The following is a 72,089-nucleotide window of genomic DNA, read 5'->3' on the forward strand; positions in this document are numbered from 1 at the left end:
CTAGGAAAAGTATAAAGGGAAGCTTTTGTGTGTGTGTGTGTGTGTGTGTGTGTGTGTGTGTGTTTGGGGTGTGTGTGTGTGTGTTTGGGGTGTGTGTGTGTGTGTGTTTGGGGTGTGTGTGTGTGTGTGTGTGTTTTGGGGTGTGTGTGTGTGTGTGTGTTTGGGGTGTGTGTGTGTGTGTGTGTGTGTGTGTTTGGGGGGTGTGTGTGTGTTTCACTAGTAGCCCAGGCAGAGAGAGGCTTCTTGATGTTGTTGTTGTTGTTGTTGTTGTCATCTTTCTTTTTCTCTGTTAGCAGATACTTTTTCTCTAATTCTTTTTTTCCAGTGAGAGTGCAGGCTTTAGAAGATGATGTAGTAATGGGGCTGTCTAGAATCCAATTGTTCACCTTGTATGGATCCATGCCTTTGTTTCCTGTACATTAAATGTGCGACTAAAACCCAAGTTGTTAACTATTGCTAAACCAGGCATTTGTTCTACCACACCAGTAACCCAAGTGTGGCATAGATTCACCAACATATTTACCCTCCTTTTCCCTGATATCTGAAGATTTCCCATTCTCTTTTTTCTTGTTTTTTTTTTTTTTTTTTTTTTTTTTCCTTTTCTTTGTGGTTTCTTTTGTGTGTGTGAGTCCAGTTATACATTTAAAAACTTTATTTTATACAGCATTCCTAGTTGTGGCAGAACATTTTCTCCATTAATAAGACTCTCATTTTTTCAGAGCTGAAAGTGTTAAAATTAGTATGTTTAGGGTGATTTTAATGTATAGACATTTTTATATGTGTATATATACAAATCTATATGTCTTTTCCAAAAAGAATCCTTATTTTTTTTCTTTAAAGGTCAATTTTCAACATGAGATGAAATAATCTCCTATAAATTCTACTTGTGTAACTGCACTTTTATAAAATACATTTTAGTCTACCTGTGCTTATATAGTATATTGTCCGAAGTGAAACTCAAAATGTTTTTCAATGTAAGCCAGGTGTCACAGTACCATTTATTACATAACATTTTTTCCTACTCCTTTTAAAAACATTTTCATCAGAAACTAAATGTTTACAATGAAATTTGTATAAGTGATTTTGAAATTATTAGTAGAATTTAATGAATCATTATAAATATGAAATATTAATTACTACTTTATTAGAAAAAAACTCCATTATAATGTTTTTAGGTTAAAATCTTGTCTTCTCTGTCTTATGTTTCAAAGTATTACAAGTGACCTTTAGTAAGTGCTAGACTTTGGTTTGAATATGTTGATGAAATCACTTGGTCTGCAAGATGTTTGATAGAAAAATGAAACCTTAAACTACCGACTATGTTTGAACAGATGATGTTTTTCTGTCTATTGCATCAATATTCATTAAACAGAAGTATGTGCCCAAAGTTCAGGTATGAATAAAAATGAAAAGGATTTTCTGAGTGCGTTCACGTTAATCTCCATTTGGTCATCGTTTCTCAACATCATTATGATTTGTACTTTTTTCTTCAATACAAAAGAAGCAATTAAAATATTGCAAAGCCCCCATGAACTCTAAAGAACTTTTGTTCTCATTACTAGTCATTTTTAAACTAGAAGTTTGTAGTTAGATTTACAAACTTGCGTAATTGACTAATCCTAAGAACTTGTTCTACGCATTCTATTTTCATCCTTCCCATCTCCCTAATTTTTCTCTCCAAATTAAGAATATCAAGTGCAAATAGAGCAGATACTACAAGTAATAATTTAAGAATACAAAAACAAAACCCTTTACAATATTTTCCTTTGTACTATCTCTATTACAATCAACTGAATTTTATATATGGTATATTTTTCTTTTGCGTATGTCACATATGAAACATGAACAATATTTTATCCTGTATATGTGCCATGTGGATGTTCCTACCTCCCATGATACACACATGGGCCTTTTAGATTTATGGTATATGATCAATCTTTCTCTGTCTCTGCACCTTTCCCCCCTGGAGCCCTTCTTCTCTTCCTTATCCTTTTCTTTCCACTCACCCTCTCTAGTCTATTTAATTCTTTGAAAGTATATAGAGTTAAAGTAAGACAAGTGAAGGTACATGTTTATTTCACTGTGTATTAAATAGTCAATACATAGGCTTATTAAGAGGGAATGTATTTTAGAAAACATTGTCGTGTGTTTTTATATTTTGTAAATATTACCAACATTTTAACTATTAATCATTTGTAACTTCTGAATCAGCTTTTCAATTTTTCATTAGAAAAATAATAATTGTATGTATTATAGCATGTAATGTACTTAAAAATAATCTTACTTCATAGGATGAAGTAATTAGAAGATTCTAGTCAGTTCTGATTTTACAGTTCCTTACCTGACTTCATGAAAACTCACTTTTTAATGTTCACTTATCTGTAGTATCTTAATAATATCAATGTCATTGATTTCATTTATTTTATGCATTTAAATATATTGTCCACAAACATTTTCAGGTCAGCTGTTTTACTCAGATTGATTATTTATCATCCTTTAAAATTCAGAATTTAACTAACCTAGTTTTAAAAAATTCTGTCAAAGCACTTTGTTTACATCCTACGTGTTCTCTGAGAACCGTGAGAAGAACAGCTGTAGCTGCAGACACAGTTCCCTTTCTTCAGGGCACAAAGTGGCAATTTTCATCTGCAGAATCAATGTAGTATAAGGCAGGTGTCTCAGTGAGAGAAATTATAATTTCATTTACCCATTATTGAATCCTTCGATTTTTCTTAAATTTCCAGGCTCCTATCAAAAGTAATGTAATCATATTTGTTTTATTCGGAGCTTTATTATCTAGACAGCAATTAGTCATATACACACATATATACACACACATGCATGCACACATATATACACATACATATATTCAGACCTACACATATACATGCATATTTCATTGCTATTTGGGACATAAGGAAATATTCTCATATAAATTGTCTTTAATCTGTTCTCTCCATTTTCTCCAACATCGACAGCATATTTCACTTGTTCCGCATGACACTTCAGAATTAAACTTGAATTTATCACCACATTTAGTTGCACAGTAATTGTTCAGTTCCTGCACTGAAAGAATTCTAGTACTTGATAAAATAGTATGTGGGAATATTATGATTTTCAAATTAAATATAAATCAGAATATTGAATATAAACCAGAATATTGAATATTTCTGTGATAGTAACACTATAAGAAACATTTAGGAATATATTGTTTCAAAACTAATAAAAAGGTAAATGACAAATTTACAAACAATAATCTCTCCAACAATGTTGTGAAAATATAGGACAGAGATAAGCAGATGACTGGGAAAGCACTAAAATTATAACAATGTAAATAACATATGCTAGAATAACAATGTATTTTAAAGTACATTGTACAAATATGTCACAAAGTAGATGTTCAATAAACATTAACTGAATCTGATTTTGAATTCAGAAAGAACTATCTTATTACAAAAGAAACAATTTTCTTTTCACTAAAGAGTACACACTAAAGAGTAGTACATTCTTAATTACTAAATAATTAATCACTAAATAATCAAAAAGAGTACACATTCCTATGCCTATATGCCAGGAACAGCCTTAAGCACTAAGTAATGTCCCCCAGTCACTGGGATTTTTCAATACATTTAGTTATGCTGCCATTTATTTCTCTCACATCCATCAAACCACTCATTTTTTTCCTGCTTGAATCATAAATCAAGTAAGATTCAGCCACATCTACTTTCCTTAGTGATTCAGAATAACTGTGATTTATGAAAGTTTAATTTATTAGATCCCCAGTTTCTCGAAGGAAGGAACAAACATTTATAAAGACTTCATCTGCCCATTACATTTCTGCATATTGGGTAGGGGAAAAGAAGACAGCATATATTATACTTTGAAACATAGTAGTTAAAAAATAAACAAGGATAGGCAGAAATTGTATAAACAATGTATCGTAGCACAGATTGTCTTAAAGTAGAACATGGGATGAATCTGTCTTCTGAAAGCCTTCTAATTCTTCGTTGTGATCTATGGTAAGTTTTGCCTACCTTCACTTTAATGAAATCGTTTTACCAAATTTTGTGGATTACAGAGACATGACTGAGTGTTCCTTAAACAATACTGATAGGCTGAACTTTTTAGTTAACATAGTCCAGGCCCCCGCAAAAACATAACAAAACAAAACAAAACACTGAGAAATCCCAAATAATCAAATAGAACTTTTGATCTCCATCAGAGGAAATGAAACACCTTTCTTCTTCCCGCTTTGCACCCCTGTTTACCTCGTCTCCCTTCTGCAGTCCCTCCGTTAGATTATCTTGTGTCATGAACTAAGCCATAGCCAGATGATTATAATTAAATAATCTTATTGCAGTAACTAAGAACGCATTCTGCTTCTTTCATCTTTAGAGATGCCGAAATGAAAAAAGGTGGCAGACTCACTCAGCACAATGTCATTTAATTTGCAATGTTCTGTATTCATTTCTTGTTACACCATATGATATCCTTGTGTCACCCAGTAAGACTACTAAAGAGCTAATCGTTTTTTTTTTTTTTTTTTATTTACATCGTGGGCATAAGGAATGAAAATCTGACTTCTTATTCAAGTGCATTAGCAAATATATCTCTTGTGAAAGATGTACACACTCTAAAATGTACCTCTATGCATTATCTATTAATGTGGTCTAAGAAAACTCAGAGCAAAGAGATTTTCCAACTAAATTAACTCAGACACAGTGGTATATTGTTTGGACAAGGCTGGATCTATTTAAGTGAGACAAATGATAAATCTGCCCACGAGCTATAATACAACAGGGAGATAGCCCTTATGGGCGAGCATCGTTTCTAAGTCAGTGTCTCACCTTGACATTTATTTGCCATAAGTTACAAATTTACCCTTTAGACAGCATTAAGAGAGCATTCATCTTCAGCAAGGTGGCAAACCGTCGACGTTATCTCTTCCTTGGGCAATAAAGAACCTTGATTTCTGTATATAAAATAATTTAAGCAAGGGAAATCTACATAATGTGTACATTCATTGTTGTTTTCACTATCAATAAAAAGCCCAACATGGCATGCATAACTGATATGTGCCTTAAATAATGTCTGCTTCCTGTGTGACAGAGTCCTTTTTTAAACCATATGGCTGAGTAATCTTTTCCTTAATAAACTACTTTGAGTAAAACTTACCATCTTTTCAAAAGTTATGGGAATTGTGGGAATACAACATTTTATTGCCACTTAAGCTAACTGAATACATTAATTTAGATTCATTTTCACTTTCTTATCCTAATGGAAGCCCCCATCTTAATTCCTTTGTCTTTATATCATGTGTGTGTGTGTGTGTGTGTGTGTGTGTGTATGAATTATCCACAACTTGTAATCAGTTCAAAGTAATTTGAATTGCAAGTTAGTGGAAATAACAATTATTAGCATCAAGTGAACACATTATTGAATGGGGTTAAGTTATTCAGCATTTCCAGTCCATCGCTCTGCAAGGAATAATGCCCATATCATTCGTGTACTATAGCACAATACTAATACGGGATGGTACCAGAAGATCATTACATCATTAAGAATCAGCTTTCTTTCCATGTTTTCTCTCTGAATCTATGTGACAAACAAAAAGTCTGCATATGAAGATACACAGATGAGATACCAAATTAGACTTAGACAAATCTCAATATCAATATAGATTTTCCGTACACAATAGAGGATAGTGTTAGGTAGCTCGCTCAGGCTTTAAGTGGCTTATATTACTACACCGGCTTCACCACTTACTGAATGACCTTTGGTAAGAATTTACCCTGTGTCCAAGTTTCCCAGTCTGTAAACTAGTGCCTATCTCACCAGGTTAATGTGAAAATAAAATGAGATAATACATATAAAGCACATAGACTCACTAACCATAACCAACAGTTAAAAAGCTTTGCAATTAGTAATTGCTAACATTTATTGAAAGTTTATTACATGCCAGACATTGTTGTAAGTGGGTTGAATATTACTATTATCTCCGTGTTACAGATAAAATAACCCAAAAACACTAAAAGGTAAAATTACTTGTCCATCAATATGTAGCTACTAAGATATAAAGCTTGGATTTATAGCCAGACAGTTTAATTACAGAATCTCTCTCCATGTTGAATATATATATACTGCTTCTGAACTCAAAAAAAAGTAGAAAAATTAGAAAACATAAATATGAAAAATAAAAAGAGGAAAAGAGGTTTTAATTTTATATATAACCCAGAGATAATTAGATTTGAATATTATTTTTTTCTGAGGTTATGTATTTTTATTTTTTCTTTTTTTCTTTTTCTTTTTTTTTTTTTTTTGAGACTTTATCAGACTTTATCAGAGACTTTATCAGAGTCTTGCTCTGTCACCAAGGCTGGCGCGACTTTGGCTCACTGCAGCCTCTGCCTCCCGAGTTCAAGCGATTCTCCCTGCCTCAGCCTCCCAAGTAGCTGGGATTACAGGCGCCCACCACCACACCTGGCTAATTTTTGTATTTTTAGTAGAGACGGGGTTTTGCCATGTTGACCAGACTGGTCTGGAACTCGTGACCTCAGGTGATGCGCCCGCCTCAGTCTCCCAAACTGCTGGGATTACAGGTGTGAGCCACTGAGCCCAGCCTTTTTTTTTTTTTTTTTTTTTTTTTTTTTTTTAAATTATACTTTAAGTTCTGGGATACATGTGCAGGATGTGCAGGTTTGTTACATAGATATACACGTGCCATGGTGGTTTGCTGCACCCATCAACCCGTCATCTACTTTAGGTATTTCTCCTAATGCCTTCCTTCCCCTAGCCCCCACCCTCTGACAGACCTCAGTATATGAGGTTTCCCTCCCTGTGTCCACGTGTTCTCATTGTTCACCTCCCACTTATGAGTGAGAGCATGCGGTGTTTGGATTTCTGTTTGTTAGTTTGCTGAGAATGATGGTTTCCGGTTTCATCCGTGTCCCTACAAAGGACATGAACTCATTCATTTTTATGGCTGCATAGTATTCCCTGGTGTATATGTGCCACATGTTCTTCATCCAGTCTATCATTGATGGACATGTGGGTTGGTTCCAAGTCTTTGCTATTGTGAATAGCAATACACGTAATACACGTAAGTGTGCACGTGTCTTTATATTAGAATGACATAGGATTTTTTCTGGGGTTATATATATTTTTCTCAAAATGTGATTTTTTTTTGGAAACTCAGAGTATTTAAAAAAATCAATCCTTTGCTTAATTTAAGAGGAAATCCAGTGAATGAATCAGGCTAAAAACACCTGGTGAAGACTTCTCTTCTGCATATTTTCTTTTATCAACTTAGATTGAAGCAGAATTTTCTTCTTATTTATCTGGTAGTTTTCAAATTGAGCTACAATTTGCGTTATTATGTAAGTGATTATAAAAGAGCTCTAGAAACATACTGAATATGGCAGCTTAAAATGTCAATAGAAAATTTCTTAAGGTGCCAAAATAACAAAACAAAAGTAAAAATAAATAAAAAAGCCTTTGGATAAGGTAGAATTTTAAAGTCTGAAATCATTAAAAATGCATGCAAAAAATGAACTAAATGTTTAGCTCTTACATAAAATACTATGTATACCAAGGTCCAGCATAAATTTAGAAGATGAGACATTAAGAAAATTTTAATCATACAATGATCAAAACAATGAAAATTAAAATTTTTGGTGTATTTGTAAAAGACACAAATGGATAATAAAACTGAATGGCCTTTAAATAAAAGGAAAAATTATAGAATCTGTTAATTAACGAAATGATAAATACAGGTAGCAAATATAAATATGAAAACAGAGCATATTAGCAATTAAAAATTCAGATTAAAATATTATCGTATCAGATTAATAAGGCATATGTATTTACACTTTATTACTAACAATGAGAATGCCAGACAATTGTGAATTTTGCACCACTAATGCTAGTATAAGATGGTATAAGAGCATCAGTCATATTTTAAGGGTGTCTTCCAAGACAATGCTCTATCCCTCCTTGTCTACAAACATCTGAATGTATCCAGGACAATCCTCCCCATTCATAAGTGTGGACCACTGGGAACCACCTTTATACTTCTGGAACTTACCAAAAAGTCATAGCCAATAAGAATATTTCTCTCAGCCCAGCTCAGTGGCTCACATCTGTAATCCCAGTACTTTGGGAGGCCGAGGTGGGTGGATCATTTGAGGTCAGGAGTTCAAGACCAGTCTGGCCAACATGGTGAAACCCCATCTCCACAAAAAATACAAAAATTAGCCAGGTGTGGTGGCAAGCGCCTGTAATCCCAACTACTTGGGAGGCTGAAGAATCTCTTGAACACGGGAGGCAGAGGTTGCGGTGAGCCAAGATCACGCCATGGCACTCCAGCCTGGGTGACAGAGTGAGACTCTCAAAAAAAAAAAAATCTCATAAATGTCGACTGAGAAGCTACAAGAGAGTCTCTTTGTCTCCTTGAAGTTTAAGGCGTGATCTGGAGATTGTTGAGGTGATCGTGGATGGAGAATCAGCATAAGCTATTCCATAGAGAAGGAAAAAAGTGAGAGACAAACAAATAAATAAATAAATAAATAAATAAATAAATAAATAAAAGCAATTAGGAGAGTCAGAGAGGTGTGCCCTCATTTTCTATTCAGTCTCTCTCTGTGGCCTGACTTCCTTCTTTTCTGTGAGTGCCAAGGAACTCCCGAGTCTCCTGATAATAAGCAATTCTTTTTTGCTTGACTTATTCCTGATATTTTACATCAAATTCATAATATAATTAATTATTCGAAAATGCAAGTTAGTAATGTTTTCAAGATGTTAAAAGTTTGTAAGACTTAAGCTTAGTATTTCTACTTTTAAGAATCTATCTTAAAGGGGTACATTCCAGGTAATCCTATGGACATATTATATAGTAGAAGACTGTAATGGAAACATTTATTTCCTGACTTTACCTCATTTTAACAGAACAGGTGTTTAATTTTTAGAAATCATTATGGAAGAAATTCTAAGATTGCAATTTAAAAATTTTTAGATATCATGGTAAATAACTGGGAAATTTTTATATTGTTTGCTAGGCAGATTTTATGCTACTTCATAAAGTATCTTCAGTACACTTCATAAAGTATATTTTTCACAAACATAAACAACATACATAAACAACATATTCCAATGACTCTATATAACAATAGTAAAATTATTAAGGGACATTTTCAAAATCTATTTTCTATAAATATTATTTAATTTTTAACATACATGATACCCAATAAACATATTTTATTTAATTTTCTTAACAGAAACTCCAAATAGAATACTGAGAATCACTTTTTTGTATATGCGAAGTCTGAAAACGATCAGATTTCTGCAAGGGTTCAATAATGCTTTTGATTACTTGAAACTTTCTCTCATTAGAAAAGACTAATAGAGCTTCAAAGATATAGAATTCGGAATGAAAAAAATGTCATTTTTAGAATAAATATTTTCATTCCATATCTAATGATTTGGGCAAGCTTTTATATATTTTCCTTCAAAATACCAGCTACTTTACTGATAAAGTGTTCAATTTTTGAAAATGTCATATCAATATTAATGTTAAATTTGACACAAAGCAACCAATTCCAAATTATCTTAAAATATTCCATAGTACAAAATTAGTGTCTACTCACATCAATAATATCTATTCCTGTTCAATTACTTCTATTTGCTATATTACCTTAACATACAATACATAAATAGTACTTTATTTACTCATTAAATACTCATAATTTGTAAAATTTTGATGCTGATATTTATCTTTGAAATAGTTGGCTGTAGTGTATTTTTTTTTATTCTCATATAAAGTCAATATATTTTGTGTGAGAAGTTTGCATCTAGTTAGCAACTACCATGGTTATCTCAGGCTTTGTGGAGGAACCACCAAGATCTCAGCCTCTGGCAGAGTCTAGCTTAGTGAGAATGGCAAGGTACATAACTCACATAGATGTTGTGAGATTTGCATGACATAACTGTATAAATACCTAGAATACTGTCAGCATCTAGTTACAGCTTACTAAATATTGGGTTCTTGATGAGTAAATTGAAATCGAGGTAAAGATACAATTACCCATATCTTATTTGTATTTAACTTTGGTGTAATAGTGATTGCGGTTCTTGCCATTAATGTAATCACTTTTGCAACAACCTATCATTACTATATTTTATCCAATTTTTTTCCATTTTCCAATTCTAATATAGTAAAACATATATTGGTTGTCATCGTTTTTTGTTTGTTTGTTTGTTTTTATACTTTAAGTTCTAGAGTACATGTGCACAACGTGCAGGTTTGTTACATATGTATACTTGTGTCATGTTGGTGTGCTGCAGCCATCAACTGGTCAGCACCCATCAACTCTTCATTTACATCAGGTATAACTCCCAGTGCAATCCCTCTCCCCTCCCCCTCCCCATAATAGGCCCCGGTGTGTGATGTTCCCCTTCCCGAGTCCAAGTGATCTCATTGTAAAAGCTGTGCATTGTTGAGTATGAATCAGTAATTGACAACATATTTTCTCATATTTAGTCTTATACGCTTCTCTCAATATAATCTTAAATATTCAGTTTCTTAAAGTTATGTATAATAGTGTGCACTTTGTTTCATGTTATATCACAGATTTAATGAGAAGTTGTTTAAAAACATCTCATATTTATACATTCGCAATCGTGTTAGTAGCAAAAAGACACCTACTATTTTTCAGTTTACAGTGGCATTTTTTTTTTGAGGGACATGTTTTCTAAGTTGTTGATTCCTCTCTAAAAGGTCTGAACTACTGAAGTTGTCAAATAGGGTTTCAGATTTCTCCCTTCCCCTCCATTTATACCCCAGAATCAGCTTCCTTTTCTGCCATGGATTATGTTTGGGTAAAAAAGGAAGACGGTTCGGATTGATAAAGCAATACTCCTGGGAAAAGACTATTAACATGTATAAAGGGATTTCCTTGCAATATAAATACTAGCGCGCACCCTCCTGGTGCCTCAGAGCCTTCCTGATGTATATATGCAGGTAGTGAGAATTGAATCGGCCCTTTGAGACAGTAATATAATAAAACTCTGATTTGGGGAGCAGCGGTTCTCCTTATTTTTCTACTCTTTTGTGGGAATGAGTTGCCAAGCTTTTACTTCGGCTGATACCTTTATACCCCTGAATTCTGACGCCTCTGCAACTCTGCCTCTGATAATGCATCACAGTGCTGCCGAGTGTCTACCAGTCTCCAACCATGCCACCAATGTGATGTCTACAGGTACTGAGTCCTATGACAGTTTACAGCTGGCGGGGCCTAAAGATTTCAGAATGAATGCTTTGAATCTTGGTAGTTAAAAATCTTTTTGCTTCTTTCATTTTACCACTCCAATTTAATTTGTCTTAAGTGAAGTAAGTATTAAGCATATCTAAAAAGTCAACATGCCAAAGATTTTTTAAAGAAATATTAGTAAGTATAGTCATTTAAATCGTTCTTGGCTTTGTTATAAGCAGGAAAATCTGTTTTCTACATAAGGAAAGAGTGAACTTGGACATTTTAAATATAAAAGCCATTTAATGGAAATATTTATAGAATAAGGAGCAAATGAGATGAATATTATAAAATAACGTAATGTTTAAAAGGTTCTACTTCTTTATCTTAAAGATTTATTTGGTTGTTAAATTACATTTACTACTATCTAAAAACAGCTATAAACCTTATATTAAACACAACAGAAAAATCCAAATATCAACAACAATGGATTTCATAGAATAAAATAATTGAGTTTTATTTAACATATTTTTAGCATAAGATACAGAAATTATAGCCACAAATAACATGGCATTTAAAGCCCATTAACTAAGGTAAATTTTCTCAAGATTGCATTCTGAAGAGACTTACTTCACTTATAACCATGTTTTAACATTTATCTCATACAACTTTTTAAAACAAAAATTAAACTTAGGAATTCAAAGGCTCAACATAATCAGCCAAATACGTATGTTTTGCCAATGTGTTCATTCTTTATGCAGTAAAAAAGTGTATTAAAGTTGATTTACAAATGGACAAAGACTTGAATTGAGTAAATTTCTTCCATTGAATAGCAATATAATATTTACATTCCATTTGTTTTAAATGCAACCTGCCTCATATTTAGGAATGAAATTATATACATTTAGAAATCAAAATTAGAGTGGATACATTTATATTCTGATTTGAAGGATTTAAGCTCTATCTTTTATTATTATTAAGCACTTTCTAAATATATGTGTAAGTTTGGCACCAATCTTCTGGATTTTAAAGAATCTAGAGGTCAGATATTTAGACTTTGGTAAAATCATTTAATGTAGAGATTTTTCAATATTACCTTTTAAATTAAATTATGGAAATCCACCAAAGATTTCTATAATTTCATATAAAGGGTAATATAGGAAGTATTCTCCAGCATAATTTTTGGAAAAGATAATAAAGAGTTTTTATCAAAAATATATGCTATGAATAAATCTAAGCAATTAACACATAGCTAATCATATATTTTAAACAGTAGGTCATCCTGTAGATTGAGGATAATGAGAATAATACATTATTTCTGTGTTTGAAGATAATTTGGCCAGCATGAAAATAAAATTCAGAATTGAGGTAATAATCTAGTAAAATCTAATTTTATGCTCAAAACGCCATTTATTTACTTAAAAATAAGTAACAATTTATTTAGTAAATTCGCCTATCCTGTAGTTAACTTCCTAAAATCTGAAAGGCAAACATTATTTAAGCCTTAAAATTAAAAAAGAATTATAATTAATAACAGTGACCTACAAATGTTTTAAATAATAGCATTGATTTATAATATTTTAATGAAATTTTAATGAAATTTTAATCATATACATCTAATTATCTAAGGAACTATTATAGAAACACTGACTTAAATGGGAACACTTGAGTATTAAATGTGCTTTATGATAATTTGTTTAATTTTGGAATGCACAGTAAGACTTTTATATGTAATCATTATATTGCAAACTGACTTTAGTTCTTTTGACTTATTAGTTATAAAATAAAAATGCATACAGATTTTTAAAAATTAAACATTTTTCTCTATTTTAAAGTAATATGTTTTACTTTATGAAGTCATGTCTTTAATCACTAGATTGTATGTCGTTATTCTCAAAGGATTCTAACAGTACTTTATAACATCTCATTTATTAAAGAAGATAGTTATGTTTATGAAATCTAACCAATATATTCAGAATATGAAGGAAAAATTGAGAAAATAAAATATATAAGGAAATATTGACCAGTGGTTTTATTGTCAATATTTTGCACTCCCTTTCAACTTGATGATTTGTGTTTAAAACTTATAAGTCTAATAATTCCAATTTACTTTCAAAATACACATTGATTTCCTGAAGCATACAACCATTTATGAATAGTTATGTTTATATATGGCTTTATGGCTTTATGGATGTTAAGTCACCCAATGAATGAACTTATTTTTTGACCAGCTTTATCATTAGAATGGTTGTATCAATTGTGTGTATGCAGACAACTTACAACCTCATAGTTTCAACATCAAAATAAATAGATCATATATTGTTACGGGTTTTTAATAGCACTCTGAATTGGTGAGATTTTTATGATTGTATCTAATAAAAGGCTAGTTGCTCTGCCATTTCCACTTTGATGAAACAAATTCATCAGACAAATAAGCAAAAGTACACTGTTCAAGAGATAGTTTCTGTATTCATTCATACAGACTGCTTTATAATATCATGCAACACAAGAATTTTAAAGGACTATTCTTCTAGTCGGCGAGTTGCAATGTTTGCATTGAAGAGAACCTACAAGAATTCTACAACTCCCAAAAAACCAAGGTCCAAATTGCTCAGTCACCCCTTCATGAGGCACTCGTCACCACAGCACAGAGCACAGGATAATTAATGAAGTTCGTTTTGATGATTTATTATCTCATTACATGAGACAAACTTTGATCCCCCCTAGTTTTAACCTATTCATCAGAGAACTTACCCAAAATGAGAAAAAAATATTGGTATATAACTTTAAGAACCACATAAATGTGTATTTTTGAAATAAAATGAATGTGTCTTGAATCCTTATACATTTTCTTACCAGTCCCATCTATTTTGTCTTTGATCCAAACTCCTAAATGTTTGTGCACACATTTCTTCGTGACAACGTTGGGAAACACAGCAACGGGACTTCATTATTCTGTTCCTTCCTGTCATTATGGAAACCAGCCATCAACCTATGGAGTGATGGCAGGTAAGAAAAGTTGTCTTTTACATGTTATTGTATTTGGGGACAATTAGATGGATTTTCTTGGCCTGAAATAATTGTGATCAGAGTGTGACATGAAATTCGGTTTCTTAACTTTGAAAATTACTGTTAAAAATCACTTCTTGTTTCCTGTGACACCCGCAGAGATCATAGGGGTTATACCTAATTTCCCTACTCACATGTCCCTGAACTGCTGTGCTTCTTGAGTTTGCTTTATATAGTTTTTATTCAAATTCACTATTGTCAAACTGTTAATTGTAACTTGAGGCTATTGGCAGGCTTACCTTCACTAAAAATGTAGTAGCTACTAGCCTCATGTGGCTATTTAAACTTAAATGTAAACTAAGTAAAATAAAATAAGATTTCAAATTCAGTTTCTCAGTTGCACTTGCTATATTTCAAGTGCTCGATAACCACATGTGGCTAGTGACTCCCATATCAGACAGCACAGGTGTACAGAACACCTCCCCTCATCATTATATTCCTTCTGGACATTTGGTCCATAAAGATAAATAAGACATTGATTGAAGCTCAGAGTGATCGGCAGGGCCTTTAGTGATAGCTGTTTCAGGCTTTACAGCCCTTTCTGAATTGCTTCTGAATGAGTCTTAGATTGAAATCATTGAAGTTACATACTTTTCTCCTATAAATAAGTAAAGTATGACTGTATCAAGTATAGCTACCTGTTTATTGATCCTTCTAGAAAGGCATTGAAGCACAGTTTTTGAGGAATAGGCAGATCTGGCTTATGAGATCTATTCATCAAAAATTCTTGCTTAATTTCATGGCATGGCTACATAAGATTTTAATCATTTTTAAAAAGTGCAGTTTTATTATGCACAGGATTTTCATTTGTTGGTTTATTTTTAAAGAAATTCTTTGAAAAGAACTCTTATTGATGACAAACTAAAGCTGTGTGAGAAAATGTGTGTGTGTGTGTGTATGTGTGTGATAATGAGGGAGAAACTTTGGATAAAGGAATCATCTATTAGGGAAATCTTTTCTAACTGACTTGTGTTTTGTTATCATCCAGATAAGCAGTAAAAAAAAAAAAAAAAAAAAAAAAAAAAAAAAACAACAAACAAAAAAAAAAAAACCAAGCAAGCAAATATTGATTTATTCTTATAATTTTTCAAGTAAAATGGAGCAAATAGTTTAATTTTAATTAAATTGTTTAACCTTCGATGTCTCAAAATTTGTCTACTTAAGACTAAATAAAACATTAAAACTTTAAAATAATAATCCAGGAAAATATTAGTTTCTCCTTAATAAACCAGTATCCTAACATTTATGGTTAAATGAAGACCGGGGTTCTTAACGATGACCTGTAAATTCTGATATCTTTTTTTAATAATTAAGAAATAAAGCCATATTTTTTCTTCCTCTCTGGAAATGGATTATTTATGATCAATATGCTTAAATAGTATTCATAGTTAATGAGAATAGCCCTCCTCAATGATGAACTACTTTCATTATAAAATAGTAAAACAAATGTGTTTAGTTACTAGAGGTGCGGGTGGAATGCTTTCTGTGGCCTTTACAACATTTGGATTAGGAGACAGGAAATGACAAACACATGCTGCTATTTCCTGGAGGAAAGACCTCACAGTTCATTTACAGGAACTCCCAGGAACCAAGGTACATTGTCAGTTTCTCTCTTAACCCAGCACAGAGGCAGTCCCCGCCAGTTGATTGAGGTTGGCACCGAGATTAAAACCAGTCACAGACCAGCAGCCAATAATCTCTTGCCCAAATACCATCAGATAGTTTTGCTACCACCTCCCACCCCGCCAAATCAGAGAGGGCCACCACTGGCCTCGGGAGTTTGCAGCTGGCCTCAGAATTCTAACACCCTTCCTGCTCCCAGGACTGGAGCCAATATGCCAATGTTCACATGGAGAGTGTTGGCAGCTCATGTCTTTCTGATACAAGTTTCCTCCAGCAGGAACTCAGCAAACCCTCTTCCATGAACCGCTTCCTCATTACAATTAAAATGAAAAGGCCCCCGGAAGAGCCTTTCAAAATGATTCAAAACCCTGGCTTAGTGACATCAACAGCACGAGACTTACACCGAGGTCTGGAGCTATCACTGTGGTCTAAAATTAAATATATTTTACGAGTGAAAGAAAAACTCACCATCACAAGCAAAAAGATATTTGAATATTTTTGAGAGGGACTGTTAAATCTCTCTCAAAAATTTTGTTAAAATGTGATATGCTTTAAATGTCAGAATGTCTATACTGGGACATAATTCAGTATTAGCATTTGCCTCATGAGAGATTAGATCTAGGAGAATCTGAACTCTCTTGCCTTTATCCACAGTAAACCTGCATAAATTGAGTTACAAAATACAGCAATTCAGAAATAAGAGAAAAAAGGTAAATAAGAGAGAAATATATAAAGTACACAATAGAAACTTGATTATGTCATTTGAATTTTCTGAGAAGTCTTAAGGCATTAATCAAATCAGCCACTTCCACACAATCCACAGAAGTGCCTTAACAACAACAATGACATGGTGTCACATACTCTATATAAAAAAGTGAAACTACAGAAAGAACTATATTTCTAAAAGATATGAAATTATTTTCATATGGTTATGTCATTACCCATACTCTGATGCTTACATTTAGTTTGAGCATTTCATTAAATTAATAACTCACAGGAAAAGAAGAGCTATAACTAATATTTTGTCAGGTTGGTAGGTAGAATTTTAATGATCAGATGAATTCACCGTACCTAATAGTCCAGGTGCAGGAAAAATAAAGAGAATGACTAGTTGAGAGCAATGAGTTATCCATACCATTAACTAATTACTAACATTGTTCAAATGACTTAGCACCTCTGAGTTTCAGTCTCTTCATATCTAAGTTGTGGTGGGTACTACAACTCTATTGAGATTGAGTAGTAGCAAATTTGTGTCAGCTCAAAATGAGTTATCTTTGGACCTTCTCTTCAGATACTCTTGCAGCTACATTCCTTCTGTCCTTTCACTCCTGAGAACTTAGAGAATTCAAATTCAACACCTTACAGTACAAGTAATAAAAAATCGAGAATTACAAATGCTGTTCAAAGTCTCTCCTAGATAAACACAAAACAAGACAAAATATCAGAAAACAGTTCTCAAAACCCTGACTTTTGGGTTTCTGAGAGAGAGTTTCTGTTCTCCAGTATCTGAAGCAGAGTACAATTCAGGAAACAAGCTCGATGAGGGTTCACCCGTTCCGCTGTCCTGTGGAAACAGCAAATCAACCTCACTGTAATGAATGTTAAACCTACCCTCTTTACATGATGTGGTGGTCAAACCAAGAAGTGGTGTGAAAGTCCTTGCTTTAAAAATTAATTTCAAGGGGAAAACAAAACAAAACGAAAACCTCGTTTAAGTCCCAAACTCTTAAACAAGGTTTAAGTCCCAAGAGTTTGGGACTTAAACAAGGTGATGAGCATCCAATTCTTATTGATGAGAAATGGATATTAAAAGAAAAGATTGTTATGGCTGAAAATATTCTCGCTGCATGGGCTAATGCAAAAGAAAATGGAAATCAGCCTGACAAATGACAGGGGGTATAGTCTATTTGGGAACCCATCTTTTCATTTTTTGAAATTTGAATTTTTTTTTCTCTTAATTTACTTCTTTTCCTTAGTTCTTTGCTTTATTTGGCCCTAAATTGTTCTGGTTGCAATAACTCTAAGGAAACAAGTAATTCTGAAGATCTTTTGCTTCCGCATCATGAAAGGTCTTTTGGTAGCAGTGACATGATGTATTTTCACTTCCAGACTAGGGGTTGGCAACCCTTTTCTGTAAAAAACCAGACAGTAAATATCTCAACCTTTCTAGTCTTTGTTGCAACTATTCAACTCTGTCATTGTAGCAGGAAAGCAGTCACAGGCTGTATGTAAAGAAATAGGCGTTTCAAATTAAACCAAACAGCCAATGGGCCCCTGTTGTACATGGATAGAATTTACCAGTGCACACTAGTGAAAAGATCACAGTGGAAGCATATAATTTCCTTTGAATTTTTATGCCTAAGGAACACAGGGGAATATATGCAAATATTCAGATACATGTTTCTGTGCGTGTTACAAGCACAGCAGGGTGGCGTATGTTACTGTGTCCCTCTGCTTCCCCTGTTTGTTTTTTTAAGGCATCAAGCCAGTAACCTGAGATGATGTTGTAAGCTAACCACATGCTGCAAAGATCAATTTGTCCCATGCTATGGTACATTGAGTCAGCACCTAGTAAGACAAGTCCTATCTCTGACCCCCATTGCCTGCTTTAAAAGATTTACCTCTGTTCTTCTCCCTCCTCTGCCACACAGAAATGCATACACGGCAATTTAGAAAGGCTCTGGTGAATTAATCTTCAATGTGAAAATGTATTTGGAACTACAGTGTGCAAACACTTCCAAGCTATGTGTGTGTGTGCTGTCCAGGCCTCAAGATAATTTTTCTTTATCCATGTTTCAGAAAATGTTGATGAGACCTCTGTTGCACATGACTCACCACATCTTTCATCTTATTTCCACCTTTTTCAGTAATCTAGGTTTTAAAAAGATTTGAAACATACTCATCCCAATCACTCTCCACACTCCCCCAAATGCAGGCTCAGATGCTAGAAACAGAAGTTCATTTGGCTGTTCTTTTAAATCGTTATGATGAAATTCTGTGTAAAGTTAGTTCCAGGAAATCTGTGACCTTGCAGATAATTGTAGATATTTTCATATAATGAAAAATAAAAGTGGGCCGGGTGCAGTGGCTCATAACTGTAATCCCAGCACTTTGGGAGGCTGAAGCAAGTGGATCATCTGAGGTTAGGGGTTTGAGACCAGCCTGGCCAAAATGGTGAAACCCTGTCTCTAAACAAAAAATTATAAATAAAATTATACATAAAAAAATAAATAAATACAAAAATTAGCCAGGCGTGGTGGCAGGCGCCTGTAGTCCAAGCTACTCAGGAGGCTGAGGCAGGAGAATTGCTTGAAGCTAGGAGGCAGAGGTTGCAGTGAGCTGAGATGGCACCACTGCACTCCAGCCCGGGGAACAAGAGCAAGACGCTGTCTCCAAAAAAAAAAAAAAAAAAAAAAAAGAAAGAAAGAAAAGAAACCAAAAGCAAAAGGAAAAAAAGAAAAATTGTATCACACATCACATTTTGCTTCTTGGAGCCAAACCTTGGAGAATGGTATTTTCTGTGTACCTTTCATGGATTCCATTCAAATTTGTCTTCTGTGTGTCCACTTCACCAGAGTACTTACAATGTATTAACTACCTTTCAATTTTTGTGGCTGGGTTCTGTGGCTTATACCTATAATCCTAGCACTTTAGGAAGCTTTGGTGGGAGCATTGCTGGAAGCCAGGAGTTTGAGACCAGCCTGGGCAACACAGTGAGATCCCATCTGTGCAAAAAATTTAAAACAGATGAGCACGGTGGCGCATGCCTGTAGATACTACTTAGGATGCTGAGGTGGCAGGACGGCTTGGGGCAGGAATTTGAGACTGCAGTGAGCTATGATTTTACCACTGCACTCCAATCTAGGAGACAGAGTAAGACCCCATCTCTAAAAATAAAGAATAAATAAGCAAAAATAAATAAATAAATAAATAATTTTATGGAAATAGGGATGACACACTTTATATACATTTTATTGTAATATTTTTTGTCTAAAAGCATTTGTTTAAAATAGCCAAAAGTGTTTAAATGCAGAGAAAACCTTTTAAAGGGAAGTTATTGAATTTAGTGAGTATAAACTGCCTGGAAAATGAACCAGGCAATGATTTTGATGTGGCTTGCTGCAATGCTCATTAGACTTTAGTTCTGGTTTAAACTGCAAAGTTAATTCGTTGGGCACTGAAGGCAAGTTGTTTAATTTCTTTCTACTTAAATTTTCTACATTGTAAATTATGGGGAAAAACATATATCTTTCCTGACTCATTTTCTTTTTTTTTGTATAAAGACAAAGATGATGACAAATGTGAAATTAACGCAACACAAAGTGTTGCATAGAAGATTTGTAGCAGTACATGATTATGATCAGCAAGAGAAATTGAAAATAATAATAAAATTTGATAACAAATTCAGACCTTATAGTATGCATATGTAAAAAACACACAAATTGTTTATATAAAATAAACATGATTTGACATAGGTTAAATGAGTCATCTAAAGTGTCTTAAAATATGTTAAATGTACAAAATCTAACAGTAGCCTGGCTTTTCTTTGTACTCTTTCTCAGGGTATTTTATCATTAAATGTATTAAGTGATACCTGATGGACCTTAATAATAAAAGAAGTGAAAGTTTTATAAATATATGTGCAAATCAATTCTGAAAGTATAAGCACAAAACAACTCTTCAGATAAATATCAGATTAAATAGATGCTAACATAAATGTCATCAGTTTTCTTTTTACATCTATTAGTCCTTCTTTTAATTTAGCAGAAAACTAAAATTAATAAAGAGCTAAAAATGAACCCCACAGCAATAAACATTTTGAAGAAAAGCTATATAATAAAAGGAAAGTTGGTCAAATTGTTTTTAAGAATGTTCTCTGGTCTGATCAAGACGCCACACAATAAAGCATACACTGGATAGTTGACTGACTTTTACAAAAGTAAACCTGGATAATTTTAGTTTGTAAAAGTAGCAGGAATTTTTTAAAGACAAAAATAGTTTCTTTCACATCTTTTTCCCAGCTTTAAAGCAGACAAATTTATTTTATGCTGATTTGTTTAACCTCTCATTTATATGTTTACTTTGTTTTAGAAAAATAATATGCCCTTTTAGATGGGGTGCACTTTATAATTACACATTTTTATAGAAATAACATATAAACCAACAATTTGCTGAGTTGCAGTATTCTTTGCTCATTACATATTGATATATTAATGTAAGATTTATGTATTCTGGAAAATATGCTATTACTCATGTCTTTGACTTGGGAATGTATGTGTAGAGTAATTATAGGTGGCATGAACTCTATAGGATGCATTTTTTCAGTAAGTTTCTAAGAATCATTATTGCATGTATTCCATAGTAATTTATTTTAAAATATTTATACTTATAAGAAAAGGATTAATTACTCAATATTTTTGTATAAAAATGTCTTGCTTACACAATCATCCTTCTATATATGTGGCACATTGGTTCCAGGACCCCCAAGGATACTGAAATCTTTGGATGCTCAAGTCCCTGGTATAAAATGGTGTAGTATTTGCAAATAATCTAGGCACATTCTCTACTTTAAATCATCTCTAGATTACTTATAATATCTGAATCAATGCAAATGCTATGTAAATAATTCTTATACTATACTGGGTTATTTGTATCATTTTTATTCTTGTGTTGTTATTTTTTACTTTATTTTTTAAATGTATTTAATCCACTGTTGCATCAATCCATGAATGCAGAACCCATGGATACAGAAGGCACACTAGACATGTCATTTATTATAAATTGAAGTAAAATCTTTGTCGATAAAACTTGTAATGCATTGATAAAGAAAACAAGAAACAAAATGTGTTGGAATTTGGCTTATATACGACTCTCTCACCTATACTTCCCAACTGAGATAGACTCTTCCAATGAAGAAGGAAGTCTGGAAGCAATTATATAATAATTTCAGACCTTTTTACATTTTTTGTGATTTAACGTATCCACTCAATAGAGTCAATGCTTTATCATTTATGGGTAATTACTTATCATATATAAAGTTGCAAACTTTCTTGCTGCTTATTTTTGCTTTTCCTTAAATAATAATCAAGAAATTATTATATTATATTGTATATTTTTCAAGAAATCTTGTTAGTGACTTTTTAATAGAACTTTCGAGGTTACCTTTTGTTAATGTTTAATCATTCCTCAAGCCTATTTAGCCACATTAATATATTTTATATTCTTATCATTCTTTTTCTGCCTGCCTTCATTTAATTAAAAAAGATGTGATTTTTCCTAATAAAATCAAGTTTTTACTGATTAAATAGGGGGGCATTTTTATATTGTGAAATCAATTTCCCAATCACAAGAAAACTTCTCAGCATAGCACTTAGCTGAAGCATTTAGTGCCATGATTACAACAAACATCACCCATTATTTGTTCAATGAATTAAGAAAACAGAGTTCCATGCATAGATTCTGGTTAGAGTTCAACCTCAGATTCCCAGGAATAGGTGTCATTTAAGAGAAAAACATGATAGAAAATGTACACTTCCGAGAGAAGTTGTTTGTTTCTATTTTAGTTATTCGCAGTCCCCTGCTTCTTTCCTTTAACCCTATCTTTGGTGTTGCTGCTCTGGAGAAGGTAGAAGATAAATAATCTCAATTCTACTAAGCTACTTTGACTCCTTCTTCAGAAGACTATATGTAAGGTAACCTTTTAAGTACTGAGACAGGCTAGAGCAGAATAATGGGCTAAATCAGGCAAAATCCTTTCTTATATAGAAATAAGGAAGAATTACAATTGGTCTTTTTCATTTTATTTCTTTGTTTACTCACAGGTAGTTTAACCCCTTGTCTTTATAAATTTCCTGACCACACTTTGAGTCATGGATTTCCTCCTATACACCAGCCTCTCCTGGCAGAGGACCCCACAGCTGCTGATTTCAAGCAGGAACTCAGGCGGAAAAGTAAATTGGTGGAAGAGCCAATAGACATGGATTCTCCAGAAATCAGAGAACTCGAAAAGTTTGCCAACGAATTTAAAGTGAGAAGAATTAAGTTAGGTATGTGCTTGTTAAAGGCAACAGGACAAAGAGCTTGGTTTGCAAATCTTTATTGCTGTTAAATCTCTTATATGTTACTCAAATGTATAAGATGATTGTCATTCTTCATCTCTACTGTGGACGTAGTTAATTGCTATGGAAATCCTCCAAAAACTTTTGTTTACTGATAATTTCTTAAGAGCCTAAATACATAATTTTTAAATTAATAATACTCTTTCAAAACTTACCCACCTCAACTTTAGTTTCGAAGTGCCCATTTTTATCTATATTTTATTTGAACCATACATATTGATATATTAATATGTAGTGAAATGTGTGAGGCCATACTTTTATATGATTCAAAAGTACAAAAGAGTATAAGTGACATGTATCCTTCTGCTTGTTTTTTCTGTTTATCATTGTTGTTAGTTCTTTGTGTATCTTTCCAATGATAGCTCATGGATAGATATGCAAATATATGTATTGTGCCCAACATAAGTATTATTTGAAGTTTTCAGTAGTAATTTTTCTAGAGCTCTTTTTCCTTTGTGGAGCTGTCAAGTTTCACTTTATGAATATACTGCAATTTATTTGACCAGTCCTCTCCTGATGAAATTCGGGTGGTTTCTGATCTTTGACTGTTAGAAACAAGGCCACAATGATTAACCCTATAAATGTTATTTTGCACCCATATAAATAAATGTGCAGGAAAAATGTTAGAAGCACAATTGCTTGATCAAAAGTATGTGTACTGGTAATTTTGATAGATGTTGTCAAACTGGTCTCTAGAGAAGCTGTACCAAATTTTACTGTCACCATGAGAATCTTTTTCAACATCCTCAGGCTATATAGACTCCAAAACGGCATGAGTTTTTTAAATCTATTTCTTTTTATTTTCTGCTTAATGATATCTCCAGCATCTAGAAGAATGTAACTAGAACACAAAATAAATAAATGGTGGTTGAAGGAAAAAATATGCTGTTAATCTTTTAGATCTTTGCACATCAGACAGGTCAAAGTGACATTTCACTGCTACTTCATTTAAAATTTATTTTATTATGATTGTAAAGTATATTATTTAATGTGCTTGACAATCATTTAAGTTTCTTTTTCTGTGAACTGTCTGTTCAGAGTCTTTGCTCATTTTCTATTGAAGTGTTTTTAAAATAAAACAACTATAACAATTAACTTTGGTTAAATTGCATAAAGTTGTGTATATTTTTTAATGGATTGAAATAACGGTTCAAAACTCTGCACTTGCAGAATGAACCATAGGTAATTTAATAAGAATATTTATTGATGGGCATCATATGCAACCATTTTATACATATAGGTATATAGCCTTAGGTCCTGAAATAATATGTAGCTATTACATGTAATAAACACAGTAGTAGGAATCTTTGTGAAATTCATTTTCAGTTTGCTATTTATATTACTGTGAATGTTTCAAATTATATGTTGATTATTTCAGCTGTACTCTAAAAATGTTTCGGACAAACAATAAGGATCATTAGTCTGAAGATAGAGGCAATACCAAAAACTATAAAACGGGCTCAGAGGTATATGTGAAATGCGTAATCATAACCTCTTAATAAACACGGTTTTAGGGAAAGCAGAATAATTCTTAGTTTTATTTAGTACCCTTCAACAATATCATTGAATCTTTTAGAGTTGAAATAAAAAATTTTATGATATATAACCATATATTTTATGCATTATAGTTAATATATTAAAGATTTTTGAGCATATATTATTTGATATTTAACAATAATGATAAAAAGAGCTGTAATTTTCAAGTGCCTTATAAAGTGTTTAGGATACACCTAAACATTGGCTAAATATTATGAATGGCAGATGTTTCTATCTGAATTATTTCAGTGAGTAGATAAAAGTAATTTATTAACTAGAAGAAATATGTTTTGAAGTATTGGACAAGTACTTGAATGTATAATGAATCTTACTAAATAATTCTGATTTGCCAAGACTATATAGTTAAAAAACAGTATGTAATAGTTGACAAAGATACAAAGATTTGTGTGACAATGAACCAAAATTAACATTTTTTGGAAAGTTGGAGCTGATGGTCTTTATTGTCCCTTCACAGGATACACCCAAACAAATGTTGGGGAGGCCCTGGCAGCTGTGCATGGCTCTGAATTCAGTCAAACAACAATCTGCCGATTTGAAAATCTGCAGCTCAGCTTTAAAAATGCATGCAAACTGAAAGCAATATTATCCAAATGGCTGGAGGAAGCTGAGCAAGTAGGAGGTACTAAACTGTGTCTCTGAAGGCAGTGCTATGTTTTAACCTAAAAATAATGGCTTCAATCAGTAGGATTAATGCTAAAGCAGGAAGTTTGAGGGATTTTTTTTTCCTCCTTTTCTCTTTGAGATGAAAAACAAACATTTTGTTATATCACACTAAAAACAACAACAAAAAAGGAAGGGCAATGTAAGTATGGAAATAAATTTATTGAGGAGAGAATAACCTATATAAGGAAAGCTTACAAGGTAAGTTGGCATTAGCATGAAGGGGTAAAATGCTTATTTTTTTACACATCCATTTTTTTCCTCTCTTTTATACTAGAGAAATTATATATGAATCACATTTGTATCCTAATATTAGTGTACACAAAACATTTGCACACACGAGTCTTCCAAGTAAATAATATAAGCAATTGCTAGATATGCAACTTAATGAGATACAATTATCTACTCATACAAATGTCAGAGCTGGATAAACAGTGAGGTTTGAGAGTAGTTACAGCAAGCATTCCAACAAAAGTAAAGTGAGGATATTATTTGTAGAAAGTGCCTTTGCGAGGTTAACATTTATTTCTGCGTTGATATTTTTCACTAAGGTCTGTAATAGAAAATGACTTAGACTGCAAACATTTAAGACAAAAATGTCTGGCATTTTTATTTTGCATTGTTTTATGAAAACAAATTGAAATCCAAATCAGATAGTTTTTTATAAAGAGTCTACTTTGTATTTGTAATTATCTCTCTTTTCCACATTATAGCTTTGTACAATGAAAAAGTGGGAGCAAATGAAAGGAAAAGAAAACGAAGAACAACTATAAGGTATTCTTTATATTAAAAGTTCCTGAGGACAAGACTGGTATTTTATAAATGGAATGAGCATTTGAGTGTAATGCAGGTGTAACATAACATAGAAATGTAAGGCGAATTGGGAGGCCAAGGTGGGCCTGAGGTCAGGAGTCCGAGACCAGTCTGGCCAACATGGTGAAACTCTGTCTCTACTAAAAATATAAAATTTAGCCGGTCATGGTGGCGGGTGCCTATAACCCCAGCTACTCAGGAGGCTGAGGCAGGAGAATGGCTTGAACCCGGGAGGCAGAGGTTGCAGTGATCCGAGATCATGCCACTGCACTCCAGCCTGGGCAACAGAGCGAGACTCTGTCTCAAACAATAAAATAAAATAAAATAAAATAAAAGTAAATACAGTCTAATGAAGAAACAGGATGGGTTATAAAAAAATAATGTAATAACTGTGAGAAATGGAGAGCTAATAATTTTTAACATTTGATGGAAAATTATGTATTGTTTGATTCAAGAACACTTTTGCTCCAGAAATTATGAATACAAACAGAAAGAAAACAATCATTTCTAAGAGAGTGGCCATATATTCTGCCCTTTTAGATATAACTTATTGCTCTGGCAATGTAGTATCCACGGTGTCTGTAGTATTTAAAAATATGACACTAGTAATCAGTGTTTTGGTCTCTTAAAGTTCAACATGACCTCTTGCATTTCAACCCAGAAAGATTGTTCATTGATCTTTTTGTAGTTTTTGTGAGACATGCTTAGGAAATACTAAAAGACAGATTTTGTTTTGGTTGGTCAGTTGTTCACTAGAGATTATCTTTATTGAAAACAGCCCTAAATGATTTTGGGGAGATACTTAGAAATGTCTAGGAAAATGTTCATTTTCTTTTCATGAACTCAGTGCCCTCTGGTGGCACAAAGTGGGATACACATAGAAAGCCTGGGTCCCTTAATTCTTTCTGTGACTCTGGTGCAACTCTACCTTGCATAAGACCAAACATCTACACATTTAACAAACTATACATTTTTCCTTGTAAAGTGTCTTGCAAGTATGTTCAGAGTTTTTCGTTTCCTTTTCATGTTAATATTTAGGAAATTCAACCTACCTTAATTTTGATCTGCCACAAACTTCACTAAAAACAACATAATTTCACCCCTTATGTCCACCCCACCCCAGCATTGCTGCTAAAGATGCTCTGGAGCGACACTTTGGAGAACAGAATAAACCTTCTTCTCAAGAGATCATGCGGATGGCTGAAGAACTGAATCTGGAGAAAGAAGTAGTAAGAGTTTGGTTTTGCAACCGGAGGCAAAGAGAAAAACGGGTGAAAACAAGTCTGAATCAGAGTTTATTTTCTATTTCTAAGGAGCATCTTGAGTGCAGATAAGATTTTTCTACTGTATAATAGCCTTTTTTTCCTGTTTCATTCCTTTCTCTTCCTCAAGAAAAACAGAAATTACTTGGTTGACTTAAAATCATTTTATATCAATAGCTTTTACAGAAGCATTGCTTTTCCACTTTTTTAAAAAAAAGAAACCAACAATTTAAATTATAGTGATGTTATTTACTTGAAATAATTATTCTCAGAAGCCAGATTATACATTTTAAGCCAAATATATTAACAGTAATAAAACGATCTCTCTCTGTTTTCTCTCTCTCTCACACACACACACACACTGATATATGAGTGTGCATATGAGTTTATAGATTCCTTTTCCAAATATGTGTATTAGTTTTTTAACATTTAAGTCAGTAATGACACATATGTAAAGCACATCGCCAGAAATATCCAATTCGAAAATTAATTAGCCAATGTTCTGCTTTCTACCAACTCTACTAGTTTGTCTGAACTAAAAGTTTTGAACTTAGAGCCAGAGGTGTCTTATAGTTTTATTACTACCTTTAAGGAATAAGCCTCAATCAGAATTGATACTTTGAAGTAGAACTGTTTCAAAAGAGATTTGTAGAAACATTAATTTTTGATCTTTTTATTCTTCCTAAATATTAGCTTTTTGATGTGTAGCCATAGAAAAGAATGCTTTATGGATCCTTGAGCCTCAAACCATTAGTCTATAAGCTGCAACGGGACAGGAAGAGATCTGGCTTGTTTGGTGTTATTTCTCCGGGACTTGGGAAAGTTCTTGCTCATATTAGGCATGCAATATTTGTTAAATGAAGGAGTGCAATGTTAACAATAGCTACAAATGTGAACGGCATCACCTAATTTTAAATTATAATGTTTTTGAAATCTCACAATCTGGAAAATCATCCAGGTTTCTATAACAAGACATGATCACTTTTGGTATAATTGATTAGAATCTGATTTACTATTTGTAAAAATGTTTGACATAGAGATTTTAATTTTAATTCTGAGAATTGTATCGAAAAGAACATATTTATTTAAATTTTAAGAATGCATTACCTTGAAACATGCTAGTAGAAGCAAACTGTAATGTGATATTAACTTAGAATAGTGACTTTTTTTTACATTTGGAATGTAAATCTGCTGGCTATGTTTATCTAACTTATTTTAATATAACAAAAGTGGTAACAATTAGACCAAATTTTATTGTTGAATTAGAATGCTTAGAAAATAAATGATACTGTCCAGTCTCTTTTTATGATATTATTAAAGACCCAGTATTTTTATAGGTCATAATCTACATAGACTATATATGTATGTTCATACATAATCACCATCAATTGGATGGGTAAAATTTGATATATTACTAACAAAGATAGACATTTAACTAACAAAACAGCTTTCAGTGGCCTAATCATCCATGCTTAAGCACACATTTAGCATCCAAAAGATATGAAATACAACATTCTTATTTAAGAGTAAATTCCAAATTATTCAGCCACACAGCCATTCAAGTTCCTTCTCTGGATAACTCAATATTTCTTCGCCTACTTAAAACACATTAACTGGGGAAGGAATTCTTTAGTTTGCTAAAAGCCAGATCATGTATACATACATGTATATGTATATATGCAAAAATGTATATATGCACTTTGAAACTTGCAAATAGAAATAAAACGTCATGCAGTATAAATCTAGATTAGTGATTGTTTTGCATTTTAAATATGATTCCTCTGGTAATGTTTACTCTTTATGTAACAAAAATAAGCATGTATATATGCTTACATCATCAATATATTTTAGATCATAATCAGTATCATTAAACATCCATCCATAAGGTTATTCTTTTCAAGTTTAGACACTACCAGTATTGGGAACTATGTTTTTCCCTAAAATAAATTATTTTAATACTTACTATTGAAATAGCAAATTATTATTATTATTATTATTGAGACGGAATCTCACTCTGTCACCCAGGCTGGAGTACAGTGGCATGATTATTGTTCACTGCAGCCTCAGTCTCCTGGCCTCTCCACCTCAGCCTCCTGAGTAGCTGGGACTACAGTTGCCACGCTACCATGCCTGGTTATGTTCAAAATTTTTGTAGAGATGGGGGTCTCCCTATGTTGCCCAGCCTGATCTTGAACTCCTAGACCTAAGTGATCCTCCCTCCTCAGCCTCCCAAAGTGCTGGAATTACAGGCATGAACCACTGTGCCCAGTGAAATAGCAATTCTTTGCTAACTGATATGGTTTGGCTGTGTCCTACCCAAATCTCATCTTGAATTGTAGTTCCCATAATCCCCACGTGTGGTGGGAGGGACCAAGTGAAGATTAGGGGGACGATTTCCCGCATCCTGTTCTTACAATAGTTAGTTCTCATGAGAGCTGATGGTCTTATAAGGGGCTTTCCCCTTAGGTGGGCTCTCATTCGCTCTCCTGCCGCTCTGCAAAGAGGTACCTTCCACCATGATTGTAAGTTTCCTGAGGCCTTCCCAACCAGTAAGTACCAGTAACTCATTTGTATTGTTTTGTATTATACAAAACTCATTTGTATTGAGACTACTTTCTAACTACATTAAAATAATACTTTAATATATTTTGATTAATTTTCAGAACAGAAAATGGTTAATGCCATTTAGAATGCTAAACCTCAATTAAACAAATGACATATAATTCCCTGTGTAGACTGGTATGTTCATACTTTGGGGAATAAATGACAAAGGCTGACTTTAGCCATAGTCTTTCCCTCTTATATATTTGTGAGCTCTTTAAGTCTTCAGGAATTCAGTAGAGTTGTCCATTAAAATGGAAGAAAGATGTTTGTCATTTCTACTAGTTTGGTACATTCAACTTTACCTAGTAAAGGTAGCTGATAAACTCATTCATACAATTTACCTTTCCATCTCTAAAGGTGGAAAGGATTTGTCCAGTCAAAGAAATATTTTCAGTGTTTGGGGATGGTTGGGGGATGTGTGTATTTTCAAATTGTTGGGGGAATGTGGTGTTCCAACAATAGGGAACCTGAAATCTGGCTTCACAATCTTCAGGCTTCCTCTAGGGCAACACCAATCCAGCTGACTACTAAAACAACTAAGCTTAGAATGGTTTTGAATCCTCACCTTCTACAGAGAGGAAATTGGAAGGTTGATCTGTTTCTGAAGTTGCCAACACCTTTTCATGCACAGTAATGGCATCAAAGGGACAAGTCATCACAGGTCTCTTTTGAGACCAGGAAAACCTGGTCTGTTTTAACATATTAAAACTCCTGTTTTAACAGAGGAGTGTCTAAAATAAGAGTACCTATTTCAATTAGGCCCACAGAGATCAGGTGAGAAGTATGGCAACTAGGATGGTAGGAAATGCATTTTGGCCAAAAAAGAGTACCAGGTTTTTTCTAAAGACATTCAAATGCAAATAGTAAAATATACATCCCTGTGCAAGTCAAACATCGTAAAGCCCATAGGCTGACAGCTTCCTCTCTCTGTTCCATAGGGTCACAATCTTGAGCCCCTTTCCATTAGCTCTTGCAATAACAGATACTCCCCTCAGAGCACACAGTACAGTGTGTGCAACATAATCATCTGACAGATGATCATTTTATGTTTTCTAACAGGTGTTATCATTAGTATTGACATTTTTGTATCACATTCTACTTCTCTGGTACTCTGAAATTTCCCCCATAAATAACTTTTTCATTTGGTAACAAAATGTGGCTTTGGGCTGTATCCTTTTCAGTAACAGAGATACTCTTCTATTCTTTCTATGGCAACCTCTTGTTTGATTACAATTGTTAAATTTTTTTGTGTGCCTAAAGAAAAGTTAGAAAAAGCAGGTTAAAAAAAAAAAAAAGCAAAAAAACCCCAGTATTTTTATTAAGCTCAATCTATAAGAACCAAGCCCTTATTTCTTATTCCTTAAGGGCTCAAAAGTAACTGTTTTCTTTTTAGCAAAGGATAGGGTAACATTACAAATTTATAGTGACAACAGTGATTGTGAAAACTACCACCACAACACTTTATAAACGTAGCCAAATCAGACGAGCTCTCTGTCTTTTATGTGCAAATTCTTTTGTGGTGTCCATGTTTGACTGAAACGAAATAAGTCACTAGGACTTACATGTTCAAAAATAAAACTTAAAAATGTTCAATCCCTGAGAATATTGAGAAAAAATTATTAATGTGAAACCACCAAATCTTAGGCTTATTACATTCACAAACATTAGTCTCGTGTACAATTATTTCTTAAAAAGATTTTTTTTTTTTAATGTAATTGGCAGAGTTTATCTAATTGTTCTTCTGGGAAAATAATAAAGATCATTCTTTTGAAAAATTACTAAATAAGAATAAAATTTTTAATTTTAGCAGCAACCAAAAAGAGCAAAAAAGGTAAGAAAAGGACAACAATAATAAATCTTTATTGAGATTTTTTAACAAAATAATTTTTAAAAACAAAAGCTCCCACATGTAAACAAGAAAGTAAATAAGTTAGATGGCATTATTATGTACATCCAAGAATCAAAACATGTTCTGGTAAACATTCCATTATCCAGTAAAATGTTTTGACCCATCACTGTTAAGAGAAACTGTGTATTTAATACTACCAATAACGAAACCTAATCTTTGAACATTATAAAATGGTTTACGGAATATAAACTATACAGTTTAGTTTTTCGTTCCTCCTAGCAATCCGTGTCACATGTATAGTAGTCCTAAGATGTATTTTGTCAGTATTAGCCCAAAATGTCCACCATCCCAAATTAACCAGGTTATACATATCTCCTCCAGTTTTCATGGTAGGATGTGTTAGAACCCATATATTACAACATCGTTTTTCAAAACTAACCTAATCCTAACTTCTATTCTAACTAGTCTGGCACTCCTTCATTTTCTCTCTCTGTCTACACATTCATTAGATACCATGGCAATTTCACCTTAAAAAATACTGCTAATACACATTTAGACGGTAATTTCCGGTAAAATTGTGGTTTATTTATCAAAAAAAGAAATTATTTTAAAAATGTAGGTCAAGCATTGTCATAGTTGTAGTACTTAATTGAGAATAATGGCTTCAATTTAGAAGATTCAATATACACATTCAACAAAATTAAAGTTTAAATTATAATTCATATAATTATAATCCTCACTTTTTAGATGGCCAAAATATATTGTTTACTTACTATAAAGTGTTATTTATTCATTGTCTATTTTTACTAATTATATTCAATGCACAGTAATGGCATCAAAGGGACAAGTCATCATAGGTCTCTTCCGAGACCAGGAAAACCTGGTCTGTTTTAAGAGAGGAGTGTCTAAAATAAGAGTACGTATTTCAATTAGGCCCAGAGATAGGAAAAAGCCAGGATAATCTTTGTAGTGAGGCCTTGCTTTCGGTTTTAAATGTAATTCTTTTCTGCCAGCTGAAATAATTTAAAGATGTGCACAATAGATCTGTGCTATTTAAGGCAGGTGCCAAGCACATTTTGAAAGGTAATAAACTTACCAACTAGAATGTTCTCCCAACGGAAAGAGAAAAAGAAAAGCTACGACAGTTTTTGTTTAAGACAGATGTTTAAATAGCACTCTTCTTTTTGACCATTTAAAAATAATTTGGCAGCTGTAACTGCCTATGGTCATAACACATAATCACTTACAAAAGACAAGCAACAGATACAGAATTAATGATATACTTTTAATATTTTTACAACCCTCTTTAAGTTGGTGCCTAACGGCATTTAACAAGATTTTTATATTCAGTGAAAAAGATTTAGAACATAAACTGACATGAAGTAAGGAATATAATTTCTCTGTGCCATGCAAAAGAGAAGTCAACTTTTTACACATCATCACTCCTAAATAGTTCTAATTAAAATCCAAACTGTTTCCATTTTTGCATCATTGTCATTCTTTGGCAAAAGATTCAAAATAGCCATGGGTTAGGAAACAACTGTTCACTCACAGTCTCCATTTTTTTTTTTCCGCAAAATACATGTGTTTTGTAAAAGAAATCTGCACTGTGCTTGGTTTATACTACATAATTATAAGTAAGCAAAATATTATGACTTTTTTTGACTAATCTACTCCTAAAGCCTTGAGTTGCCGTTCAATCTCTTCATCTGAGATTGTAGCCTTTGAAGTAGAGGCAGATGGTAAGCTTCCCGCAGCTGATGGAGCTTTGGCCATCTATATTAAACAAAGAAAAACAAAAACGTGCATTAGCAAACATTTGGACTAGGACATAACAGGATGTGCTGTACAGAGGTCTCTTTAATTTACTTTTGAAACAGAAATAAAAAACATGTACCTAACAGTAAAAACAAAACAATTAAGTGACAAAGGTGGTAGGTAGAAACTATTTCCAACTAAGAAAAGATGATGTTCATACCTTTCCAGAAATTTCAATTCCAATTTCATCAAGAACTTGATTCACAATATCCTGGCTTTCTTCTTCATCATCAGAACCGTCAAAGATGTCATCAAGTGTGTCATTGACTGGGGGATAAGGGAGAAGGAGCAAAGCATTTACTTTCAAACAAATTTCAGATTAGATTTATATATTTACAGTCTAGCTCAACTATTTTGTATATTACAGAAAGCAAATTCAGTGAACTAAAAAAATCCTTCAAAATGTCAGTGAAGTACATTGATAAATACACATTTGAGCCATTAAATCTGGAATAATGTTCATTTCAACACAAATTATCCTATAGTAAACAAGTCTACTCTGTTTTTTAAAAAATTACATCTAATAGACAAAAACCATGTGATATTCACAGCCACATGTTTAAGACTTTTAAATATTATTTCACAAATTGTATTCATTAAGCTGGTAGAGGAAGAATATGCAAGAATAAAATATCCTGTTAATATCTGGAAAACAATTTACTCTTTTTATATCTATAATCATATTTTTATACCTCTTAAATTTACATTCAAGATACATGTAGAACATTCTAAAGAAATCTAAGGTTCAGTATTTTAATAAATTTGCCTAAAGAATGATGTCCGATTTAACAGGATTATTACTGCTACAACCTTTCCTACCTCTCTTCCCTCCCCAAAATATTTACTGAAAGCACTCTGTATAGAATGCATCATGTTGAGTTGTGGGGAAACAATTTTTGATGGATTGAGATTGTGTCTTTTTTATCTTTGAAACTGGGCACCTCGTGCCTGAAATGCAATACATATACAATGGGTGTATAGACGGAGAAAAATAAAGACCTCGGGTAGTTGACACTTGAGTATAAAAGAAAAAAAATTCAACAGATTGTGGTAAGAGAAAAGATAAATGATTACAAAGTTTCAGAGAAGGAGATTACATCCAACTGGGAGGAAGTAACATGTGAAGTAATCTGGCAAGGATACATAGGGTTTAACCACACAGAGATACAAAAATGGAATGGCCTGGGCAAAGTCATGGTGAGGCAACAGGGACACAAGCAAGAAAGAATAAGTTCTTCTGTTTGGTTGTTATTTAAGGTACATAAATGGAAAATGTCTGGGAGAAAAAAAAATTACAGCAGTTAGCCTAAAATTGTTCCTCTCCTGGTATCTGGCGAATGTCCCCAGAAGAAGAAAGACAGGTAACCTAGTCTGATTTCCTTGTAATCATGTTGGTAACTGTGGCTCCTGAAAAACAGGCTTAATGTTTACTACAAGAGTCTTTGTCTATGGAATGCTTGTACCAGGGTGTCCTGGTTTAGGACTGCTATAGTTACAAACCTATAATCTATGGGTTTATGCACCATGACTCCCTGGAAAATGTCACGTAAGGTAGGCAGTCATCTAGGGTATAAACTGAAGATGTTTCATAACCTAAATACTTCCTTTGTGTTTTTTATTTAAAATTTGGGGATTTTATCTTGTAGTAAGCAGAAAACCCCTGAAGGAATTTAATCAATATGCTCAGAGGTAAGATCCTGGAAAAAAATAATTTAGCCGTATGTTACTCAGATGTAACTTAGCAAAGTAATACGGGAGATGTGAAGTCCAGGTCATGAGGAGTTTATAAGTCCAGGTCATGTGGAGTTTATAAGTAAAGAAGTGGTTGCAGAAAAAAAAAAAAAAAAAAATGAAGTAGATAGAAGAAAAAGATGAGAGAGGTGTAATCAGACTAACAAAGAATGCTTTCAGAAAAAATGTAATAATGCTCATCACAGGTATACTGTAAGATTTCCCAAAGATCTTGTGTCTTAACTTAAATGTGAACAAGCTTTGGAGCAACAGGGCAGAATATAAATTCCAACTGGAAAAAGATATGTTGATTTACACCTTGAATTTATTTTGGGATGAAAATATTGTTAGTGTATTTTACTAGGTTGTTAAAAAAAAAATGAGTAACCATCAATAACTACTATTATACTACAGACTAATTGGCAATGTATTAAAATACAAATGAGAACAACTGCAGTAGGTATTATAGATATCTGATTAAGTAAGGGTTGTTGATTCTTTTCATTATAGCTTAATGGAAAAGTTCATTTCTCTGGTAAAGACTGCCATCACTGGCATTGGAAACCACATGTTCAATACTATGATCATTATATAAATAACAGTTTATATAATAAACAGTTCTCTCAGTCATTAAAATATGATTGATGATGTTTCAACAACCTGAAAAAACTCAAGAGTTTTCAAACTAAAGGCCTGAAGTGAAAACTACAGAACTTTGGAGCTGTCAAAGATAAACAGGCAATATCATTACAACCGCGAATAAAAACAGCTGTCCTGAAATAGAATACTAGAATAATAATGAGTTTATTCACCCTGGCAACTTAATTCGATACTGTTTTATACACTAAATGTTATTAAATGCTGTTAAACTAAAATACTAGCAGATAAGCAAAGCTAAACTGGTATATCCCTACACAGTTGTAAAACATTTATTTTTTCTATTTTTCATGTTTTATAGTTGTAAAACATTTAGAAAACATACTTTCAAAACAATGATTTTATAAATACATTTCCACCATAACATGCAATTAGTTTATATTCAAAAAGACAAAAACTAAATATTAGAAGACTCTTGTGTGAGGGAAAAAAAAAATGAGAATAAAAACCAAAAAAAAAAAAAAAAGAGCTCCATTACCTCTACCCCTAATATAGGCAAATCTTCTATAGCACCGAAGAGTCGACATAACTCTGAAACTGCCTGACTTATATCATGAAGAATTATTTACCTCACAAGTTGGTTTTGGTATAGTAATCGATAAAGTAAAACTGCTAAAGCCAATGTGTAATAGAGATATGGCATAACATATTTTATACCTTTCCCTCAGTTAAATACAAATAGAATTTTGAGCCTGTCATTTTTGGTTTCATCATTTCTGCCTTCGTGAATGAGAATATGAGACTTAAAGTAAATAAATGTCTAATTTAAAGATAAGAAAACTATATATTTCATTATAACTTATTAAACTTACTCATTTCTTCAGTCATCTCCATTTTCATGTTTTCCTTCTGGAAATTCTGCATTGTTTGTAATGTCTTTTGTGGATCCATCTTCTTGTTAACTGCCTGCATTGTCTTTAAATGTATTTACAAGATTCATGTTACTTTCATAATTCTGAAAATTTTACTATGAAGTAAGTCAAAAGGGAACACATCAAATATAGACAGGCTTTTAAAAGATAGCCATCCTACCGTAATCAAACATAGAGTGTTAAATATTCTAGAAAAAAATGAAATAGTCATTTGGAAACCATCTGCTTAACATCTATATAATAAAGACCAGTGTGGAAAATCTCGTCTGAACAGCAGGCAAGAAATTATGTAATAAAAAACATTATCAGCATAAAATCCTTTGCTATTCAAATAAGAAAATTAAATTTACCTGTTTATGTGGCAAGTAGGTAATGTCAATAAATTTTTAAATTTAATTTTTATAAAAACTTTCATTAACATTTTTAATGTCTAAATTTAAAAAGATTAGAAGATATACTAGCATACATACTTAATCTATTAACACATTTTAAACGATGGTTTAAAAAAACATAAAAATGTGAGTTTTGAAAAACTATGTGAAAACAATTCTCTTACATTATACATTCACAACTCATTTCACTAAGAGATTAATGTTCTCTAGTATCACCAAAATTTATTTACAATCATGTGTCATGTGCTTACATTTTGGTTAATGACCCACAGCATATACGACAGTGGCCCCATAAGATTATAATACTCCATTTTTACTATACCTTTCTTATGTTTAGCTATGTTTAGATACACAGATACTTAAACCATTATGTTACAACTGCCTACGAAATTCAGTACAGTGTAGCCTAGGACCAACAGGCTATACCATATAGCCTAGATGCGTAGTAGGCTGTATCACCTAGGTTTATGTAAGTATACTCCAAAATGTTTGCACAATGACAAAATTGCCTAAGATGAATTTTTCAGAATGTTAAGGCAGACATGACTGTATTTTTATATATATGATGCATAATATATGCATGATAAACATATGCGTATGCATTATATAGCTAATTCAGTATATTAAAAGAAACCCTACAATAGAAAACACGTTGATTTCAAAGATATGAAGCAAATAGTCCTTTCTCAACTGCATGCAATGCTGTAGTCAAAGTATTCTTTCCAAGTATGACACTGCATTCCCCTCATCCCTGCCCACCCCCAACACACCTAACTCTCTAGTGGCTTTCCAGTGCTCTTAAGTGCTAAAAGTCAAATTCCATAATCTGCCTATGAGCCCTAACATGGATTAAACTTTGCACTATTGCTCTCTAGACACATCTTTCATTCCTTAAACGCGCTATGTTTTCTCTTGCCACTTGAGGCCAGGAGTTTGAGACTAGCTTAGCCAACACGGTAAAAACCCATCTCTACTAAATATACAAAAATTAGCGAGGCATAGTGGCTCACACCCACAATGCCAGCTACTCAGGAGGCTGTGGCAGGAAAATGGCTAGAACCTGGGAGGCAGAGGTTGCTGTGAGCCAAGATTGCACCATTGCACTCCAGCCTGGGCAACAGAGCAAGACTGTCTCAAAAATCAGACAATCAAAAAGAATACAGTAACTGAGACACAAAATGTATACTGAAACGTTCTCTCTCTCTTCTTTTTTTGTGAGACAGAGTCTCTCTCTGTCACCCAGGCTGGAGTGCAGCGGCGTGATCTCGGCTCACTGCAACCTTTGCCTCTCAGGTTTCTGCAATTCTCCTGCCTCAGCCTCCCAAGTAGCTGGGATTACAGATGCCCACCACCATGCCCAGCTAATTTTTGTATTTTTAGTAGAGGTGGGGTTTTGCCATGTTGGCCAGACTGGTCTTGAACTCCTGGCCTCAAGTGATCTGCCTGCCTTGACCTCCCAAAGTACTGAGATTACAGGCATGAGCCACCATGCCCGGCTTGAGGCTTGAAACTTTCTCATTTTAAAGATTATAATGTGTCACTGTACTTTTTGTACTTCACAAAATGGATGCACTCTACTCTTTATTTGCACAAATGTATTGGGTACATCTAAAAATTTGTTACACACATATAATGCATAGTGATCTAGTCAGAGTGTTTAGGGTGTCCACCACCCAAGTACAATATATTTTTGTTAACTATAATCTTCCCACTCTGCTATGAAAGATTGAATTTATTCCTTCTAACTGTACGTTTGTACAGCATTCGACTTGCATGTGCTCTGCTGTCTCAAACACAATTACAGTTAACACTCCTTACTTGTGGATTCCACATTTGAGAATTTACCTACTCATTAAAATGTATTTGTAACCTCAAATGAATACCTGCAGTGTTTTAATGCTTATCTGTGGACATTTACAAAGCAGCAAAACATCTGAGTCACCCAACATGCACATTTCCAGCTGAGGTCAAACAAGTTGATGTTCTGCCTTCTTACTGCAAATTAAGTGTCCTTTCCACAGTTTATTTAGTGTCACATTTTTCTCACTTTTCTACTTTTTGTTGGTGATTTCACTGATAAAAAATGATCCCCAAACATTGTATCCCCAAACATGCTGCCCAGTGTTCCTAAGTGAAAGAAGGACATGATGCGCTTTATGGAGAAAATATATGTTAGATAAGCTTTGTTGGGGAATGAGATATAGTCCCATTAGTCATGAGCTCAATATGAGCAAATCAACTATCTATTAAATATGGCATCTTTAAACAGAAACACAAGGTTAGTCAGGTACAGATTAGGTGATGAAAAAATGTTGTGGGCAAAGGCTCACAGAAATATAACTCAGTATTTCCCCTGGGAGCAATGGTTCAATATGCACTATTTCAGTGTTCCTGACTTCATGGGACATAACTACTATGAATAACAAAAAATTGCCCGTGTATACCATTTCCCTATCATAAAGCTTGTACTTTCCTCTGAAGCTTTTTTTTTCTTTTGCACTTCATATTCATAATCCCTCTTCTGTACATCTAACCTCTAATGATATTCTTTAAACCTCTGTCTTATGCAATGTCTTTTAGATCACCCTACTCAAAGGTCTGTGCAATTCATAAAGCTTAGCACGACTGATATATAGTGGGTAGGTTCCTAGAGACATATCTTAAGCTCCCCCAATTGAACTATAAAATCTGTGAAAGGAGACCTTCTGTCTTAGCCTCTTTTGATTACTAACAGTATCAAGGAGTGCTTTATTTATTAAATGACTGAAAGATTCAGAGTCCTTTAAACTCTACAGTAAAAACACTGATTATAGATATAGAAAAATGTGTTTGTGTGTGCATGCAGTAAGTTAAACATCAGTTCTTCTAGACAAACAATCTGATAAATCTTTCTTACTATTTATGTGACCTTCTGACACATTCATAAAAATGAATCAAGAGGAAATTATCACTCAAAGGTAGTCACAACATACAAAGAGATAAAGTCAAAAATCATCTGACAATTTGAGGGGAAAAAAGCAAATACTTTTAAAAGTCAATTTTATAAAATTAGAAGCTACATGTGATCTTTCGAAAATGGGACTGTTGGCCAGGCGCAGTGGCTCACGTCTGTAATCCCAGCACTTTGGGAGGCAGAGGCAGGCGAATCATCTGAGGTCACGAGTTCGAGAGCAGCCTGGCCAACATGTGAAACCTCGTCTCTACTAAAAATGCAAAAATTAGCCAGGTGTGGTGGTGGTGCATGCCTGTAATCCCAGCTACTCAGGAGGCTGAGGCAGGAGAATCTCTTGAACCCAGGAGGCGGAGGCTTCAGGGAGCCGAAATCTTGCCACCGCACTCCAGCCTGTGTGACAGAGCAAGACTCCGTCTTAAAAAAAAAGAAAGAAAATGGATTGTCCTCAAACAATAAATTTTGTATTAAAACATACCAATAAAGAATCTAGAAGTAATTACCTGGATTATCTAGTATTATAACTCATTTTACTAAAAATTACATACATTTTATACCACATATATACCAGAAGGTGCTTTTAAATCTGCTTTCAATATTGATATTTAAATATCGTTTATAAAATTATAAATCTATGAATATAAAAGCTCCCACTTACTTTTGCTGTGGTAGACATTGCTCCAGCCATCTTCATTTGGGAATTCATCACTTTTGTTTGTGTAGACATAGAAGTAACTTTGGAACTTACAGCAAAAGTTCTCGTCTTCTGTTTCCGTAGATGCACGAGCTGTTTGGCTAAAACTCTGCAAGCTTCCTTATTACCAATCTTGGCCATTTTCTTAATTTCTAATTCCTAAGAGAAGAAACAAACAAAATAAAATAAAATCATTAAGGGGTAGTTCTCAATAATTTATTTCAGAAGAACGGATCTAATATACATAACAGACCCTTTCTCCCCGATCATGAAGAGGGGAAGAAGCTATTATAAAGTCATAGAGCAAAAGAGTAATCTAAGAAGGAAATTTAGTCTACATGTTTACATGGAAAGGACAGAACTGGTATCTTCATCCATGAATACAAAGCAAATCTACAAAACAGTGCACATGTAGAGCCTAAAAGAAAATTAAAAAAAAAAAAGACTATCCAAAAGAAGGTAAGAGAAAAAGAACAAACATACAAGCAAAGAGTTGGTGGGACAGAGCAATAAAGGGCGATAGATCTAAAACTAATAATACAATTACATTAAATAAAATAGTCCATTTTATACCTCAATTATAAGACAGACTGTTGGATTAAATAAGAAAGCAAACCCAACTATATGCTATCTGAAGACACCAACTTATACAAAAACAGTCAAGTAAAAGGACAGAAAAATATACGCTATACACATACTTATCAAAACCTGCCAATCCAGAGTGGCTATATTAATAGAGATGAAATAAACTTGAGAACGAGGAATACTACAGAAACAGAAAGGGGTATTTCATAATGATATAAGGGAATCAATACCAGGAAAATCTTAAATGTGTATGTACCTAATAAAAGTGATTCAAAATATATAAAACACAATGGACAGAACTGAAAGGAGAAATAGACAAATGTATAATTAGCATGAGAAATATCAGCAACTCCACTCTTAAGCATAAAGCCTAATTGTTACAAGTAGACAGAAAATCTGCAGTGATACAGAAGGCTTCAAAAACACTATCACCAATTTGACCTCACTGACATTTGTAGGAAACTCCAACATTGACAGCAGAATATACATTCTTTACAAGTGTCACTAAACAATCAGCAAAGTATTCCATATTCTACATCAGAAAACAGGGCTCAATAAATTTCAAAGGACTGGAATCACACAAAGTATGCTAACTACAATGAAACTCAAAATTCATAAGAAAAATATGAAAAGAAAATCACAAATAAGTGGAAATTTAAAAATAATCGTTCTAAATAAGTCATGGGTTAAAGAAAAAAAGCACAGAGGAAATAATATTTTGAACTTAAGTGAAAATACAACATAAAAATTTGTGAGCTGCAATTAAAATTTCTCTTAGAAGAGTTTACAGCATTGAAGTTTGCATTTGAAAAAAAATGAATACTTCATAAGCTTCAACATAACATAGAAAAAAGAAATACAAATGAAACACAAAGCAAGGAAATAAGATAAACAAGAAAATAAATATACAAACTAGGAAGGAAAAATCTGGCCAGGCACAGTGGCTCACGCCTGTAATCTCAGCACTTTGGGAGGCCGAGGCGGGTGGATAATGAGGTCAAGAGATCGAGACCATCCTGGCCAACATGGTGAAACCTTGTCTCAACTAAAAATACAAAAAAATTAGCTGGGCGTGGTGGCGCACGCCTGTAGTCCCAGGTACTTGGGAGGCTGAGGCAGAAGAATCACTTGAACCCGGAAGGCAGAGGTTGCAGGGAACTGAGATGGCGCCACTGCACTCCAGACTGGTGACAAAATGAGACTCCATCACAAAAAAAAAAAAAAAAAAAAAAAAAATCCATACAGAAAATCAGTGAAACCAAAAAGCAAAAGCTGTTTTGTGTGTGTGTGTGTGTGTGTGTGTTTTAATAGATCAATCAAATTGATTAACTACTAACCAGGCTGATGACAAAAAAAACTGAGAAAGAGACAGACAGTGAGAGGGAGAGAACACGGTTACAAATACCGAGAAAGCAAAGAAGGGCATCACTTCTTATCCTAAAGATGTTAAAGGATAGTAAGGGAATATTATAAACAACATATCAGTATATTTTAAAATGTAATAGAAATGGACAAGTTACTTCTCAGACTAAAGCCACCAAGATCATTCAATAAGACAGATGACCTAATCCACTGTATATCAATTTTAAAAAATAATTTGTAGTTCAATAATCTACCTACAAAGAAAATCTTCATTCACATATGACTTTACTGATGAATCCTATCATACATTTAAGGAAGAACTATACAAACTCTTTCATTAAAGAAAAGAGTATAGGACCCTTGCCAACTCATGCTATGAGGCCAGCATTACTAGGCCGGCATTATTACCCTGATATCAAAATCAAATAAAAACACTGCACTGCTGCCTACACTACACACACAAAAAACTACAAATCAGTATATTTTATGAACACAGATGCAGATATTCTTAAAATTTCAGCAAACTGAAAATATATTAAAAAAATATATCATTAACAAGTGAGGTGTGTGCCTGGAACAAAAGGTTGATCCAACTTTTGATAATCAAAGTAATTCACTGTATTGACAGAATAAAAAAGAAAACCACACAACCATTTCAACAAGTACAAAACACTGCTGAGGAAAATTGAAGATCTAAATAAATAGGGATCTACATAATGGAGAGATATAATACCTTCATAGGTCAGAAGACATAATGTTAATATCTCTTCTGTTAACGTTAATTAACATTATGTTAATATGTCTTATGACACAATGTTAATATGTACATATTCAACGTAATCCCAATCAAAATCTGATCTTTTTTGTAGAAACTGATTTGTATTCTAAAGTTCCTATAGATATGCAAAGCACCTAAAACAGCCAAAACAATTAGGAAAAAAGAAGTGTGAAGTGGAAAGATTAATGCTCACTTTTAGACTTACTTTAAACCTTTTTTAACAAAAATAATGTGGTATTAGCTTAAAAACAGTCATATAAATCAATGGACTAGAGCCCAGAAAGATGCCTACGTTTGGACAACTGGTTTTCCACAAAGATGACAAGGGAAAGCGTCAGCAATAATTATGTTGAAACAACTGACCTTCCATATGCAAAAAGTGAACCTCCACCCTTACCTGACACCATACTGAAACTTAATTCAATATGGTTCACAGTTTTAAATGGAAGAACTAAAACTGAATTATTTCTAGAAGAAAACACAGGAGAAAATATTACTGACTTTGGGTTAGGCACTCATAGCTAGTACACTAAAAGTAAGTAGTACACTAAAAGTACTAGTTAGAGAAAAAAGGATGAGAAATATTAACAACTCCACTCTTACGCATACACTCTAATTGTGACAAGCAGACAGAAGATCTGCAATGATACAGAAGACTTAGAAAACACTATCACCAATTTGATGTAATTGACATTTGTAAGAAACTCCAACATTGAAAAAAAAGAATAAAAGAATAAAAAATTGTACTTGATCAAAATAAGCCAAAAAAACCCTTTCATTCCTCAAAAGACACTTAGGAAAATGAAGGACAAGGTTAAGAACTTGGAAAGAATATTTGCACAACATATACTTGATAAAGCATTTGTTTCCACAATATATAAAAATCTATTGTAACTAAGAAAGAAAACAATTTGATGAAAAAATAGGTAAAATATTTGAATAGACACTCTGGCAAAAAAGGTAAGTAAACAGTAAACAGGTATATAAAAAGATGTTCAACAGCATTAGTGATTAAGAAAATGAAATTTAAAATGACAATCTACTATACACCCACAAAATGGCTAAAATTAAAGACTGTCAACTCCAAGTATGGGAAACAACTGTAACTTTCATACATTACTAATGGGAAGAGAAAACATTACGGGCACTCTGCAAATTTTTCAGCACTTTAGTTTTAATTTTTTAGCAGTTAAACATACATTTACCCTATGACCCAGCAATGTCACTCAGGAATACACCCAAGAAAAATGAAAACCATGTTTACAAGAACTTTGATTGAATGTTTAAAGCAACTTTATTCAAACAACCAATACCTGGAAACAACCCAAACGTCCACTGGCTAGTAAATAGATAAACAAATTGTGAAATATCCAAACAATTGAATAATACTCATCAACAAAAAGTAATTAACACTAATGCATGAAACAGCACTGATTAACCTCAAAATAATCAGCTGAGTGAAAGAGGTCATAAAAAGGAGTTGATATTCTATGATTCCATTTACATAAAATTCTAGAAATGAAAACTCATCTACAGTGACAGATCAGTATTTGCTTCATCAGGAAAAAGGGAGACAGGCAGGGATGGGTAGGAGGGATTTCCAGGGGCATAAGGAAACTTTGGGGAAGATGGGTATGTTCATTACCTTGACTGTAATAATGGTTTCATGAGTTTATACATATGTCAAAACCTATCAAATTGTACACCTGAAATATGTACAGTTTATTGCATGTCAATTATCCCTCAATAAAGCTATTTTTTAAACATTTGAGGTAATATACACATAAAAACATAGCATAAAGAATATTTAAAAATGAAGCAGATCAGTCTATTATAAAAGTACATTCATTGTCAAAAACACAATGATCTTTAAAATATCAAGCAAGACTCCTCTGAGTTAATGTAATTTTTAAAATAACCTTTCTTTGTTTTCCATGACTATTTTATCTTTGTTGTTAACTAAGACGGTGGTTCTGCCTTGAGCAGTATTTCTTCCTAGATACTCATGACTCTCACAAACTGAAGAATAATTTGATTCTATAATCAACAGAATACACAGAATCCCAATAAAAGTCAGCAGAATGACACAATAAACAAAGGTAAGCAGAAGATACAAAAATTATTAACTGCCATTTCTTAGTTAAGTAAATCACCTGCCACCTGCCATGTGCCTTTTTCCTAGTTAGCTAATTATTCCTACAGTAATTTCCAAATTTGTTTGAAAAGTTAAACTGAAATTTAATGTTCTACTTACCAGCTGTTTTTCTTGTTTCTCTAAAGCTGCTCGATCTCTGATTATAGCCCTCTGTGTACCTCGTAACTCTCGATTCTGTTCCTTTATTACATCTAGGAGAATCACAAAAGAAACCTAAATTTATGGGTTGTAAAATTTTCAATAACATTTAAAATACCAGATTCACAGATCATGATTTTTAAAAATCTTATATTGGCTGGGCACGGTGGCTCACGCATGTAATCCCAGCACTTTGGGAGGTGGAGGCGGGTGGATCACCTAAGGTCAGGAGTTCGAGACCAGCCTGACCAACATGGAGAAAAGCCGTCTCTACTAAAAATACAAAATTAACTGGGTGTGGTGGCACATGCCTGTAATCCCAGCTACTCGGGAGGCTGTGGTAGAATAGCTTGAATCTGGGAGGTGGCTGTGTTGAGCCGAGATCATACCATTGTACTCCAGCACTCCAGCCCGGGCAACAGGAGGGAAATTCCGTCTCCAAAAAAAAACAAAAAAACCCTTAGATTTACTAGATGTCAATTTTTTTTTTTTTTACTTTAATATGCTAAAAAATTAGTTAAGTATTAAAACCTGAATTATAAATATTAATAAAATATAAATAATTGATAGCAGGTAAATGGAAATATGCTACAGTCTGAGATTTAACCAAAAGTATTAAATCACAATAAAATATTCCCCTAGAGAACTGATTAGTATACAATGTTTTATATAGCACATATATATGTCACACACACACACACCCTTTTCATGTCTCCTTACTTTAATACTATATGAAATTCAGAAAGGAAGACAGGTTACATGTTTATTAAATATGTTTGGTTTTCTGCAGTAAGTATTAACAGAGTGAAACACCAGACTTTCCAATGAGGCAGATCTGGATTTGAATCTCACCTCAGCCACCTGATCATCATGATTACACCTTGGAAGAGTTAGCTGATACTCGAAATCTCAGCTTTCTTTTTCATAAGAAAGGACAGTAAGGAGTAAATAACATACAAATGTTCTGACATATTGCAAGTATCCTCTCAATTATAGTATCTTTCTAATTTATCTGAATTCATTGGGATTCTTTAGACCTACCTTTTGAAGAATTAAAATTTTACTCTAGGCCTGATGCACTGTAATCTGGGTTAGTTGTTACTAAACAGTGGTTTCTTCAAAAGATCAGATATCAGTGTTAATTCTTGGCAACGCTGATCTCTTATTGTCAGAAATTGTGTTAAGTTACAGACATTACACAATTTAATGTTCATAATAATGCTATGGAGTTTCTATTATTTTATATATAAGAAAACTGAACGTTAGGAAGGTTAAGTGGCTTGCCCAAAGCCACATAAGTAGCAAGTAGTAACACCAGATTTGGTTGGATCCAACCATTCTGTTTCTTGAACCAGTGATCTTAACTACTTCACTAGACTAACTTTTTAATAAAGAGATTTAAAAACAACAACAGCAACAGAGAAAGAACAGTCTCTTCATCAAATAGTACTGGGAAATCTGGACATCCACATGAAAAGGAATAAAGTTGGACCTTTACATCACACTGTATACAAAAATTAACTCAAAAAAGATCAATAACCCAAATGTAAGAGTTGAACCTTAGAACACACACAAGTAAATCTTTATGACCTGGGATTTGGCATTACATTCTTAAATATAACACTAAAAGCATAAAGAGCAAAAGAAAAAAAAAAAGATAAATTGGACTTGGTGAAAATTAAAATTTTTTATGCATTAAAGGACATTATCAGGTGAAAAGACAACCTATAGAATAAGAGAAAATATATGCAAATAATATATCTGATAAGAGTCTGGTATGCAGAATATATAAAAAATTCTCATAACTCAAGAAACAAGATACAAACAACCCAACTTTTAAATGGGCTAAAGGCCTGAACAGACATTTCTCCAAAGAAGATATACAAATGGCCAATGAACACATAAAAAGGGTGCTCCACATCATTAGTCCTAAAGAAAATAATACTACTTCACATGGATTAGAATGAATAATTTTTTATAAAAGGAAAATAAGTGCTAATGAAAACGTGAAAATTGGAACCCTTGCATATTGCTCATAGGAATGTATAATGGTTTGGTTACTATGCTTAACAGTTTGGTGATTCCTCAAAAAGTGAAACATCAAATTACTGTATGACCGAGTAATTCTACTCTTAGATATCTACCGGAAAGAAGTGAAATAAGTATTCAAACAAATACTTCTACATGAATGTTCACAGCATTAGTAACATTAGCCAAAAAGTGGAAGTAACCCAAATGACCACAAAGAGGTGCACAGATAAACAAATTGTGGTATATAAATACAATGGAGTATTACGTAGCTATCAAAAGAATGAAGTACTGATACATACTACAACATGCGTGAACCTCAAAAACATTATGGTAAGTGAAGATGCCAGATAGAAAACATCACAATTTATAATTACATTTATATATCAGAGGTAAATCCATACAGACAAAGCAAACTGGTATATGGCAGGGGTTGAGGAGAAGGCAGAATGGTAAGTTACTGCTTAAAGGGTACAGGATTTTATTTTGAGGTGATGAAAATGTTTTAGAACTAGATACAGGTAGTGGTAACACATTATTGTGAATGAATGTACTAAATGTCACTGAACTGTTCACTTTAAAATGGTTAATGTTATATGAATTCAACTTCAATTAAAACAACAAAGTCAAAAATTATTATCTTAAGATAGTTATTCTATAGTTATAATAGTTACAGTTAGTAGTTACTATAGTCATATTATTGATAAAACTAATCAACCACAATGACTTTCTGAATAAAAGTTAAAATAAGATGTCAAAACTCCTATATCCTACCTACAAGACATCTATCATATCTCTTTTGCTTATTCTGTTTCTCAATTTTATACTGGTGGGCATCTAATACTTAGGATTTACCAGTGAGGTATTCTACATGTTTTTTAAATACAGGAATATGAAACCATGGCATATCTCCAATAGAGATAAAGAAAGGGGGGGCTTTCTCTCCTGCCACCTACTTTCTTCTTCTAAAATGAGTGAGACTTAATAGGAAACATACATTTCATTTAAAAGAGAGGGTGTGGAAGATCCACAGATAAATGTATTTGGGAAATGTTAAAACTGAAAATAAAAATTAAACACATTTCTTTGCTTCAAGGCTTCTGGGAATGTTTAATACATGGGTATGCATTGTTAATCTTTAAATGGAGAATATATCATAGATTATTGACCAAATGTATTAAGAATTGTCTTTAAGAAATATCTATTAATATTTCCTAGACACCAGTATCCCCTAGAGTATGGATTGGAACATGCTGTATTAGTTTGCCAGGGCTGCCACAACGAAATATCACAAAGTGGATGGCTTAAACAACAAAAATGTATTTTCTCACAGCGCTGATGGCTGAAAGGAGTCTAGGTGCCAGCAGGTTTAATTTTTCCTGAGGCCTCTCTCCTTGGCTTGCAGATGGCCACCTTCTTGCTGTGTTCTCAGATGGCCTTTTCCCTGTGGATCTTTCTCTTCTTCTAAGGATAGCAGTCATTGAATCAGGGCCTCATCTGACTTTATTTAACCTCGATTACATCCTTAAGGGCACTATCCCCAAATAGAGTCACATGAGTGGTCAGAGCTTTGTCATATGAATTGTGGGGGGCAGAGGGGACAATTCAGTCCATAATACACACCTTTCCTCAGACATCTATAGACTGACCCCAAATAACAAACACACTCTCATTTCCCTATCTTTCAATGGAATCATGAACCTCTTCATCCGCAACACTCAAACACACCCGATCTTCTTTTGGACTTAGTTCCCTATTTTGTCAAAGCCAATGGACTGATATAAAAAACATTTACCACTTACCCCGCTGTTTCCATAGAAAATGTGCTCTAAATTTTAAACTCAAAAAATAAATGAATTTCTGGAGTACAACTCCTTTGTCTACTAAGGACTCCCTAAACTCAACTAGTATAAGATGAATTGGCAGTATCAGATGTTTTGTTTCGTTTTGAGACGGAGTTTCACTCATGTCACCCAGACTGGAGTACAATGGCGCGATCTTGGTTCACCTCTCAGGTTCAAGTGATTCTCCTGCCTCAGCTTCCCAAGTATCTGGGATTACAGGGATGTGCCACCATGCCTGGCTAATTTTTGTATTTTTAGTAGAGACGGGGTTTCACCATGTTGGCCAGGCTGGTCTTGAACTCCTGACTCAGGTGATCCACCCGCCTCAGCCTTCCGAAGTGCTGGGATTACAGGCATGAGCCACTGCGCCCGGTCATGATGATGGTCTCATACAAGCTACAACAGTACTGCTCAGAAAGACAAGCCACTATACTGAGAAGTTAAATTGTGGCCAGATAATTGACACAGGCACACAGCAACTGCTCAAAGTTAAGATCTAAAATTCTATCTATATACATTTTTTCATTACGAGGGTGATATAATTAAACATATAAATTTGGTCTTTGTCCTGGGTTCCCGGCACAGAGGGCCTAAAACCCTTGAAATTTCTTGAATGATAGGAGTGTCTTTTGTTATTCACAACAAGCTCCTGTGCACCGTATCTGAGTATATGGGGTAGGTGTGGGAGGGCAGCTGATGGCCTCAGAAAGGTTGGTCACCAGAAAGACCAAACACTTGACTAAAGGGTGAGACATTTTAACCCCACCCCCACATGTCAGCAGAGGTGGGTGCTTGAGATAGGGTTATAAAAAACCTTAACTAAGAGATTCAGAGAATCTCTCAGTTGGTGAACACACTGATATGCCAGGAAGATGGCATACCCAGAGAGGGCATGGAAGCTCTGTCCTCCACCCTCGACCCTTGACCTATGGATCACTTCCATTTGGCTATTTCTAGTTGTATACTTTAAAATACACCAGTAACAGTAAATGAAGCACTCTGATGAGTTCTCAGAGTTGTCCTAGTGCATTATCAAACCTGAAGATGAAGTTGTAGGAAAACCTGGTCAGTCAGAAGTACTGGTGGCAACCTGGGACTTTCAAGTGGCATCTGAAGTAGGGCAGTCTTGTGGGACTGTCTTTCACTTATAGGGTCTGCCCTAACTCTAGATAATTACTGTCAGAACTGAACTGAATTGCTGAACACCCAGTAGGTATCTGAGAACCATCGAGGCCAGGTATAGCCATCTTTATGGGAAAACAAGTACGATTACATGCGAATTCAACAAAACATGCAATTTAATTAAAATAGTTTGATTTCACTTTTCTCAATTTAATGTAACTATATGTACCATAACAGTCACTGTATATCATAAAAGAAAAATAAAGAAAATTAACTACCGCATATTCCACAGCCTCATAGTTGTTAATAGGCCTATTAATATTTAAACAGTTCTAAGCTATAAACTCAGAGCGGCTAATGTTACATACTAAAACATAATCACAACACTTTAAAACATATTATGGAAAGACAGTAAAACATATTTTCATATGAGACAATAGAAATATACTAATAAAACTAACAAATTACTCTTCTTTTTTTAAAATAATCGCTATATTAAATCCACGTTTAATAATCTGGTCTTCTAGATAATTCAGAAGGAATAATATGAAAATGGTCTGAGACAATTTTCATGTTTTTACAGCCACGTTTATTATCCACTAGATTTATTTCTTAGTAGGTATGATTTCATCCCAAGATTACAATCTCTTTAAGAGGAGGGAATACATATATTTATTTACTTGCTTGTTTGTAGTCCCACCTTTCTTCATGCAAATACCATCCCAATACATCATACTTAGTAGCGATCTATGGGAGTACAAACACATACATTGAAATGTGAAAGGATTCCTCTTACAGGCATATTTAACACGTCTTTAAAATGTAAAACAAAATCAGTTGTCAAAAAAGATAATTTAACAATAGTAAAATCTGAAATATGATAGCTAGCTTTCTATAATGGAAATGTGGAGCATTGAAATAATAGGCTATTTCCCTTATAACTTTCTACTTTCCCCATTTTTCAATGTGAGGCAAGATCATGACAGAAACATGTACAGGGAACTGTTGCCACCTAAGAGAGACAGAGTGCTTGACTCCTGTCTATCCTCTGCTTCTTTCTTCAGGCAGATAAGGGTGTACACTGAATTTTTCATTCTCTAGGACTTCTTCTACCTTGTGGTTTGCTGCAAAGACATCACAATAGGTGGTAATAGAAAACTTCACACTGTGCAAATGCCAAAGGTACATGGATATGATATAGCATATTCTCTCTCTTACCATTCAGTGAGATAAAAAGGGTCTGGAGGCTTGATTCATCCAACACCCTCTCTTCGCCCATGCCCAGCACAACACTTAGAAAAGGCCACCCAGGCCAGCTCCACCCTGGGCATTAAAAGCCTATCTCAAGTCTTTCAGGTTTTTCTTTCTGAAGGAAATAGGTCTACAGCAGAGTGATAAGATCATAGACTTAAGTCTTGGACTTAGGAGACACAAGCTATTTCTGCCTTGTTTGGTTCTGAGTCAATATGGTTTATCTGCTTACAAAAAATAAAAAGTCAAAAAATAAAAAATAAAAACAAAACAAAAAAGGTCTCCCATATGGTCCAGTCTAGCTCACCAGAATTCTCTGCTTGGGGTTTGAGGGCCCCAACTTGAATCATGCCTGTCCTCCCTATCATTAGTTTAGATATAATTTGTACATTTGAGGATAAAAGCAAAAAGTATTTATCAAGTATAAATATGGACATTCATTAATTTGTGAGTAACACTATTTAAAGTGCCTTTCTTTTGGGGGAAGGTGGGGGGCTATCTCAAGTTTGTAAGGCAGTTCGGGATGAATGCCTCAGGAATGCGGGAACAGTACGCAAATCTCCACCAGTCAGCAGGATTCAAGCTGATCTACCAGACAAGTAGCCACTATACTGTATGTTGTGTTTTTCACTTTAAAAAGTCGTAACAGACTTTTTAATTTAATAAGCCAAATTTCCTACTATTAAATATATTTAATTTGAGAAAATACATTTTTATCTATGCGATTTTATTGCCTATCAGTTCCTCTAAACCTAATCATCATATGAATTGAGATAGAAACAAAATGTTCCCACATCCTACTTTATAATCTCCATTGACTAGTTTCAAGGTATCAAGATCTCCAGGGAAGAGGTAGCTTCTACTTTAGACTTCACCTACAAGCTCTGTAACAGCTAGTATCAGTGGGAACAGGGAGCACTGTGACACTGGAAACAGCACTGGACAAACCCTAATTGTGCTATGGATATAAGAAAGTCCAGAGTGAGTGTGAATTCAGCTAACTAGGCATGATGGAGCTTGCCAATGAACAGTAAAGTGAAAAGAAGTCCTGGCTATGTGAGAATGTTTCATCTTGGGTTGATGAAGAAAAAAAAAACACTGCAAAACTATTACAAACTCAAAAGCTAAGGCATTAAAAAGAAACATTAAAGGTCACTATTTAGAAAGTTCTGGTTCTAGGAACAAGATTTACTCAAACGCAGAAGGAAAATGAGAGTGAGAGTGGGTACAAAGTAATTAGAATTTGATATGCAAACCAAATTTGCTTCTCAGGTTTTGGGAATGGTATATCTGACACTCAGGGACAAATATTATCAGCTTAACTAATCAGTTCTAATACATGGTAAAAAGAAAACAAAAGGCAACTATAGAAAATAAAAAGAAAAAAGGGGGATCATGCCAACAGCTTTATTCCACCTATACATGGTCAGGGAGCCAACCAACTTAAGAACCAGGTTTAAGCTGAGAAACAGCAGGACTTGGAAGAGGCAAAACACTGAAGAGAAAATGGGAGAGTCAAGCCAAGACCTATGGTAGCATATGCCGTAGCAAAAATAATTTTTTTCTCCTACTAGTAACTCTCAAAAGTCACTCAAGCCCTGAGGAATTAATCTGAACCAATTTATAACCATAAAAATGCCAGTGTTTTCAAGAACTAAAACAAGGTTTTGAGATGGGCATATGTCAGCAGACTTTTGAGTCTCGTTTGGTCCTCAATGACAAAAGCTTTAGTAACATCATCAATAAAACTTCAGTTCAGAAAACTGTCAAAGCGCATTTTTCAGCTTAGATAAATGAGAGAATGAGAGGGAATGTGTCCTGGAAGAAAAGCCTCACAGGCCAATGGACCTGAAGATATGAAATGGTAGCCTGAAAGGAGATGTCTGTCTTTGGTGTCACGCTGGGGATGTGGAAATACAGAAGGAACACATTTTGCCTACAGAAATAACTGTTCTAAAAGGAGGGAGAATGTTTTTCTAAGAAAATGCTCAGAGGAGTATACTGTGTTCCTCAATCCCATGTTCAATTATTTTTCTATGGTATGTCAAGAATGGAGGGATTAAGTAGAAAGTAAAATTTGAGTTTTTTAAATATCCAGAATAAGGAGCACTAAAGGGACACACAACATCCTGGGAAAGACCTGAATTCTGCAGGTGCCACCAGGAGAATGGTGTATTTTATTCTGGAATAGAGAAAAAAAAAAATGTTTCTGAAAGATATTCCATTTTACTTCCTTTTAACATCAGAAATGTGGCATCACAACTGATACAATGACAGGGGATTTATCCCAACTTAGTCAAAACCTCATAGTTTCTGAACTCTGGACAACTAGCATATGCAAATATCATCCCAATGAGGCAAAAGCCAAGAAGCTTTGTTCCTCTTCTCTCTGTAGTGTTCTTCAAATTACCTCTAACTTGCACTAAAGTTCACAGTGGGTGGCAAAGTGTGGATCCAGGTTCTTCTAAGCCCTGGATGTTGGAAATACTACTTTGGTTAGTAAATGATATTATTTTAGAGATTTAATCTCTAAATTAGAAACTCTTGCAGATACATTTTCATTTCTGCTGAAGACTCTGAAGCCCCTTACAAACATGGAATGTAGAAGAGACTCAGAATAAGCATTATTCAACTTTGAAAGTACAGGAGGCTCTATTACGGTTCTAGTGAATCCAAGTCAGAAAAAAAATGCCACAAAAGGGGAACACAAGTAGTGAGGTACTTAATAGAGACTTTGAGAAGAAATAAACCTAGGATAGTTCAGGTTCGCTAGAGGAAGAGAAAAAGGGAATTCTAGGCATAAGGCCATCAAAAGCAAAAATATGTCAGGGCGAGAAAGAGTACAGTAGATACCAATGAACAGAAGAACAGTGCTGCTGGACACCAAAATGTCCAGAGATGGCTAGAAAGGGAAGGGTCAGTTCAAGGAGAGCCACACATGCATTATTAAAACTCTCACAGTGAATCCTGTTGGTGCCAGAGATTTCATAAAGGGGTTTACACTGAGGGGTAATAGTCAGATTTGGGTTCAAGTTTCAATTACACACGCAACTTTGTGGATGAAGGATTTAAGGGCTACGAAGCTATAGGAAAGCAAAGCAAAAAGTTGATATAGTCAAGTACAAGGTAAGTAGGATCCGAATTAGAGCAAAGAGTTGCAGGAACACAGAGGAAGATCCTATGTGTCCAATATTTAACAAGCAAAAGAAGCAGGACTTGGTAATTAGTTGATGGTAGAGGGCAACATCTAGCACTGTCAACACTGGATGAAGATATGATGAGTTCTGTATGGGATCTTGAGTTTGAGGTATTGTGAGACACCTAGGTACAGATATTCAGCGAATTGTTGGACATCTGGCCTGAAACTCAAAAATACATCTAGAGACACAGATTTGGGATATATCAGTACTTAAGTTATACTTAAAATAGGAGTAAATAAAATCATGCAGGGAGAGAATGCAGTTAGAACAGTGGTAGCCTAGGATGGAACCAAGAAGAACACTAACATATAAGGGGTAGGTTTAAGAAAAATAAAAATAAAAAAAAATACGGAAAGGAGAAAGAAAGGAGCGGTCAGAGCAATTTGGGGAAAATTAAGAGAGTGTTATGTCTTGGAAGTTAAGAGAGGGAATTTCAGAGAATAAATTAATTATCAGGATCAAATGCAAAACATAGGCCCAAGAGACGATCACTAATAACCGCCATTAGATTTTACAATCTAGAAGTTACTGATGATCTAAGCAACATCTACTGCTATAAGGTGGGGGAGGCAGTCTGTTAAGTAAAGAAGAGGAGATAAGACATCACTACTTCTTCAAAAGGTTTAGATAACAGCAAAAAGCAACTGGTCATACTTCCGAAGAAATGCTGTGTCCAGGGAGAGTCAGGAGTGGGTTATTTCCAGTGCCACCACCATTACAAAGTAAAGTTCTACCACTAATTCCAAAAGAAAAGTCTGGTTCCAGAAAGAATGCAAATGTTGCATGGTATCTACCAAACGTTGAGAATTCCATGTGCTTGATAAGAGGAGCAAAATTAAACTGTTTCATTATCAATCTCTAGTAAGAAAAAAGTAATAATAATACTCAAAGGGATGAGGTCCTAGCTCTCACACTTAATAGCTGTATGATCTTGAACACATGACTTAGTCCTTTGCTTTTCTCATTTTATAAGGATGTTATATGAGTACTTGCAGGTTTTACGAGAAATAAGATACTGCATGCACAATGGTTAGCACAGTGTTGGTTTAGTCAAATTTGTCTCTACTGAGGTTAACAGACAAAACTTATACAGTGTTTAAAGAACTTCACTTTTAAGGCATGTTTAGTTGTGCATTTATGACAAGTCCTAGTGGGATCCTGATTTACAGGTTCATAATTAGCTTCCCTAAATAGGTCACTATTAGTCTACAAATGGGGAAAATAAACACTGTAGGTAAACATAATACTATATATATATACACACACACATATGTATATCCTTACACAGGTAAAAGGAAAACCAAGTAGTACACAATTGTAATTTCAAATTCCAAAGGATCCTTCCCTTCTCTTGAGGTATACCTCTCATTAATTTCTTTAGCCAAGTGTACACTGCAGAGACTTGTTCATCTCTCTGTCAAAAATGAATTAAACATAACTCTGAATAGTAATAAGTGCTGTAATGTTGTCTTCCTTTTTAATATACATGTGCAGGAGTCTTCAATGATACAGTATATAACTCTTTCAGCCAATCCAAACAGAAAAAAAGATTCAATTATTCCCCAGATCTATAGGCAGGTACATATTTCCCTTATATATCAGAATTTCATTACTGCTGGAACAGATTTAAAAGTCAGCATACAATAAAAGAGCTCATGATCAATCCAAGGATCTGAGAGAAAGAAATAAAAATATATTAAATTTCATATTCATAATATACAGCCTCATTACCAAGAAGAATGCTGTCACCTTTTAGACAAAACAAAAAACCTTCCTTTCAATAAAACAGGGAGTAAAAAAAGTAAAGCTCTACGTCAAAATAATGAAAATACAGATCTATTTATTAAGATGTCAGTAAATGATTGGAATGGAAATGATAATGTAAGAAAACATCAAGTATGCATCTTGGTAGTTTATAGTAAATGTACCTGCTGGCCAAATTTACATTTGGAAATTGCACATATGGTTAATTTAGTGGCATAGTTCCTAGCAAGAGTCCTTAAGACTTTTTTTTACAAATAAATCTATTCAGCAAAAACGTTATTTCTTGGAAGAAATAACTGCAAATGAGTATACAGTTTAACACTCATTGCACATCCCCATTGTCTTTCTTCTCTCCCCTCTACACTTCAAGTACAATAGTCACTAGATTTCCGAAGGCACCAGGAAGCACAGAACTGAGATTTATGTCTTTGAAAATACTTGACGTTATTAAGCAATTAAAACTAGAATGTTTGGTTTTTATTGTTAAAAAAAATTAATCGTAACATCACAGTAAGGGAGATTAAACCATTTTTCCTCCATTTAGTAAATTCTCACTATATAAAGCTAAACAACAAAAAAACCTGTAACTATATAAAACTCAAGCAAAAAGAAAATAAATCGTTCCCCCATCCCCACTCCCTAGAGTACTGTAAAATAAGTGAAGCTCACAACAGTGGTAGCCAAAACATTGAAAAAATAAAGTGCCATATTAAAGATTAAGCAGCATTCTCATGAAAAGCACACATAAAATCCATTTCACATCATTGATCACATTATATACCAAGTTGGTAGTTATTCCAGGTATTGCAAATGATACTTAATAAAAACTCAATAAATCAAAAAAATGTTCAGTCACCCAGATTAAGGAAAAATGTATTATGTCATCTGATAAATTAGAGGTAAAGGAGCATTATGTGTTGAAATGAAGAGTAGAGTAGCAGGGCAGACATGACTTCTTTGTTATCCTCCCCAAAATAATTTTGCTGGCATTGGAATAGTCAACACAAAGGAATGAAGGAGTTACTTCCAGGTCTGGACGGAGCACCCTATTTGTACCAATCACCGTCTAGCTACCACTGCTCCTTTTGTGGCAGAATTAGACCCTTACAAAGAAGTGATTCTTTGGCTGAACCAGCAACAACCTAGACTAAACATATAATGGGGAACACAATTTTTAAATCACTTGAATGAATTTAATTGCTGGTAGCAGTCAATGAAAATATCAAGTATTATATAAACACATTACAGGCATCGCATATGAGCACCATAAAACTTATACATTCTTTTACATTCACTTTTTCCCCCTCAAGATGATATTAAGCTAAATGTGGGAAACAACCCAAGTATCTTTACATGTTAAACTTCTATGAAGACAATACATACCCCATCTCTTATTTTAGTTGGCAAATGATAATCCTAAGGGAGAAAAATCCATTATGAAAACTAAATCTGGGCACTTCTCTGGGGTTTATTTTTCTACTGGGGTCAATCAAAAAAAGCATTTGTTTCATATCTCTTTATTGATGGGGTGTTCTTAAAGAAGCAACCGACCCAGACCCAACTTCATTTCTTAACTGGAGCCTGTTATCCCCTCCCCTCCCCATTCCGAGACTGCAAGTTTCCTGTCTGGATGCCTACAAGTAGTACATCTCCCAGCCGAAGAGCAACAATCGAAGCAGAGGAAACCAACAAGAAATCCATCAGCTCTCCAATCTATTGACACTCAGGGGCCAGCAGCACCCCGCTAGCCTTCTCGAAACGCTCAGCATCCTGCTGAGGAAAACCCGAGGGTGGGGGAAGCGTGAGGCTAGGGAAGCAACCAGACTGCCTAGGTGAGCCTAAGGTGAGGTGAGTCAGAAGCAAGAGGGAGGCAGAGAAGTGCAGCGAGGGCGGTCACCTGTGGGACCACTTGATCCAGCCCCGCCTCCAGGGACAGACAGTAGGCAGAATCCCGGCCGGCAGGCCCCGAAAGACGCTGGGAAAACGCAGAGCTGGGCCCCTTCAGCCCGGCCTGGAACTCACCATCCACGGTTTTCTTCTTGAAGAGGCACGCCATGGTTAAAGACCGCGCCCGGGCGGCCCGGCTCGGCCCGGTCCGGCCCAACGCTGGGAAAGGACAGGAGGGAAAGGACAGGACCTTGGCGGGTTTGGGGTGGCGGAGCGGAGAGACAGCAGGAGGAGGTCGGGGTCGCCAGGCAGGACCCGCGGAAGGCGTGTATCCGCAGCTACCGCAGCCGCGTCACCCGGAGCTCAGGTGACCAGGAACTAACACACTTTTTGGAGAAGTCACTTCTAGGCGGCGCCTGCGCGTTGTGTGTCGCGCCTGCGCACTACGGAGTTTGAAGCCGCGACAGCTCTCCTCACGTCTGCGGCTGCCAGTTCCTCCTGCGCGCAGAGTGGCAGTGAGGCTAGTCTGCGGCTGGCGGGGATAGGAGAGCGTGGGGCCACGGGTTCTGTGCGCGGGTTCGGTGATCACTGAGGACAGTGATCAGCCTTGCCTTAGCGCTTCGCCGCTTGCCCCGGGGAAAGCTGGATGAGGGATCTTCGGGATCCTAGACTAAGTGTGGGTTGTCCTGGAACCGCCTGCACCCACTCCAAGTTGATTTATTACAGTCCCATTGCTGTTAGTATTTTTGTTGTTGTTGCTGTTTGTTTGTTTGTTTGTTTGTTTTTACTGGAGTAAGTCCAGGAACTGGCGGAAACGTTGAGTTCCGCACCCGGTGATCGTTGGCCCCTGGAGTTCACGGTCCTTTCGGCACTGACTGGCTGGGCGACCTCCCGGCGCCCGTCCGCGCAGACCCCTGCGGGACCCGAGCCTCTCACCTGCCGCCTCGCGCCCCAGACTCCGACGACCCAGCTTAGGTCTCCGGGGATTCAGTGTCTAGAGTTGGGGGGTCTCGGGGACGAAGGGAAGTTTTTTAATGCTACACTTTTTGTTTAAGGTTCTTGGCTGGAAACATTAAAACACACACACAGAGATTTGTAGGCTAGTCTAAATGTCTCCAACTCTATTTCTTGATTTCTTGTAAATCATGAATCAGAAAGTGTCATGGCTATATGGTGATCCTATTAGAAGTCCTCACAGCCCTTTACTTGGGCTTTACGTGAAAAACTACATATGTTAAAGAAAAAGTGTAATGAATTATTTAAAGAATCCTTGCATGTATAAAATGGAAAATACAATCTATGCGTGTGTACCTGTATACGCTCTCTACTGTTTAAAGCAACACTGCCTTCCACAGGATAAAAATAATAGTAGCATTTTTTTTCATAAATATGATCTCTGATATGGAAGAATATTGACACTATTATTAGCCACTTCTGGATTTATCAATCATGTCTCAAGGCTTATTGAATATTTATGATAATCAAGCCGGCCTTTCCCATTTTTCCCCTCCTGAGATAGCCAAGCCCTCATAGCCACTGATAATGCTGCTGCTGCTGCTAAAAGTTAGCTGAGAGTCTGTTCAAGAAAACTTTCTTAAGAATGACGTAGTAATATGCAACACATAATTGTTTTGCTTCTCCTCAAGTTATTCTTGATATGGGAAGATGAAGTAAGGAAACATTAGGAAGACATGTAAGTGAGAAGATTTAGTCTCTGCACTCAAGACCTGGCCTTTTCTGGAGTGAGCTCTATGGCAGTTTGCCCTGGCTGTCTGTTGTAATGAATGGCATAGAGCTGTGCTTGAACGCATGAGAGGCAATAAGCTGTTATGTGTGTAGTAATCGTACCCCTCCCTGCTGTAGTCACCCTGTTTTATTACTCCTATACAATCCCCCCCACTGACCCAATTGTAACAGTTGGGAAAATGCCAAAATACTTAGCAGCAACCATATGGAAGACCCTCCAAAAGTGCACAGCAGGAGCTAAAGATAGGGCTTGTTCATTACAATAAAGACAAAATAGAAATATTTACTATTTAAACTCGGTGCTCTAATGGCTTGTTCTCCCATAGTTTGAAGAAGACTGATATTCAGCTGATTGCACCTGTCTAGCTAGAGTCCATTCTGATTAGTTGGTGGCCACATTTCACCTGTACACATTTTGTATTATTATATCGCTCCTTATTTAAAGGGCATGATACACTCAAATATATGTTGTTTTCTGGAGTATTTCATAACATAGTTTCCTCCTCTGAAACTGAAATATTTGCCGTTTTTTCGTGTCTGGGTACCTCGGGTTATAATTGGAATGGGTGCATTCTTCTCCTTGTTCAGCTTTTGAAGAAAGACAGCATCACATTGGAGAGTGCTGATTCTGAACACAGACTGCCCAGGTCTGTAACCAATTCTGTGACTTTCCAGTTTTAAGACCTGGGGCAATTCACTGAAGCTCTCTGTGTTTCTTTCATCACATATGTGATAGAGATAACATTAGTCCACCTTTCATATATTAGGTTGGTGCAAAAGTAATTGGCAAAAACCACAGTTACTTTTGTACCAACCTAATAGCTATTGCAAGGATTAAATGAGTTAATGTATTAAACACTCAAAGTAGTGCTTGACACATAATGTCTTAGCGCCTCTGTGCAACTACAACAAAATACCACAGACCGGGTAATTTATAAGCAGTAGAAACGTATTTTTCACAGTTGTGGAGGCTGGGGAGTCCAAGATCAAGGAACCCAGAGGTTTTGTTTCTGGTGAGAGCTGCTTTCTGCTTCTGTGACGGTGCCTTGCTGTTGCATCCTCAAGAAGAAAGAGATGCTGTATCCTCACGTAGCAGAAAGGACAGAAGAGTCAAAGGGCAGTAGACAGCTGCCTCACACCTGTTTTATAAGGGAGCTAATCCCATTCGTGAGGGCTCCACCCTCATGATTTAATCACATCCTAAATATCCCACCTCTAAAAACTATCACATTGGTGATTAAGTTTCAACATATGAATTTTGGGAGGGTACATTCACACCATAGCACATAATAATCATTCAGAAGGTATTAGCTGTCTGTACTATTGTTCCCAGCTCTCTTACCTTTTTATGCTTTCTCAAGTAATCTCTTCACTTTGAAATTCTCTCCTCTGTAGTAGAGAAAACACCAATTGAAGATTTAGGCTTTCTGTTGTGGATCTTGGTTACCTTCACCCTATCAGCCACCACCTCCCCAGATTAGCCCATTTCTTTCTCCTTAATAAAAATATGGTTTTATTCTCAGCAAACTAACACAGGAACAGAAAACCAAACACCGCATATTCTCACTCATAAGTGGGAGTTGAGCAGTGAGAACACATGGACACAGGGAGGGGAACATCACATGCCAGGGCCTGTCAGGGGGTGGGGGGCAAGGGGAGGGAGAACATTAGGACAAATACCTAATGCATGTGGGGCTTAAAACCTAGATGACGGGTTGATAGGTGCAGCAAACCACCATGGCACGTGAAGACCTATATAACAAACCTGCACGTCTGAACATGTATCCCAGAACTTAAAGTAAAACAAACAAATAAATAATAAGATAATGGTTTTCTTGTTCTTAAATCTATTATTTTTATAGGCATTGACTTGTTATAGAAATATGGTAACTAGCCGGGCACGGTGGTGGAACCTGTAGTCCCAGCTACTCGGGAGGCTGAGGCAGGAGAATGGCGGGAACTGGGGAGGCAGAGCTTGCAGTGAGCTGAGATCCGGCCACTTCACTCCAGCCTGGGCGACAGAGCGAGACTCCGTCTCAAAAAAAAAAAAAAAAAAAAGAAATATAGTTATAGAAATATGGTTGTTGTTATAGAAATATGGTCTAAAATTGGTATTGGAAGAGTTCAGTGCAGATTTGTTTCTGTTTGTCTTTTCTCCTCAGCTTCAGTCTTAAACTCCTTGGGTTCAGAGAGAATATCTTGTCAGGGCCTTTAATAACCTTCCTACTAGAATATAAATATATTTAATAGAAACTTAATATGCAATAGGATTTCCATATTATCTATGTTTCAATGTTTTAACACCAAATGACATACATATACACACACACACATTTGGTACATTTTTGTTGATTTGACACATTTAACTTCAAGTATATATATGAAAAGCAGCTAACATGATCTATCTCCATGAACACTAGAGATCTAGAGAACCCAAATCAAAGTCAATAAATAATTCTGTACGTACGTAAGGATTTAGTGGAAACATCAACTCACTTGTTTCATGTTTCACATAGATTCAAATTTGAGCATACTTTAAGCTGTTTTGCTATTTCACTAACTACATTGTATTCTGCTTTATATTTAATAATGCTACAGTGACTATCATAATGCTGTATGACTATCATAAGCAAAATTAAGAATAAAACATTAACTTATATAACATTGAAAAAATTTTTAGAGATATATAGAAGCTTAGGACAAAGAGAATCATCATTTTTTAAGTCTAAAAATATCTCATTTCTTATAAGTGACTTCATCTATTCAGGCTGTTATAACAAAGTACCTTAGACTGGGTAATTTATAAACCAATTTATTGTTCACAGTTCTGGAGGTTGGGAAGTCCAAAATAAAGGTTCCAGCAGGTCCCACGTCTGGTGAGGGACCATTTTTCATAGATATCACCTTCTGTGTGTCCTGACATGGATAGAGAAATGAATAAGTGTATTAGTTCATTTTCATGCTGCTAATAAAGACATAACTGAGACTGGGTAATTTATAAAGGAAGAGGACTCACAGTTCCACATGGCTGGGGAGGCCTCACTATCATGACCAAAAGCAAGGAGGAGCAAAGTCACGTCTTACATGGTGGCATGCAAGAGGGTGTGGGCAGGGGATTTCCCTTTATTAAACCATCAGATCTTGTGTGACTTATTCACTATCATGAGAACAGCAGGGGAAAGACTCACCCCTATTATTCAATTACGTCCCACCAGCTCCCTCCCACAACGTGGGAATTATGGAAACTACAATTCAAGATGAGATTTCGTTGGGGACACAGCCAAACCATATCAATAAGCTTCCTCATACCTCTTTTGTAAGGGCAGTATTTCTATTAATAAGAGTAGAGCCCTCATTTTCTAAACACCTCCAAAAGCTCCACCTCTTAATACTAGCACAATATGAATTATGTTTCAACATTTAAATTTTGGGGGAACACAAACATTCAGCCCATAATAAGAGGTAAGCAATCAATACAGAAAAAAAATGGCTTCCCCAAGTTACCTAGTTAGTAAGGTGTTGAGCCAGAATATGTGAGGACAGACTCCTTGAGTGTTCAGACCCTGTAACCAGCAATGTAAGCTGTTTGTCAGTTTTCTTGAGATGGTAGCTAGGTAGGTTGTATGTGCTCAGGGAGAAGGACAGTGAAGAGTGTTGACCTGTCTAAGGTTGTTACTTTCCACACTTACTCACAGAGCAATACAAGGTCAGGTTTCAGGAGAGGGTTAACTAGAAGGAAATTCTGTTATATCTTCCCTTCCTGTTTTCATTCCCTTCTCTCAACTTATCCAAATTCAGAGCAAATAGGCAGCACTTATTCTAGCTGACTAAGATAACAATTAAATAAAGTTACCCTAAACACATGTATAATTTTTGTATATTTCATACCAAATAATGCATGGAACATTATTTTCATGTTTCAATATGTAAACCTTAAAATTTGGAATTTTTTTCATAATTTTTGCATTTATACTTTAATAGCTCCAGGAATTCAGCGCATTTCCCTCTTTGTCAAATCTTGCTTTTAAAACTACATGCCATAAAGAATGAGTGAGACTATTGAGAGACTTAGTCAATGGAAAGCTAAATGAGTACCCTAAATGTGTATGGCTGCACATCATTGGTTTTATAGTCTAAAAAGACTTCATGTGTTATTTGGAATATGTAACAACATGATCCTTCTTGAAAAATAAACTAAACTTTGCCCTGAATTCCTCAGTGTTAATAGGAGTTGCACATGACTAAATCAAAACAGAATTTGTGCCCCCTGGCACAACAGAGCATATGTATATATTTGCTCTTCAATTCAATAAGGACTCTAAAGTGCAGAGCTACTCCCATAGAAAATAGAAATGAACTTAAGTATGAGAATAATGGATTTGGTTCTTCAATAAAATGAAATAAAACTGTAATAGCTATCCCACTTTATATTTTAAATGAATAGGAATTAAGAGAGGCGCTGGCTGGATGTTTATTACTAAGTATGAATAATTTACTAAAACAATGGCATTGCGTTTTCTATACAAATAAGGTGGCCTTTTTATAATCACCATTTCAAGCTACATTTATGTGGTCTTCTATGCATTTTTTTAAATTTAGTCATCTAACAAATCCTTATAGAGCACCTGCTATATGAAATGCATAGTGCTAGTTAGTCACTCTGAGGAATCTACGAATGAACTATATATGGATCTGTTCCAAAGCAGTTAAAAGTCCAATAAAGTTATGGGAGCTACATCAAGATACCATAGATAGCTATACAACTTGGGGTCACTAACAAAATTACATAAGTGATTGAATTTCTGAGTGCAAATTTTGTTTAGAAATATTGTCAATAATCGGGCTATAGTTCATGTATTATATTCAAAAATATATCCCCATTAAAAAGGTGCCTTCACTTAAATTTGTTTCTCCTACATACAAGAAGTGGTTCAGAAGCTCAAACATGCCTAAGATCAGATGAAAAACTGAAATGATTTTAAAAATAATTTTAGATATTTTTATATCTGGAAATATAATAATATCTAAAATGTATAACCATGAATTTATTGATAGACACAATAATGATAAGTAATATGAGAATGTATATACTGTTCAGACTCTGGAAGAATATTGTATCATATTTTCAATAGTTTAATACAAAAATTGCTTATCATTACTTGCAGTTTCTAATTTATTTGTGAGAATTACAATTTTGGCTACTAACCACCATTTTAAAAGAAGGCAATAAAAAGTTAGAATTTGAATATTACTTTTATATTATAAAATTTTTAGGTAATTATTCATAAACAAAGACCTACACATTCAGTTTGTTGGAATTTTGTCAATAATATGTATTTATACTTGTGGTGGGATGGCTCTTTACCTGAGACTAACTTTTAAGAGTTCCTTGGGATAATGCAGTCAATAATCATATTTAGTGATGACCTATTCTATACATTGCATAAAGAGTTATAAGTAAGTATTAAGACAGGGTCTTTACCAAAATAAGGAGAATATATTTTGGATGGTGACTGATATGCTTTGGCTGTGTCCTCACCCAAATCTCATCTTGAATTGCAGCTCCCATAATTCCCATGTGTTGTGGGAGGGAGCTGGTGGGAGGTAATTGAATCATGGCGGTTAGTCTTTCCCATGCTCTTCTGATAGTGAATAAGTCTCACAAGATCTGATGGTTTTAAAAAGGGGGGTTTCCCTGCATAAGCTCTCTCTCTTTGCCTGCAGCCATTCATGTAAGATGTGACTTGCTCCTCCTTGCCTTCCACCATGATTGTGAGGCCTCCCAGCCGTGTGGAACTGTAAGTCCATTAAACCTCTTTTTCTTCCCAGTCTCAGGTATGTCTTCATCAGCAGCATGAAAATTGACTAATACAGTGACAATTAATCACACAGGCAAAGTACCTTGTATTAAGAGGATTAACTTTGTACTTCAGAATAACAAGTTGAATTATCATGTAGAAACAGACTTTATGGATTACAACAGTTACTACGTCAACATCTACTTCATTTGGAGGTATGGAGAGTCTTAAGAACAATTTTGACTTCAGGTGGAACAGGATATTGATTTATAAGAGAGATTGTTCAGACATGTTTCTCCCAACTCTCTTGGATGTTGTCCCTCAGCTGGGGACAGAAGGATGCTGTATTAGTTTCCTATTGCTGCTCTACTAGATTTTTACAAATTTAGTGCTTAAAAATCCCAAATGTATCATTTTATAGTTACGAAGGCCAGAAGTATGAAATGGGTCTCATTGACCTAAAATCAATGTTTCATCAGGGCTGCACTCCCTCTGAAAGTTCTGGGAAGAATCTGTTTCCTGCCTTTTACGTCAACCAGAAACTGACGGCATTCTTTACCTACTTGCCCCTTTCTTATCTTCAACGGCAGCAGCCTGTCATCTTCAGATCTCTCTCTGACTCTGACTCTCTTGCCCTTCCATCTTCCACATTTAAGGACTCTTGGATTACATTGGACCCACTCAAATATTATCTGATATTTTCCTTATTTTAAAGTCAACTGATTAGCAACTTTGACTCCATCAGTAATCTTATTCCCCCTTGCCATGTACCATGATATATTTACAGGTTCCAGGGATTAGAATGTGAACATATTCGAGGGACAACATTCTGCCTACCACAGATGAGACTAAGTTTTTAAATAAAGTATATATTCATTGGCCCTACGTGATATTCTTTGGGCTATTCGAGTTGTAGATTGCTTTCCCAATGGTACCTGACATCTTCCATATGTTTATTAAGGGCACTGTTGACATTCCTGACACAAATATGCTGTCCTTTGCTACCATGGTGCATTATGGTTAGACATGTTCAAAATATTGACCTAATTGGCCTTCACACGGCAGAAGTACTCCTGATGTTTTCTCACATCAACCCTAGAATATTTCTAGGAAAGATGAATTGTACAAATCCTGACATCACATTGTTCATTGGAACAGACTTGGTTTAATGCTTTATTCCAAGGCCTGCTTTATGGATGCATGAACCACTTTAGTATTTAACAAAAGTTTTATTTGTTTATTAGTATTATCATTTTGGGGGTTTTTAGAGACGGTGTTTCCTCCTGTGTGCGGCAATCATAATTCACTGCAACCTCCAACTCCCAGGCTCAAGCAGTCCTCCCTCCTCAGTCTCCCAAGTAGCTGGTACTACAGGTGTGCATAACTAAGCTCAGCTAAATTTGTTTTTTTTTCTTATTTTTGTTTGTTTGTTTGTTTGTTTGTTTGTTTTGAGGCGGAGTCTCGCTCTGTCGCCCAGGCTGGAGTGAGTGGCGCGATCTCGGCTCACTGCAAGCTCCGCCTCCCGGGTTCCCGCCATTCTCCTGCCTCAGCCTCCCGAGTAGCTGGGACCACAGGCGCCGCCACCACGCCCGGCTAATTTTTTTGTATTTTTAGTGGAGACGGGGTTTCACCGTGTTAGCCAGGATGGTCTCGATCTCCTGACCTCGTGATCCGCCCGTCTCGGCCTCCCAAAGTGCTGGGATTACAGGCTTGAGCCACCGCGCCCGGCCTGTTTGTTTGTTTTTTAAGAGACAGGGTCTCACTATGTTGCCCAGGCTGTTCTCAAACTCCTGGTCTCAAGCAGTCCCCTCACTGCAGCCTCCCAAAGTGTTGAGATCACAGGTATGAGCCACTGTATCCAGCCTAGAAATTTTGCTTAATTGACATTTAATCTGGGGCTAAAGCTGCATTCATGGCATTAACCATCAGCACATTTTAAATGGTTTCAATAACGGACTGCCTTTTTATTTTATCCTCCACATGTCTGGCACCTAAGGATCCAATACATATTTTGTTGTTGTTGTTGTTGTTTGAGACGGAGTCTTACTCTGTTGCCCCGGCTGGAGTGCAGTGGTGTGATCTTGGCTAACCACAACCTCTTCCTCCCAGGTTTAAGTGATTCTCCTGCCTCAGTCTCCATAGTAGCTGGGACTACAAGTGCACACCACCATGCCCGGCTAATTTTTTTTTTTTTTTTTTTTTTAAATAGAGATGGGGTTTCACCACGTTGGCCAGGATGTACTCGATCTCCTGACCTCCGGTGATCCACCCACCTCGGCCTCCCAAAGTGCTGGGATTACAAGGGTGAGCCACTGCACCCAGTCACATATTTGTTATATTAAGTAAAAAAAAAAAAAAAAAAATCCAATCTATGTTAAATTTATGATTAAAATACATTTGGGCTGGGCACAGAGGCTCACACCTGTAATCCCAGCACTTTGGGAGGTTGAGGCAGGCAGATCACGTGAGGTCAGGAGTTGAAGACCAGCCTGGCCAACATGGTGAAACCCCATCTCTGCTAAAAACACAAAAATTATCCCCGCATGGTGGAGCATGCCTGTAGTCCCCTAGTTACTCAGGAGTCTGAGGCAAGAGAATTGCCTGAACCCAGGAGGTGGAGGTTTCATTGAGCCGAGACCATGTCATTGCACTCCAGCCTGTGTGATAGACTCTGTCTCAAAAAAAAAAAAAAAAAAAAAAAAAAGATGTAATTAAGACACTCAATAATTTAGTTGAAATACCCATACAAATAACTTTAAAAATACATTTTAAAAATGCATATTTGAGAAATACCATTCAACTTTTATTGTAAAAAGACAAACTAGGCAGAACTAGATCAACATTTTCAATAATTGTATATTGTCATTCATTTATTCATGTGTTCATTTACGTATGCTAAAATTTTAGAGGTTAAAGGGACCTTAGAGGTCATTTATTATAAGGACTTCATTTTACAAATAGGTGTATCAGAACACATAACAAAGAATTGCCACACCTCACAGAATTGCATACCTGTTTTTCAGCAGAAGGTCTACAACTAGGAATTCACGTGATCCAGCTTTCAACCCAATGCTTGTCCTGTACTGTAGATCTGTCTTAATAAAGCAGCAGAAAATAAAGAAGAGGAGAGAAGATATAGAAGGAAAACTCTCAGCAATCTGTACAAATTGTTGATACATTCAGACATTTTGGCATATGAAGAAATGACAGGATGTTTCTACCACCTTCAGTGCCCAGGGTATAATTGATGTAGTTTACTCAGGCTGAATGTGCAAACATCAGAGGCCAGCCTCTTGGGAAAACTTCTCATTCTGTTCGATACATTTGGACTAAGAACTTTCTTTTTCCCCCTCGTAAATGTTTTCTGTCATTTAATGTGGAGATTTAGAAACAAACTCATTAATATTTATATAAAGATACTATGATTTTAATGTAAACAGAAAATTATTTTAGGACTGAAGCAAAATTGGGCTAAGATGAGATCAGTCTCTGATAAAACATAAGCAGAAATGGGATTGGGATCATGAAGATTACATTTAAAGTGAGGAAGGCAATTCCCACGGACAAGTCATGATGTGCACATGTCATCGTACAATTTCTAAGCCAGGAAAATTAGCTTTTAGTTCTCACAGTTCTCTCAAACCCAGTCTGAAGTTATCCTGGTTAGGGTGAAGGGGTAGGGATAGGGAGAAAGTACTAGTATTTCTGTGGGGTACATTCTTCATTGCAGAAGCAGAAAAGCATAAAAATAAAAAGACAGACGTTTGAGCTCAGTTAAAATTGTATAGACATTCACAGTCTTTGAGGATATAATTTTAAATTGAAAAACAAATCAGAACAGGTTTTATGTAAAAGAATGCCTAGTGACTAGGAAGACTTTTCCAAAATAGAATCAGAAATATTGGTCAGATGAGAAGTTATATGAATGCAAACACATACAGATAATCTTAGTCATATTAGTAATATCTAACATTACAAGGGAGGGCAGGTTCTTTTTCTATATTTTGCACATAACCCATTATGTAGAAGAGCAGATCTAAGCCCAAGGTTGTGTTATCAAGGGAGGCTGGGGACTTTCTCCTTGGGGGTCATAAATACAGTTTTCCATCTGCCTGAAACTGTTTAGGTGAAACATGCCTGAAGTCAGGGGCTGGATCAGATGATCTCTGGGGGTCTCTTCCAGCCTTTTGAGTCTTTGAGAGAAATTCCTAATCAGCATGTTAATGAGTACTTTAAATTTGTATTCTGATTTTCTTGAAGATAATTACCAGAAACGCTAAACAGAGAACAGCATTTCTACATGCCTGTTTAAAAGAAGAAAAAGAAGAAAGAAAAAGAAATGGTTTCTGCTTACAAAGAAAAAAAGATGTGACCCACTTGATATTACAAAAGGCAATTACCTGGAAGGTAGTATGGTTCAGTGGTCTTGGAAGCATCTGAGAAAGTCCCAGCCTACTGGATCTGTTCCCTGGTCTTATGATGTCTTGCTGTGTGACACAGGGCAAGTCACTTGACCTTAGTTTCCTCATCTGAAAACACAGGAGTCTGGGAGTTGTGCTTGATTACCTGACTAATATCAAGGTACAGGAATTGAATGAAGGATGGAATTTCATTTTGGGTTTCATCTCTGCTGCAGAGATGACAGATGGGAATCACATGAATTAGATTAGCCCCTGTGCTTCATTAACTGACAGAAAGAAAGTCAGAACAACACGGATGGCAAACTAAACTTTGAAAATCCCTTAAGAAATCTTAATTGTAAGTGATAAATGTTGCAAAGATTTATTTTGCTCTGCATTATAGTAAATTAATTGTGATATTATCCTATGTGTTCAGTTAACTGAGTTATACAAAATTGGCCCTAGAAGAAAAGAAATTGGTAAAATACATACTCAGGCCAATACCTGTTCTTCCTGTACTTACGTTTTTGGAAAAATAACTTTTTATTGATATTGATATATAGCTGTTTTATAAATAAGAACAAAAGTATATCAGTCCAAATTATTTTTCTGTCCTTTCTTTATCAGAAGTCAAATATGTTTAATTTGAATTTTCATGTTTCTTGGCATAAGATGTGATTTACTCTGAATGATCAAGCTGACAGGTTTCCAAACCTGGCGTGTAGGGTTGAGCATTTAACCTGAAAACAGAAACATTTTCTAACAATATTTAATTACCAAAATTTTCATGTAATTTAACTTTATGCACATTTGAAAACCTAAGAGGAACAACAAAGGAGAAAACCACATACTGCCCCTCGAGAGTGTTTCAGTATCTGTTAAGTGAGGGGGCAGCTAATACTGGATTCTCACTGTAAGTTTATGCAGTATTTATTATTGAATTATACCTTAATTAAAAGATTGAGCACTGTACTTTATAGCACATGCTGTTTTCAACATGTTACTTCCACCAGAAATCACTGCTTGCTTTTAATAAACCTGCCCCAAACAAGAAATCAAACAAGAAAGGAATTAAACCTAAGCATAATACAGAAGATAGTACTTTCTAAAATCAACCAA

At 34.9% G+C, this 72,089-nt stretch overlaps 2 protein-coding genes across 3 annotated transcripts; one reads left to right on the plus strand and one right to left on the minus strand.

Annotated features, from left to right (window-relative positions):
• The first annotated feature begins 10,957 nt into the window (after positions 1–10,957).
• Positions 10,958–27,983, plus strand: POU1F1 (POU class 1 homeobox 1). 2 transcript variants are annotated; one of them, XM_050782116.1, is made up of 6 exons: positions 10,958–11,252; positions 14,103–14,252; positions 22,757–22,981; positions 25,065–25,229; positions 25,984–26,044; positions 27,207–27,983. In XM_050782116.1, exons 1-6 carry the CDS (start codon positions 11,111–11,113, stop codon positions 27,415–27,417), a joined length of 954 nt encoding a protein of 317 aa, XP_050638073.1. In that variant the 5' UTR covers positions 10,958–11,110; the 3' UTR covers positions 27,418–27,983. The 2 variants fall into 2 exon arrangements, with proteins under 2 accessions (XP_050638073.1, XP_050638074.1); XM_050782117.1 differs by having other exon boundaries at positions 10,964–11,252; positions 14,181–14,252.
• Positions 27,984–31,781: 3,798 nt separating this feature from the next.
• On the minus strand, positions 31,782–59,396 carry CHMP2B (charged multivesicular body protein 2B). The gene is made up of 6 exons (XM_050782119.1): positions 59,162–59,396; positions 45,892–45,983; positions 40,877–41,071; positions 36,817–36,919; positions 33,777–33,883; positions 31,782–33,574 (listed from the first exon to the last, which is right to left on the minus strand). The coding sequence occupies exons 1-6, from the start codon at positions 59,193–59,195 to the stop codon at positions 33,464–33,466; spliced, it is 642 nt and encodes a 213-aa protein (XP_050638076.1). The 5' UTR covers positions 59,196–59,396; the 3' UTR covers positions 31,782–33,463.
• Positions 59,397–72,089: the final 12,693 nt, after the last annotated feature.

Source organism: Macaca thibetana, chromosome 2 (assembly GCF_024542745.1).
Source record: "Macaca thibetana thibetana isolate TM-01 chromosome 2, ASM2454274v1, whole genome shotgun sequence".
NCBI classification, from domain to species: Eukaryota; Metazoa; Chordata; class Mammalia; order Primates; family Cercopithecidae; genus Macaca; species Macaca thibetana.

Bases quoted from the DNA above. Each gene is read 5' to 3' on its own strand.
- POU1F1 (XM_050782116.1), top strand. From the start codon at position 11,111: ATGAGTTGCCAAGCTTTTACTTCGGCTGATACCTTTATACCCCTGAAT. The intron at 11,253-14,102 runs GTACTGAGTCCT...TTTTCTTACCAG, and splicing joins CACCAATGTGATGTCTACAG to TCCCATCTATTTTGTCTTTG. The intron at 22,982-25,064 runs GTATGTGCTTGT...GTCCCTTCACAG, and splicing joins AGTGAGAAGAATTAAGTTAG to GATACACCCAAACAAATGTT.
- CHMP2B (XM_050782119.1), bottom strand. From the start codon at position 59,195: ATGGCGTGCCTCTTCAAGAAGAAAACCGTGGATG. The intron at 41,072-45,891 runs GTAAGTAGAACA...TTCTTCTCTTAG, and splicing joins AGAAACAAGAAAAACAGCTG to GAATTAGAAATTAAGAAAAT. The intron at 33,884-36,816 runs GTAAGTTTAATA...CTTATCCCCCAG, and splicing joins GGAGATGACTGAAGAAATGA to TCAATGACACACTTGATGAC.